The 72089-nt window shown below is 36.2% G+C and overlaps 2 protein-coding genes, 1 long non-coding RNA gene and 3 pseudogenes across 4 annotated transcripts; 4 read left to right on the top strand and 2 right to left on the bottom strand.

Annotated features, from left to right (window-relative positions):
• Positions 1–25160: 25160 nt before the first annotated feature.
• Positions 25161–25559, bottom strand: LOC111406420. Its single transcript, XM_023035849.1, has one exon. It carries the CDS (start codon positions 25557–25559, stop codon positions 25161–25163), a length of 399 nt encoding a protein of 132 aa, XP_022891617.1.
• A 12103-nt stretch (positions 25560–37662) lies between these two features.
• On the top strand, positions 37663–39451 carry LOC111406419 (annotated as a pseudogene).
• Positions 39452–46104: 6653 nt separating this feature from the next.
• On the top strand, positions 46105–46688 carry LOC111406418 (chaperone protein ClpC1, chloroplastic-like). Its single transcript, XM_023035848.1, has 3 exons — positions 46105–46228; positions 46310–46496; positions 46681–46688. Exons 1-3 carry the CDS (start codon positions 46115–46117, stop codon positions 46686–46688), a joined length of 309 nt encoding a protein of 102 aa, XP_022891616.1. The 5' UTR covers positions 46105–46114.
• Positions 46689–50613: 3925 nt separating this feature from the next.
• Positions 50614–52259, top strand: LOC111405154. 2 transcript variants are annotated; one of them, XR_002704746.1, is made up of 3 exons: positions 50614–50746; positions 51118–51170; positions 51956–52259. It is a non-coding gene; the product is annotated as an uncharacterized LOC111405154 (long non-coding RNA). The 2 variants fall into 2 exon arrangements; XR_002704745.1 differs by having other exon boundaries at positions 50614–51170.
• An 8718-nt stretch (positions 52260–60977) lies between these two features.
• Positions 60978–65516, bottom strand: LOC111406417 (annotated as a pseudogene).
• Positions 65517–71454: 5938 nt separating this feature from the next.
• Positions 71455–72089, top strand: part of LOC111405149 — a 1658-nt pseudogene continuing 1023 nt past the window's right edge.

Genomic DNA, 72089 nt, shown 5'->3' with positions numbered 1-72089 from the left:
TTGGTTGTCGTAGTTCTTTGCTTGTTATGGGTTGGGATTTCCGTTGACTTTGGATTCCATTTGGCTTGAAAAGCTCTAAATTTTGCCAATTTCTTAGTTACAATTGGTTTGTATGGTTTCTGTTATGGTAGCCATTCAGTGTTCCCGAATATCTATTCCTCCATGAAGGAACCTTCAAGATTTAATTTTGTATTACTTAGTAGTTGACTTTTGGAAGATGTAGGCTTTGATGTTGTTAGTCTTATGGCTTTAAAACTTTCCTCAATTAATTTGGTTGTATAAATTGCTCCGCAGCTTTTAAAAGTAGATTTCTTGACAGTTCATCTGTCGACAGTTCACTTCAGTAGTCCTTGAACTATCGTTCTCGGTTATTAGCTTCAGTAATTCTCGACAGATGAACTTTTGATAGATGAACTGTCGAAAACGACGGTTCCTTTCCTCAGTACATAACTGTTCCACATGTCCATCTCACCTCATCTAAACACTGTACGTATATTTTGCATTAACATCTATGAAATACTATGATATCACGATTATTTTTTGTTGTTGTTGTTGTAATATGTATAAAATACTGTGATTCGTATTTTATGTTACACATTTGCTTCACTATGCGTTGTAGTTCCCCTATAAATGGAGATTTATGCCATTTATATGGGCTACATTATGCTTGATTGACTCATTTTTCGTTAGCACGAGGCATATTGTTGCTTACATGGGCACTCGTGTCTGGTATGTAGAAGTAAACAATTGCATTGTCAAAGGAAGATGACTATTACGAAGGTACAATGAAGACTGCATTACTTTGTCCAGGGAGATACGTGTTAGGGCTTCGCATGGAAAAACATTCTGTTTTCTCTTAATGTGTAATCGTTACGTTACTTTTTTAACTTACTTTTTGTGATATTGATTATTGCGAATTGTGTAAGAGTATCATAATTTTGAACGATGTAACAACGGTCATGTAAAAACGGTCTACTCACGTGTCAAGCACGAAAAAATATTTTGATGGATGATTTTATGAGTTTGTCGTTTCTCATGGATTCATTGTTATGTTCGATTAAAGGATAACAACATTTGTTAATATTTTTAATGTCATGATTGAAGCTCAATCCATAATTTATTTCAATATCAAAAACTTGATTATGGAACATGCTACAATTAAGAGATAATTCAGTACTGATGAGAATTGATTACCAATAGTAATAAGATGCAGGTGTCTTTAATTACAATGTTACATAAGGTTTGAGAATCACAATTTTAACATATTTTGGACAAAGCGAATTGTACACAACATTTAAGAATCACAATTTTTCACAAATAATTGCTTAGGTCCAAGAAGTTGATTATAAAAAGCATGGCATCACTTCATTGTGAGTTACAGTTGAACATTTATAACTTTTTTCACACTAGTGACTACTCACGTACACAAACTGTTTTGCTAAGTACGACCATATCAAAATAATGGGTTCGTCCACTAGAAGCAACGTACCTTTCAACTTGAATGAGCATTTGCCAGTACTTGGTTCATTAACAAAATTTTCCATCATAATATCGTCTGACAATGACGAAGTCATCTCTCAAAATGGTAGGAGACCCATTTCCCTTGTTCTTCTTCCCAACCTGGACGATGTTTCAAGTGAAACATCGAAGTTCGAAGTCATGGATTCGTAGAAGAAGAATTCGACCATGATGATGAGTGGTTGGCGAACGTTCCGCCTCTTGAGTAGTTTCAATAGTTTCGAGTGTCCAATTCAACAGTTCAGTTGTATATCTTGACAGTTTGTAAATGTCGGGTTCCACATTTCAAACGTCTAATCTGACGGTTTGTAAATATGAAATTCGACGAACTGTCCAAAATGTCGAGAAGCAAACGACAGTGGGTGGAACAGATTCTTCAACATAGCACATTAAGTGTGGTCATTAGTATCACCATGTTGTATTTAACATTTACAAATTAGTAAGCTATAAGAGTAAAATATAAATAATTTTTAATAGTCGACCTCTCAAATTGAATGATGAATGTAAGAGAAATATCTTCTTCATCAATGAAAATGAAGAAGACAGAGAAAATTTAGAGTTTGTATGGTAAAAGAAGATATATTTGTATATGTTTCATTTTTCAAATTTTTTTTTACCATTTTTTATTTATAAAATTCATATTAATCAATATAATACACATTTATCCATGTTTTTAATATACAAATTAAATCATCAAATCAACACAATCACTTTCCTTCATATCAAGCATTAAATGCTACTAAAAAAGTGTCATTAAGGGTAATTTGGATATTTTACCCAAAAAGTGACATTTTTGTTCACATAAAGTGAAAATGACAACTTTTGGGAACTTTCAAAATTTGTGACATTTTTGAAAATTCCCCAAATTTATTTATGCTTAGTTGGACATATGCATTCCCTCATGATGGTGGCTCATTTGAGCAGATCAATTTCGAAATTCGTATGCTCATTTATTGAGTCTCATTCGGATCGTATTGCTCATTAGAACTTAATGGGCTCTGATGGTATGTTAAGATTTGGGGGTTCCATATTAAAAGATCGACCTTGAAATTTTTATCCCTTTAACAGGAGGTTCTTTTCTGTTAGGGTCCTTCTAATTGTAAAGATGAAATTAAATTGCCTAGAAAACGAATTTCAGGGAATTGAATTGCCTAGAAATTGTTTTCCTGGGAATTGTAAATTATTGTGTTTGATTAATATAATTTTCCACAAGGAAAATATTGAAATAAAAGATTTTTTTTTGTGTTCATTTGACTTTATTTTATATGAAATTTGTTAATTAAAGGAATAAAATTTACTGGTATTGGGGCTGAAATTTGTTTCAATTGCCAAAAAGCCAAATAATAATAATAATAATAGAAAATCATCTAATTTTTTTATGTTTGTTGAGCTTTGTTTTACATGAAAATTGTCAATTAAATGGAAATATATATATATATTTTTAAAATTAGGGATATAAATTGTTTCCCTTACCAAAAATAAAAAATTGATGCAGTAGCTGGGAAAACCAATTCGTTTTCCATGAAAACATGGAAAACCACACTTTCCAAGAAAATCAAGAAAGCTATTCCCATGGAAAAAATTGGCCATCAAGCAATGCAAAAGTGGTAATTGGAATTACAATTCCATTTTCCATGGAAAAAAGGTGAATCAAACATACACTTAGGGTCCGTTTGATTGCAGAGATGAAATTGAATTGCCTAGAATTGTTTTCTTGGAAATTGTAAATTATTGTGTTTGATTTGTATAATTTTTCACGTGAAAAATGTTGAAATAAAAATATTTTTTGGTGTTCGTTTGACTTTGTTTTACATGAAAATTGTTAATTAAAGGGATATAATTTACTGGTATTGAGGATGAAATTTGTTTCCATTGTCAAAAAAATAAAAAAATTCAAGAAGATCATCTATCTTTTGGTGTTCGTTTGACTTTATTTTACATGAAAATTGTCAATTAAAGAGAAATATTTTTTTATAATAATTTTTAGAATTTGTTTCCATTGCCAAAATAAAATAGTTAAAAAAATAAAAAAATAAATTGCTACAGTAATCGGGAAAATCTAGAAAACTACAAATATCAAGAAACCGAGAATTGAATTCCATGAAAAATTATGAGCCATCAAACAACAAAAAAATGGAATGATGGAATTTCAATTCTATTTTCCATGAAAAATGAAGCAATCAAACGGTGCCTTAGGGTCTGTTTGATTGCAAAGTTGAAATTTAGGTGAAAAAAAACGAATTCCAGAGAATTGAATTGATGAGAAATTGTTTTCCTGAAAATTGTAAATTATTGTGTTTGATTAGTATAATTTTTTACATGAAAAATGTTTAAATAAAAGTGTATTTTGATGTCCATTTGGTTTTGTTTTATGTGAAAATTGTCAATTAAATGGATAAAATTTACTGGTATTTGGAATGAAATTTGTTTCCATTGTAAAAAAAAAAAAAGATTTTTCTCAAGAAAATCATCTATCTTTTAGTGTTTGTTTGACTTTATTTTACATGAAAATTATCATTTAAAAGAAAATATTTATTTACAATAATTCTTCGAATTTGTTTCCATTGTCAACAAAAAAAAAGTAAAAAAAAAAAAAAATGCTACAGTAACCTGAAATTAGAATTCTCACCATCTAATTCCAGTAAAAGCAAGAAAAAAAGGGTTTCCAAGAAAAGAAAGAAAGGCATTTCCGTGGCAAAAAAAAAATAAAAAAAAAAAAAAATGCTACAGTAACCTGAAATTAGAATTCTCACCATCTAATTCCAGTAAAAGCAAGAAAAAAAGGGTTTACAAGAAAAGAAAGAAAGGCAATTCCATGGCAAAAAATAAATAAATAAAAAATCAAACATCCTCCAAAGTGGAAGTTGGAATTGACTGACCAACTTCCATGGAAAATAATACCTAATCAAACGGTGCCTTTAGTGTTTTCATGAAGCTTGTGAGAATTGTCATTGGGCTTCAAAATTATGAAAAAAGGGGAAGTACCAAGAATTGTCGTGTAGCAACTATGTTTGTTTTGTGAAATAATTTTCTTTCGTTTTTTGGTTGGTTGGTTGGTTCTCATAAAATGGTAGTGTTCCATTATTTTGTATTGGCAACTTCCCGGAGGTTTTAAAACCTTGCATTGTCTGGATTTTAATTAAAACATACCTTACCCAATATTTGAGTATCTAACCATTGATTTCAAGAAAACATAATATACATTTTCTTTTATCCAGTAGGTTATTGAACTTAAACTTTGTCACAGTTTGGTCACTCCATTCATTTCAGTGACATAATTAGTTTTTACTTGATGGAAATAATCAAACTTAGCAAGAAAGATACAAAAATTGGATAATATTTCAATAGTACATGGATTACTAATCTTAACAAGATTATTTGATGTCGGAAGCCTGTCAAATAAAAGCAAGTTCTTCATCACCTATACAAGCATCACATGAAACATCTTCTTCTATCGTCATTGGAGGCCAACCAAGTCTCTTCACGGGATGTGTCTTGGTACAACATATTGGTAGATGATTTATATGAAGAGACTTGTTTACCCAAATTGTCATGCACAACATATCGGTTAGATTCTCGTGATAATCCTTCAAATTTCTTCTTAACTCCCTCGATTTCTTCATTTTGCTTAGTATAGCTATTCCCCTCTGTTTTCATTCACCGTTGCTTAACAGTAAAATGATACCGATAATGATAAGTTTCATATGGAATGAAGCAACTTCATCGATTGAATTCACGGTACATTTTTGTATAAATTACACTCATAATTTGCTATGTAAGAAAATATATTAATCTAGGGAAATATAATTGATAAAGGAAATAATTTAGGCTAATCCCTGTAATCACGGTTAATACTCCCCCTCAAGTTGGAGCATGGAGGTCTGTAATGTCCAACTTGCGAGTGAAGTGGTGAAAAAGATCCTTTCCAAGAGCCTTAGTAAAGATATCAGCCAATTGAAGTGAGGAAGGGACGTGAGTAGGTAGGATGAGCCCAGAGAGGTATTTCTCATGCACAAAATGGTAATCTATTTCAATATGTTTGGTACGCTCGTGAAAAATAGGATTGCGGGTGATGTGTAGAGCAGCTTCATTATCACAATAGAGCGGTACACGTTGCGGTTGGAGAACAATAAGATCGCTCAAGAGAGATTTGAGCTAAACAAGTTCACATGTAGCCATTGTAATAGCACGGTATTCAGCTTCCGCAAAGGAGTGTGAAACAACAGTCCGTTTCTTTGTACGCTAAGAAATGGGACTAGTGCAAAGAGTGACAAAAAAACCAGTCGTGAAACAATGAGTGGTAGGGCAACTGACCCAATCAGAGTCGGAGTATGCAGAGAGCTTGAGATCACACTGGGCAGAATAAAATAGTTCATGACCTGGAGAGCCTTCAGATAACATAGAACATGAAGTTTTGCGTGATGATGGGAATCTTGAGGGCTTTGTATAAATTGGCTTAACATATGAACAGAGAAGGAGATGTCTGGGCGAGTAATAGTGAGATACAAAAGTCAACCCACTGGGATCAGAAAGTAGAGTTCCATCGTTAGGAATAAGTTTCAAATTCTGATCCATGGGGAAAGAAGCAGGCTATGAACCCAAATTACTAGAATCTGCAAGTATATCAAGGGTGTATTTTCGCTGATTGATGAAAATACCAACCGGTAATCTGGCAATTTCAAGGCCAAGAAAATATTTCATGGTGCCCAAATCCTTGATCTTGAACCTGTCATCAAGTGAATTTTTTAGAGTAGTGATAGCAAAGAGATCATTTCCTGCAACCAAGATGTCATCAACAAAAACCAGAACAACAACGAAAGAAGAGCCAATAGTCCGAGTAAAGAATGAGTGATCAGCTGTAGATTGAGTAAAACCATCTGACAATAAAACAGAGGACAGATTTGAGTACCAATTACGTGAAGCCTGCTTAAGACCATAAAGAGATTTAAGGAGTCGACAAACACGAGTCTCCCTTTCTCGACCATATCCCGGAGGAAGTGTCATGTAAACCTCATCTTCCAAATCGCCATGAAGAAAATGCATTATTGACATCAAGTTGATGGAGATGCCAATTACAGGTAGCTGCGATAGCCAAAACACAATGAACAGTAACAAGTTTAGCAACTGGGGCAAAGGTGTCATGATAATCAAGCCCCTCAACCTGAGTATAACCCTTGGCCACCAACCGAGCCTTATACCTCTGAATGGAACCATTTGCATGAAGTTTAGTTTTGAAAACCCATTTACAATCGATAGCTTTCTATTCGGAAGGAAGAGGTGTAAGAACCTAAGTGTCGTTAGATTCAAGAGCTCAAATCTCGGCCTGCATGGCATCACGCCAATGTGAATGTTTAAGAGCTTGAGAATATCGAGTAGGACTGTGATAAAGCAAATAAGAAAGTAAAATGACCTATAGAAAATTTATTATATGAAACAAAATTGGAAATGGGATGCGTTGTACCTGAAGATGCGACTGGAGCGGTACAAGTCGTAACGGATGAGGTTGAGGGTAAGGTAGGGCAAACATAGTCATCAAGGTGAGCATGACAGTTTATAGTGCGATGAGGATGAGTGGTAGGTAGTACATGAAGGGGTTCTGAAGAAGGGGTAGGTATTGGTGGCTGATCAGGGGGTTCGGGAATAGGAAGGGGTAAGACAAGGAGTGAGGTGGAAGGTTGAGGTAAAAGTTTGAAGGGAAAAATATGTTCGAGAAAAGTGACGTCCCTAGGGATGATAATCTGTTTGTGTTCTAAGTTGTAAACTCGATAAGCACTGTGAGTGGTGGGTAACCCAAGAAAACACAAGGATGAGCACGGGGTTGAAACTTGTCATGATGAACAGAAGTAGTGTTAGTATAGCAAAGATACCCAAAGACACGCAAATGGTCATAGCAAGGCGCCTTTTTGTAAAGGCGCTCGAAAGGAGAAACATTATGTAGGGAAGATGAAGGAGTGCGGTTAATAAGGTAAGTAGTAGTGAGCACACATTCTCCCCAAAAGGTAAGAGGAAGGTGAGCCTAAAAATGTAGACATCAAGCCACATTTAAAATATGGTGATGTTTTCGTTCAGCTACACCATTCTGTTGAGATGTCTTCACGCTAGTACGTTTGTGAAGAGTGCCTTGTTCAAAAAAATCTTGAGTGGTACGAGCAAGAAATTCTTGACAATTATTAGTATGTATATGACGTATCTTGAGGTTGAATTGAATGTGGATCATTGCAAAAAATGCAAGTAAAAAAGATAAGGTTTCAGATTTAAAATGCATTAAATATACCCATGTGGCCCGAGTGTATTCTTCAACTATGGTTAACAAATAATGTGCACCTGAGAGAGAGGCAGTGTGATAACCCAAATATCACAAAACATGCGTTCAAAAGGCATCAAACTTTTATTTGAAATTAAATGAAAAGGCAATCGAGTGTGTTTACCACAATTACATGCATCACAATGTTCAATAATTTTAGGACGAGGAATAAAATTCGGAATATTATCTAGTGAGGGGTGACCAAGACATTGATGCCATGTATCAAAGGAAATGTGACCGGATGATTGGAGAGCAATTGCTAGAGTCGGATTGAAGTAATACAATCCGCTACGCTCATGACCCGTGCCAATCAGCATCTTCGTTGTTAGGTCCTGAAATGTGTGATAGGTGGGAAAAAATTAGACAACGCAATTGAGCGATTTTGTTAGTTGATTGACAACAAATTAAACTTAAATTCAGGAAACGATAAAACATTGGAAACTGAGAGACGAGGGGATAAAGTAATATCACTCGTGTTAGAGATGGAAGACTGTTACCCTGTGGGAAGAGAAACATAAAGTGGGCTAGGATTATCATGACAATTATTTTGGGGCAAATTAGTAATGTGGTGTGTGGTTCCACTATCTACTATCCAAAATTCACGATCAAAAGAGGGGCCAAAAGAGGAGATAAAGCAGAACCGACGAAGGAGTGGGCTGGGTTCTTGAGAAGTTCCATCAATTGGGTGTATTGGTCGGTGGAGAGTAAAGGAATCTCACTCACTGTTGATGAGGTAGTGGCAGCGGCAGCGGCAGCAAACACCTGATGAATGGCCGACAGCGAGGGAGCTGTTGTGCTCCGTTTAGTCTTGGACGACCACCACTCCAGGTTGCCTATAATTTCAAAGCACTTGTTACGTTGGTGACTCAATTTCCCACAGGGTTCACAGATAGTTGTTCCAGTAGGCCACACATGGCGAGGTCGAGGTGAGGTCTTTGGCAGAGTCGAAAGGCCAGTTAGGGCTGAGGCGTCCGATCTTGGCGAGGATAATTGAACCGATAGTTGGGTTTCCTTTTGATGGAAAATAGCATAACAATGACCAGTAGAAGGGAGTGGATCTGTAGCCAAAATTTGTGATCGAAGTTGCTGAAAACTGTCATTGAGCCCCATGAGAAATCGGTAAACTTTGTTGGTCTCTTGAATTTCAGCGAGAGATTTAGAAGCCCTGCACATACATGGATTGGTCCCCTATAAGGAGGCTAGTTCATTCCATAACTCCTTCAATTTTCCATAGTATGCTGGGATGGATTGTTGTTCTTGGTGAAAATTAGCTAAATCTTGTTTTAGTTGGAAGATCTTTGTTCGATTGCTTTGTTGGAAACCAGTTTCTAGCTCCACCCATAAATCGTTCGGTGTGGCACTGTAGGAAAAATCGTAGCGCTCTTTGACATGAATTTCGGGTCAATAAACTTACTTGAAATGATGAATTCCAAAATCTTTGTGTGGTTGAATCACATTGCTTTCAAATCTCTAAAATTTGTATTTTCTTGTACTCTAATGATCCAAATCTCGATCACAATGGAAGATGATTATTGTTCATAATCTAAGTGCCATTTTTTATGAGATTTCATGCAAAAAATGTGATTCTATGGACTTTCCAATTTTGAGGTGAATTTCCATACGAATTTTTTTACCATTTTCTTATGTCTTGCATTTTCCCTTTTTTTTTTCATAACTTCTATATGGAAGTTTTAAGTGGTTACTTGGGAGTTATGGGTTTGAATTCTAAATTCAAACCACTCCCTCCAACCCTTTTAAAATTTTGCAAGTCGGGTCATCCCACACGGGCGACCCATTATCCATATTTTTCAACATCTCTCACTCACACATGATAGGGTTGAATTGAGCCACAAGTAACAACGAATATCACACCTTAGATCTTTATCAAGATCTATCTCACAAAGATTCATACGGTAAATAGATCGTACTAATGAGTAATATTAGAGCTCACGGTACTATAAACCTGTTAGGAATATATAGTAGACCTTTCAGAGGAACATCACATCTCGCTATACCCCAAACTCATTTTCCAACATTAATTCTAGTATTTTCGATCCCTCAAGTATTTATGAAACATATTTGAACTCCACATCATATCACTGTATTCACAATTGCATTCTATACTCCAAATGGTTAAACACAATTGTCCTACCAGTGAATACAAAAATAAATGTCAATCAAAATAGTTTTCCTTTCCTACTTGAATCCTTCGATTTTAAATTAGCTGTTGTTCTAGACATGCCCCATCAAACCGAATCAGTCATAGTCATTGGCAACATGCTAAAGCAGCAACACAGAAATGAAACCTCAATAAACAGTCAAAAGTCATAAGGGTATATATGAGGTTACATAAACCTCAAGGTCTCACACAATGAGGAAGCAGGGATCCATTTACTCATTTACCCAATACTGGTCGTAAAAGCACACGCGGTATGAAACACTGCTACGATGTTTTCTCCCTTTCTTAGGGCGTATGTCATATTCTTTGTAAACAAATAACATCGTACAGATTCTTGTTCAAGTATTCTTCGATATCTAACTTGAGTTCTCCTTATGCTCATTCCTCTAGATATTCTCAAATCGAGAACTCGCTCTGGCTCCTAAACGGGTTTAATGGATAGCGAAATCCATTTCGATTACTTGTTGTAATATCATTTTGATACCTTATCAAAGTGACTGGATCATGTAAACAAAATGATCACTATCAAGGTGACTGGATCATGTACACAGCATGATCACTGTGTCTCATCTCAGCACATCTTAAAACGTCTGAGGCGATCGCTTATGTGAGTAAGTCAATCTCAACCTATTCGACATACTTTATATGTCCATACAAATCATTTATCTTGTAATCCCAATATTAGATTACACATGAACTCAAAATCGTTCATCTATGGGCACACAAAACTCAATTAAGATTTTGTCTGATACTCCAAGTATCATCTTTTATGAAATTCTAGAGATTTCATAATATTAACAAATATATCTCTAGACATCTTCAGAGTATGATGATTACATATCATCATTTACGTAGATATATCGCAAAGACATTTTATTTGCTAATGTCTCTCACATAATTACCATTAAGTGTTTGGTTCTATTTTGATACTTGAGATCTTAACATATAAGATAGTGGTGTAACTATCATGGATTTCATATTCTCAACTAGTATCATTAGATACTCAATACATCCATACCAAACAATTTCTTTAGCTGCCAAGATATACATAACAACATATGCTTCTTACTCTCTATATAGCAAAAGCGCACAAGTCAAATAACTAATTGTGCTGACTAACTTTCATTCTTAGTCAAAAATTGTATATCTATTCCAATAATAAGTTATTCCTTTGACAACGAAATAGAATAACTGACAGTAGCACTCTTCAGGTATCACAATACATTTTCTAAAGATAATATTAATACCCACTGATTAGATCCATGGCATGACCATTGTTAGAGCAAGTATATATCATACTATACTTCTATCTCTTAAATCTTAATCGTACTAGATATGGTTCTCTGGATATTTATTTGTGCACTTATGAAATCTTTGGATATTTATGAAGACTTTTATGGTTACAATTGCAATTCCACATGAGCTTTTATAGTATAAAACTGTTATGATAGAGCAAGAACATACGAAAAATATTCTTAGCACAAATCATATAATTTGCTAAATCCATGTATTTTGTTTCAAAAAATGACGACAATCATTTCAAATTGGTCTCTATACACTCCTTATCATGCTTGGCCAATACATTGTCATCAATATCAAGATTAGAATTACAATCTACCATCAGACCTTTTATTCAAATACAGTAATTTTCGTCCATATGACGAAATTCTTGTACGAGATTTAACCCTGTTAAAAACTCAAGTACGACTGTCGAAATGACTGTATTTGGCCATGCGTGTAACTGTAAAGTTACCACTATACAAAAAAACTTTTAACATGAAATCTAAAGTCGATTCATGTTGATATTTTTAATCATTTCTCAATTGAGAATAAAAATACAGTTTCTAGGGCGATTTGGTCTAACTCTAAATTTAAACATATCATCACGGCTAGCATTGATGTACAGAAATGAATCCCATCATTATGAAAAAATTTATCCAACTCAATACACTCATATTGAGTATAACCTTTTTCAAAAATGAGCTTTATCTATTAGAAAATCATTAGTCTTCCACTTAACTTTCAAGAACATAAATGTTCTTAGTAAACATAATGTCCGAATAGAGCTTTCATCATATCCTAGATCAGGTTGAAATTCTATACTCCATATATATACTTTCATCACTTTTCTCGAAATTCCTCTTTTGATTTTCTGAACTAGCACTTAGATCCAACTTGGAACCAAGAATCATTAAAATTAGATAGTTCTTAAATGGCTCCCATTTGGATAGATAAGTCCAACTTGAAAATAGATTACTCCCACTTGAATTAGAAGTTTGAATCATCTCTTATATATTCAAAACTAATTCATCAATACATATAATATCAATTTCAACGATGTTCTCCAGTCTTTTTCTCCCTTACTGGGAAAAATGTCAAATGTCATATCTTATAACTCGATATCCATCTAAAAATTTCACTTAAGTACCTTCTTGGACTACATGTATGTTATCGAGACACATCTTGTTCTCAACAGACTCATGTTCCCATACTCATTATCGAGAACATATATAGTCAAAAAGTCTATGATAACCCACATTCGATTATTTACGTGTCCAAAACTTATATATTTTGAAGTCACCAACATTGAGAGAACTCCATTAACTGATATGTTGTGGTTAGGCAACGCTCTTTCGAAAAGAAAATACGTAAGTTGTATTGCATATCTCAAACCTTATCACATTCAGCAATATTTTATTACTTCAATCCAATACACCTTATAAATATTGGTGATTGAGGAATAGTCTATCAAATAAGAATCTCTTTCATTGCATAGATCATTGATATCTCGTGATAGAGAGTCATGACATCAGATAATTCTCAAAGTCTTCACTTCCACAATCTGATTTTCAACTTGACTTCAGAAAAATCTAAACCAGTACAATATCTTCAATTTAAGAAAATCAGAGGCATATCTGAAATGCGTGAATCCATCTATAAATGTAATGAAAAGTAAATTTCCATCTCTATCTCTTTTAATCACAGTCCGCAAAGAAATTTGGATGAATTTATTCTACGAAAATTTATCTCTTACAGTTTTGAATGGTTTTCTCAACTCAAAACCTCAGACAATTGCACAAATATCCAGAACCATAATAAAACTCACCACTGTGAGTACGAATAGAAATACCATGCATAAGTTCAAGTAAGAGATCACTCTTAGAAGAACAATAACTGAGATCAAATTTAGAGGAGTCTTTGATATTATCTTAATATCAAATAGAAGGCCAGTTTCTCCACTTTGCAATACTAAATTCTAGTATTAGTCATGTAAACATTCACTCCATCTTTATTATTTGTATATATCTACTTTGTATCACGTAAAAAATTCGACAATAGAATAATATACATTTTGATCTCATATAAAGTGGGTTTCTAACCTTTGAATCCACTATCCACATAAGATAAGATCCAATATGTATAGTGTTGACACGTAAACAACACTAAGATGAATATATTCAAGTGCAATATCTTTTGGCTTAACCACTTTCGAGCTAAGAGATTCAAATCGTATAGTTGAAGCACTTGAACCCTTATAACATTGATCCTCTATCAAAACCACATTCATTCACTTACTATCTGATAGTTCGTCTTGATCCCTTTACCAGTCTTCCACATCTATCCCGCATTTGTTCTAGCTTATTCAATACTTAAGATTCAAATTTTTATGCAAGCTAGAATATTGCTACACAAGCATGTCCTTAAGACTTAGCAACATCAAGTCGCACGTCTTTTAATTCACATGGTGGGTAATATCAATAGAAAAAAATTGACGCTTCAATTTGTAAGTCACAATAACTTTCAAAATTCCATATATTAAGAAGAGACTAATTTGAAATTACTACTCATCCAAAATTAATGTGACCAATGGAAATGTTAACACTATGCTAACCACCAACTAAGTCACATTTGAGAAAAAAGATCATTTATAACATAACTTAACAATTTAAATGCTCGAGTACTAAAATTCACATATTCCCGTACTTGACTAAGTTCGATTCTGAACTTTATTCTCTAGAGTAGTACGACCTACACAAGATCTTTTATTACGTGGTTGATGCTCTCTAAAACATCATGTCCTTCTAGTACATTTAAAATCTTATCCTGCAAGATGTTATCGCATTTAGTTTATCACCTTTATTAAGGTTAACTTCTATTGATTTTGATGCTATGATCTATCAGATTTTTAGAGACATGCTATTCTTAGTCAATGCCCATTTATGCATATATTAATTTTGCATTAACGCAAATTAACATCTGCGATAGTTCAGCGTTAGGCACGGAGTCGAAAGTTCACTATGTTCCCAATCATCATCTGCAATCCTATCGTTTCACTATCATAAACTTAATTTAATAATTCAGAAATTTCATAGGTTCTAAGTGAGAATCACATTAATTCTTCCAACTTCAGAACTCTCACTCAATTGATGAATCAAATAGTTCTTGGTGAGATTTTCTCTAAATCTTCCAATCACCGAACTATCACTCAACTAACAATCAACAAGTGTAAGTAAGAATCTCACTAATTCTACTGACCTTAGCATGTATAACAATACATGATGTATTCAATTAGATAATTTCATAATATGTAATAAAAACATAAATATGTACATTTATCCAATCATGAAATGCATCATGATATAACAAATTAATTCTTTCACAAGATAACTTCATTTATAATTCAAAAATAAAACTAACATCGTTTAAGTTTTATTTTACAAATTCTCAATCACATCTAAATCTCGGTCGCAACATAGTCCTAATAACTAGAAAGTGACATTATAATTATTATATTCTGCTTGTCATCAAAAACTTATATTCCAAAATATTTACGTGTTCCACAATAGGTTATGTTCCAGATCCATTCATTTATATCAATAAGCATGGAACATTTCAACAAGTTTCATAGCCTTTGATTTTCTAGCATTCCTTCTAAGGATGATATAAATGTGTACAGATCTAGCCATATTTGATCAAGCACAAAAAATTGAAAACATGTCACAATGGATCACATAACCTAATTAAGACCCACACAACTCATGAACGTGTATATAATGCGGTATTTTAAATACCTTTGGAGTATTTTTCATTTAAAAATGAAACATTTAAAAAAAATAAAAATAACTCCCACTAGACAAATATTGCTTCACAAATATTCTCGATTTTTATAAAAAATTTAGAGTTTAATCGAGTCCCAAAAAAAAAAAATTTGATTATCTGAAAATTAATTTTAATTGCACATAAAAATCAAGAACATTTGAAGGGCCAATTTACAATTTTCTAAAACTCATTTGAAAAAATCAAACGATAATTTTATTTGACATTCCAACTTTTAACCCTTTTTTGTTTTAATAAAAAAAGGGACATTGAACACCCACTACACACCATTCCGCGGCGCTTATTCAGTGAAAAAAATCGTTAATTCGTCCCTCTAATCAATTTTAACGGTCTAAGTTCATCTGTGTGGTTAGATTTCATAATATCAACTTTTAAGATTATGTTCTGGACCCAAACAGATCCTGTCGAGACTAAAAAATGGGGAAAAAGTATTGTTCATCTTTAAAAAAAAACATAATTTTCAGATTTTTTTATCAATATTTCGAGAGGCCATAACTTCTTCATTCCGAGACCAAAACTTATGTTCTTTATATTGTTGGAAAGGTCTCGAGAAGATCCATCCAACCATATCAAATGGGCATCATGAAACACAATGTGGAAGAAGTTATCATTTGATGCAATTTCTGATTTTACAAATTTTCACTAAAAAAAAAAAGATTTTCATCTAAATTTTGGGAGGGCATAACTTTCTCGTCTCGAGTCCAAAATTAATGATCTTTATATCGTTAGAAAGGTCTCGAGAAGATATATTCAACCATACCAAATGGACAGCATGAAAGTTAATGTATAAAAGTTATCACGTGATGAATTTTAGAGTTTTACCAAGTTTTACGCTTAAAATTTAGATTATCATCCAAATTTCAAAAACTCATAACTTCTTCATTTTAAGTCCAAAATTTGAGTTCTTTATATGGATGGAAAGCTTATGAGAAGACCTTTCTAACCATACTAATTTTACTACATGAAGATGAACGAAAAAATGGCAATAAATTATCAAATGATGCCACTAAATACCACATAAGATTTCAAAACTTTGCATACAAGATTTATAACCCAATTCTGTCATGTAATGGCATAATTTAGCATGAACTACAGTAAGGAATTCAACCTTATGGCTCTGATACCAATGTAGAAAAAATCGTAGCATACTTTGACATGAATTTCAGGTCAATAAACTTGAAATGATGAATTTCAATATCTTTGTGTGGTTGAATCACCTTACTTTCAAATCTCTTAAATTTGTATTTTCTTGTCCTCCAATGATCCAAATCCCGATCACAATGGGAGGGGATTAATGTCCACAATCTAAGTGTCATTTCTTGTGAGATTTCATGCCAAAAATATGATTCTAGGGACTTTCTAATTTTGAGGTGAATATTCATACGAATTTTTTCACCATTTTTTATGTCTTGCATTTTCCATTTTTTTCCCATAACTTTTGTATGGAAGTTTTAAGTGGTTACTTGGGAGTTATGCGTTTGAATTCTAAATTCAAACCACTCCCTCCAACTCTTTTAAAATCCTGTGGGTCGGGTCACCCACATGGGCAACCAATTATCCATATTTTCCAACAGGCACAATAAAGTAGGCTACCTGTGAGTGATCGGTCAATTGAATGTAGAAGCCATGACATTATCATGTCACAGCACCGGTCCCAAAGTTGTGCTGCGATAGTGTCATCGGTGGACGTTTGATGGTGTCGAGAACAAAGCCTAACTTGTTTTTGGCTTTTAGTGCACGAGTGATTGGTCGCCGCCAAGCCAAGTAGTTATCGCCGTTAAGGAGTGTGTCGACAAGAAATTGGCTTGGTTGGTCTGATGCGTGTAGGTAATATGGAGAAGAAGCATCTATAAGGGATTTGTTGGCATCCAAGATAGGGGCAGATATTGATTCGACCATGGCAGATGTAGGGGTATGGATGATCGAAACCTACAGCTCGATACCATGATGAGTTTCATATGGAATGAAGCAATTTCATTAATTGAATTCATGGTACATTTTTGTATAAATTACAGTCATAGTCTGCTATGTAAGGAAAATATATTAATCTAGGGCAATATAATTGATAAAGGAAATAATTTTAGGCTAATCCCTGTGTCCTAAATTTATAGCTTTCTTCAAGTACTCCAAAGCTTAGTCTAATTGGTTCCGACCAAAGTAACCGAGCTGTAATAAATATTGTTCAAATAAATGACAAAATATTTGGTAGCAAAACAAAGGAAATATATATATAGACGTACAGTAATTATGGATTTCCATATTCACCTCGATCTCAAAGAAATTTGGTTTTCTATTTATGTGGAAAAATCTAGAGGTGGTGCTTCAAGTTATATACAGGAAACGATTTTGGCATGTCTTAATCCTATAAGGATAAGGCAACAATTGTTTTTGGTAGGAATGGAATGTTACCATATTTGATCGTAGTTTCGCATTAATAATAAGCAGTTTTTTCTTTCCTTTGACGAGATGGAATTACGGGAATGTTGGTAAATACTTCCAATTAACAACTTTGTAACAAGTTTTGGTAAGTTGAGCGATTCATTTACTTTATATTTTCTCAAAAATACAAGGTATGTTTAGGATATATTGGTCGGACGAGAAGTGTTTTTAATGATATGCAAGTGACTAATAAATTAATAAAGGCCAAATTTTTTGGTCATATGTAGGAGTGGATATGATATGGGCTAGTTCAATTTTGACTTGTCCCATAGCTGAATCAAACATTTCGATTTCTTGAATTCCCGATATGAACTAACTCGAAGATGGGTATAAAATAGAAACAATCAGACCATACTGTAGAGCGAAATTTCGTGTATTAAAATACAGAAATCGTTACAAATTGTATTTTGATAAATACAAGTGATGTTGACCTTCTTGTAATTTCAAAATTGTAAAACCCTCTGATTAATGATTCGAATATTTGAAGACGAGGGGCCACGTGGCTTAAATCTTGATCTTCGATAATTTGTTGAAAATTTGATTTGTCGAGATTTAACTTGCTTGGACTTGGACTTGAATTTGATTTAATTTCAAGAAGACTTTGATCTTCTTACACTTGGCGTGAACTTGTTTGATTCGAAGAAGATTTTAATCTTCTTGGGGTTCACCGAGTTAAGGCTTGACAGAATTTCTTTCCTTCTTTCAACCTCGAGATTTCTTCAGCACTTCGTGGCGTTCTCTGCTTTCTTTCTTGCTTGCTTTCTATGTCCCGTCTTATGGACCATTGGTCTTATTTATAGGAGAGGATTCAGACTAATTTTGGTAATTACTCAATTATATTTAATTAAAAGAGATAATTGAGTAATTATGGTTTTATTTATTTTGTTTGTTTATTTTATTTGTTTGTTTATTTATTTAAAATTTGGTATGGGCCTTTGGGTTTTATGGACTTTAGTAGATTTAAATTTAATTGGGCTAATGATTTAAATTAACCCAATCCATTTTATTTTATTATTTTTTTTTGTCTACAAATGTCCCTTCAAGATTTATTTATTTATTATGAAATAAATTAATTAATAAATCTTGACTTTCAATTTTATTTTGATTTTTTCGATTTCGATTTTTTTTATTTGACCTCAAACTTCCCATTAGTAAATTAATACAAATGAAAATTTTGAAAATAAAACGTGAATTTGATAAAAAATTTATCCTCTAAGTCTGAGAATAATTTTTTTTTTCATTGAATTTTGATTATTTGTTTATTTTATAGACCTATAACAAATTTGATTTGAACAGACTTTTTATGTTTCATGGTAAATTGGACTTAAGTGAAGTCCATTACCCGCCTATTTATACCAAGGAATTATGAGATTTGAGAACAAATTTGTTAAATTTTGCAAACAGAGGTAAAGTTTTTTTTTTTTTAAATCTCCCGTTTTCATCTCTCTCAATTTTTTTTTATTATTATTTTTTTATTTCTTTCTTGGTTTCTGCCCGCCGTTTGGTTTCCGCCGCATATTCCAATAAATGGAATTGAAGTTTGCCATGGCAGAAAATTTCTTTTCATTCTTTTTTCCTTTTCATTTTTTTTAATTTTTGGGTTTCCCTTTTTTTTGGCAGCATATTCTTGGTCGACCTTTATGAATATATGTTTTTTTTTTGGACTTTATTTATTAATTTATTTTTATTTAATAATAACATTCTTTGGTGGCGGAACTTGGTTTCTTATGGAAACCAAAACCGATTCCATTTTTTTTTTAATAATTCATTGCCCAAGTTTTGGCCACGACCAATTGGAATATTGGTTTCTATCATTAGAAACCTCCTCATTCCCTCTATTTTTATTTTCTTTTGTTTTGGCTTCATTTCATCTTCTTTCTTTTTTGTTCTAATGATTTCAACGAAAATTAAAGTGAACCTAAAAAAAAGGCAAATTGTTTTCCAATCACCAATTCCAATTCATGGATACAATTCCAATTGTTGGAATTGAAACCAATTCCAACAATTGGAATCGATTTTTGCTATGGCAGAAATTCCCTTTTCCCATTTTTTTTTAACTCCCTCTCTTTCTTTCTTTCTATCTTTCTTGTTCCTGTTCTTTTTTTTTTTTTGGATCGTCTTTTTGTTTTGACTCCTTTTCTGTTAATTATTGTTATTGTTATTATTTTTGTTTTTGTATTTTTTTTTGTTTTAACAAAGTTGAAACTAACATTCTTTATTATTATTATTATTAATAATTTTTTTTTATGTAGGGATTCAATTCTTTGGAGCAAATCAAAGATTTTGAGATTCAAGATTTTCTTCATGGAAAGGTTAGATTTTTTTTTATATGTTGCAATTATTCTATTAGTTCAGGAAATACATGCTTATGAACAAATTCAAAATTGCAAACTTTCATGCACATTGAGGATCAAGGATTGTATCTTTTCACCATTCAATGCACTTTTTGTTGAGGACCAAGGACCTGCTCCTTCCATCGTCCAAGGCACTTTGTGTTAAGGATCAAGGACTGGCTCCTTCCATCGTCCAAGAAACTTTGTGTTGAAGACTAAGGACTGGCTCCTTCAATCGTCCAAGATACTTTGTGTTGAAGATTAAGGACTGGCTCCTTCAACTGTCCAAGACACTTTGTGTTGAGGACTAAGGACTTGATCCTTCCATCGTCCAAGACACTTTTTATAGAGGCTGCTTACATGTTTGGGAAACTCGGATTTTAAACAATAAACCAATTTGAGAGGTTTACTGCCCCCTTTTTTTTGGCTGACTTTTTTTTTTTTTTTTTTTTTTTTTTACAGGCATGGCTAGAACAAGTTCTGATGATAAAGCGTGCTCTGACATGCACGAAATTGTTGAGCTTAAAAATCATGGCAAAAGTTATCTGCTTTTCATTGATACTGATGTGAAGTACCATGCCCATACCGGCGTACGAGGTGAACTTAAATTTAGTGTCCATAAGCCAACGATAGATCCTTCTCCCGACCTTCTGGAGCCATTATCGAAGTTGCATATTCCACCATTAGTGAATGTCATGAGAGTTTGGATACTGGCAAGTCCAATCGCTCTAGCAGTCATCTTTCCTTTTTGTGTCTTCCGCCTCATCATTCCCAGAGCATGAAGTACATTCCATGGGCTGTGATTTGTGAGAAAATTGATAATAGAGAAATACGATGGGGAAGCACACTGGTAAGTCGATGAGAGATTTCTTTTCTTCCAAAATTTTGGGAGTGGTCTTTGTGGGTCCAGAAACTTCTGCTCAAGAGGAACCTCCGCGAGTTAGCTTTTGCAGTTGGTTCTGCTGCAAAGATTGCCATCGCCCAAACTCTATTTACAGAGCTCTTTGTGAGGTTTGGTGTCCAGAAACCAACACCTTTGTGACTGCCAATGGTGAAATTGGCATTTTTCTCTGGGACATCTGCGAGATAAGTGGACTTTCGATCATGGGTCATTATTATGAGGAAGTAGTCCCAAGCTTCTTAGAGTTGACAGATCATCTTCCCTAGTCTTGTTTGTATCTCTTTAATGATTGCCCATGCGAATAAATCTGACAGAGTTACTCATGAACAGTGGATTAATTTTTGGTTTCATGAGAATAGTTGTGTCCCGAACCCTCGACAACACAAAAATTATAAGAATGCTATGAATTTGAATCCATTGAAAAGGCACCATTAAAGAACATCGAAGGAAATACAGAGGCCCGTGGTGGCAGACAAGTTGAGAGACATCACTCGTAGGGATCGACGTCATTGGGGCAATTTTCCAGTATCTCTGTCTATGGAAAAAGAAGAGGAATTAGAGATAGCAGCCTATCTCTCCCTATGGCTTTGTCGCTTCGTTCTTCCATCTAGGTACGAAAGTATAAGAGTCGGGACTTTGAAAGCATCTTCTAGGATGACAGGCGGATACACTTATAGTCTGGTTCCACCCATATTGGGTAGCATTTATAGTGGACTTACATGAACATCTAACTATTAGGCAAATCGAGACCTTGGCTTAATTTCACATTCATTTCCTGGACATTTTCTTTATGCTTGGGCAGCAACTTATTTTGTCTGAGGTGTTTATGCTCATGTAAACAAGAGTTATTCTCGCTCTATAATTCGAAGATATGCCGAAACTCTGCATGCTTTTCAATCTTGGGAGAAAAATGTCATTGATTGTCGGGAATTTATCCGTGGAGCGATGAACACTGATAACTTTTGCTGGAATCCATTACCCTCATCATCTCATCCTGATGTATGTGTGGATGACCAACCGAGGTCTGCAGATACTTCAGAATTCACGATGAGTATTCGATCTGGATTTGTTTCTTATTGTCGAGGAAATTCACCTTTCATTCTTGAGGCGTATAATTCTCACAGGTTTGCGAGACAGTTTGGCTTTAGACAGAAACTTTTCGGTTTACCAAGAAAGTTGAATATTGCCCCCAGTGTAGGCGACATATATCGGGTTTGGTTGTCCTTAACTCGAATAAAAAGTGGGTCTATATTTCATATTTCAGAGTATGTGAGGGATATACATCAAAACATTGATGTTGAATACCAGGCTTGTTGGAATAGCAAAGTGTTACCACTCTTGACCAAGGTCCAGGTGCAAGTCTTATTTTCTAGTGAGAGCCGTGACTTTGTTCTTGGCTCGACTCCGAATAGGGTTTTAGCTAGAGGGTTAAACCCTTCGAATGCTGCTCCTGAAGAGGCTTCTCGAAAGAGAGATCTAAACCAGCAAAATGAAAGAGGTATTAAGAGAATCAAAATTATAGTTCCCTCAGCAAAGGTTGCTATCACCTCTGAGCCTGCTGATAAGGTGCCAGAAGCAATTTTGATTCCAGATCACAGTAGTCCTGGAGATCGAGCATCACAAGCACCAGGAAAGACTTTGACTTCAGAAGATGAAAGTTCTGGAGATCAGGTATAGTCCTCCTTTTTATTTTATTTTATTTTATGTACTGTTTGTATCTGATTTTCTGTCACAATCTTCAATTTCAGGCTTTTCTTTCTCGAATATACAAAATCAAATGACCAATAGAATCGAGGCCGCTTCAAGCTATTTCGAGTCTTTCAAAAGTTGAAGTTGGAGCTTCTCACATTAACCTCAGCCTCCCGAACACATCATCAGACGGTGGATTTTTAGACATGTCGCCCAAGACACGAAATGCAAGTATGTGCCTTGTTGTTGTTTGCTACACTTTTTCCTTTTTTTTTAATTCAGAAAAACCATACACTATTTCTTGTAGGTTTTCCGAGCATCCCTGAAGAACTAAATTTTTTCATGAATCCAAACTTTTTGTAAGATCAGACTGGTGAGAATGACAGACGAATCGATGCACTTCAAGGAATAGATGGTATTCATGCTTCTCATGACCTTCTTTATGAATATCCAGGCACCATCAATGGAGGTACTTTGGTGCATATCATGGACAATTTTAATGCTGAAGATGAAGTAAATTTAGGGACTGTGGGAGCTAACATTTCAGAGATCAATTAAGGAGTTCCTGTCGTTCCATCTTCATTGGCTTTAGTCAGTATTCCGCCTTCACAAACAAATAATCATCGGGATGCACCAATATGTTCTTTCATGTCTGGTCCTCCACCTGAAATTACCTAAGAGTCTCTTTATCTGAAGGCTGCTCTACAAGAAGCTATGAATAATTACGTCCAGAAATGTTTTAAGGATGTCTTGAAGTATGGATTCTCCAATATTCGATCTTGGTGAGATGAAAATAATTTAATTCTTCAGAATGTGATTATTAACTCATTCCACGTAGACCCAGCACCTTTGATGAAATGCATGGATGTGTTTCTGAAAAAAATTGACTCTTACTTGTCTGAAAGAAAGTAGCACTTGGATTGTCCAACCGTTGAAGAAAAGGCGGAGGAGTTGAAACTTTTGAACATTCAGCTGGAAGTAAAGGATTCCACGTGTTCTTCGTTGAGAGGTAAAATTAGTGAGCTAACCTTTGAGCTAGATAGACTTTGTGATGAACTTCAAGCCGCCCAAGAGGAAGACAAAAGTATGATTGGAACCAAGAAGGCAGCATTGGAAGAAGCACAGATAAGAGATGTCGCTAGAATAGCATCCATTGACCAGAAAAGGAAGACCCTTGAAGATAGTTTCCTACGAGTGATCAATGGCGAGTGATCCTAATGAAATCGTGAATTTTCGATCTTCTTTTTTTTAAGACCATATTGTTTGAATTTTGACATACTATTTTTATTTGGATGAACTTTTCTTTTTTATGTTTGTTGTGTTTTTTTTCAGCAATTGATAAACAAATTGAATGAATTTATTAGTTATGACTGAACTTGAATTTATAATTTATTCAAGCTGCCTACGTACCCAAACGGGATCAAGTTGAACGTAGTTCATTACAAGAACACAATTTTTTTTTGTACGATGAAAAATTTTAAAATAAAGAACTTCAAGCGTAAAAACGCTTTAAAAGTTTTCCGTTGATAGGTCCGATTTGCAGTCCATCTTTGTCAACGATCTTGTACGCTCCGTTAGTGAATGCATGAGTAACAAGAAATGAACCATCCCACTTAGGATGGAACTTCCCCCTATTTTTCTTGTGATTATGATTGACATGTGCACAGAAAGTACCAGATCTCCAACTTGAAATGATCTTGGCCACACCTTTTTGTTGAAAGATTTGGCCATTCGAGATTGATAGCACTCTTGGTGCATTTGTGCTTCTAACCTTTTCTCATCCAAAGCTTCTGGCTCTTCCAATTGAAGATGGGCATTTTCTTTAGTTATCAAACCTTCTTGGATAGCAATTCGAAGTGATGAAATTTGACACTCCAGGAGAAGGACAGCTTCCACCCCATATACTAAGGCATAAGGAGTGGCTTGTGTTGGAGTCCGATAAGTAGTTCGATAAGCCCATAAGACTTCACCGATTTTCTCATGCCAATCTCTTTTTGATTTGGAGACAACCTTTTTCAGCAGACAGCATAGTATTTTGTTGAATGCCTCTACCAATCCGTTAGCTGCCGCATTGTACATGGACGAGTTGTACTGTTTGAATCCAAACTTTGCACATAAATTGTTTATGTGGCTATTGCAAAATGGCTTGCCATTATCAGTTATGATATGTCACGGGACACCATATCGATAAATGATTTGGATACGAATGAAATCTGCGACATTTTCTTTCTTTACTTCCTTCAATGGTATGACTTCGGCCAACTTAGAAAAGTAGTCGGTTCTGGCAAGGATGTATGCATGCCCTGCTGAAGACTTTGGAGTTATAGGTCCAATTACATCAAGACCCCATGCATCAAACGACCATGAAGCTATTGTTGGATGTAATGGTTTCGGAGGTTGATGGATGAAATTTACATAGATTTGGTAAGCTTCACATTTTCTTGCATAATCCATGGAGTCTTGTACCATAGTTGGCCAGTAATATCCCATCCTCTTTATTCGAAAATGGAGTTTGGGTCCAGACTGATGGGCACCACAAATTCCAGAGTGGGCTTTTTTCACGACATGCGTTGCTTCATCATTACTTAGGCATCGAAGGAAAACTCCATCAAATGATAGTTGATAAAGTGTTCCCTTATAAAAGATAAAGCAAGAGACACGCCTCTTGATTTCTATTTTTCATCGTGGATTATCTGGTAGCTTTTGATGTTGAAGGAAATCGATTATTAGCTGTCTCCAATCTTCTCCTTCCTCATCTTCGACTACTTCGACACTATTATTTTCTTCCAAATTACTAGGTAGCAATGACGGAAGCACCCATCTTTGAGCAATTGATATGGAGTGGGAAAATTCTTCATCTGATCTAGCTAAAATAGCAGCCAAATTAGCTAAGACATCAGCTTTTCTATTTTCACTTCTCGGGACGAATTTGATTTTTATCGAATCAAATCGTCTCATAAGCATTGCCACATGTTCATGATATGGCTTCAAGTCTAAATTAAGAACTTCATATTCAGCTAAAAGTTGGTTGATTATCAATTTAGAATCTCCAAAGACTTTTAGCTGGTGAATATCCATATCTAAAGTTGTCTATAAGCCGATGATAAGAGCTTGATATTCTGCCACATTATTCGAACATTTCTCTATTAAGGCAAATGAGTAGGGCATGACGAGATCATGAGGAGTGATGAAGACCACTCCTGCTCCGGCACCATAACTTCGGGCTGCCCGGTCGAAGTATAGCCTCCATGATGGTATGATTTCGGTGAATAGAACTTCTTCATCGGGAAGGTCTTCCTGAAGTTTCCATTCTGTTGGAATTGGGAGGTCAACAAGGAAATCCACCAAAGGTTGTCCTTTAATGACCTTTTGTGGAATGAATTTGATGTCGAACTCAAACAACAGTAATGCCCATTTTCCAATCCTTCCAGAAAGAATCGGCCTGGACATTATGTACTTCAATGGATCAATCTTTAAAACAAGATTGATTGTGTGTGATAGCATATAATGCCTCAACTTTTTAGCTGCGAAGATTAACGCGAGGCATATTTTTTCAATAGGCGAATACTTCATTTCAGCACCTACCAGTGTCCGGCTCAAGTAATAGAGTGCATTCTCTTTTCCTTCTTCGTTAACTTGGGCAAGAAGTGCCCCTAGAGAACATTCTTGTGCTACAACATAAAGAGTCAGCGACTTCCCTAGAACTGGAGCGATGAGTACTAGTGGACGAGACAATTATTGTTTAATACTTTGGAAAGCATTTTGACAAGCGTCATCCCATTCAAATGGTACATCTTTCTTCACCAATTTGTTGAATGGACGACAACGTCCAGCTAGATTAGAGATAAATCTTCGAATGTATGCAAGTTTTCCTTGAAGACTTTTCAACTCACGTACATTTCTTGACTCTGGCATATTGATTATACCTTCAATTTTTGATTGATCTATTTCAATGCCCCGGTGTCGAACAACGAAGCCTAGAAATTTTCTAGAGGTGACGCCAAATACACATTTCAACGGATTCATCTTTAATTGATGTCTTCGAAGTTTTTTGAAAATATCTTGTAAATCTTGTAAATGATCGTCGCGTCTTTTTGTTTTAACAACAAGATCATCCACATAACATTCAACGTTCTTATGTAGAATATCATCGAAAATCTTTTGCATTGCCCGCTAGTAGGTTGCCCCCGCATTTTTTAATCCAAAAGGCATAACTTTGTAACAATATATGCCTTCAGGGGTACGAAATGATGTGAGTTCCTCATCTTTTGGGTTCATCCGTATCTGTTTGTATCCGAAAAACCCGTCCATGAAAGATAAGACTTCATATCCGGTAGTTGCATCCACCATCAACTATGTTATTGGAAGTGAAAAATCATTTTTCGGACATGCTTGATTCAAATCCCGAAAGTCAACACAAATTCGTAATTGCCCGTTCTTCTTTTTGACAGGAACAATGTTTGCGATCCATGTTGGATATTTCACTTCACGTATAAATCCAGCTTCAATAAGTTTGTTGACTTCCATTTCAATTTGAGGAATCAGTTCTAGTCAAAATCTTCTTTGAGGTTGTTTGACCGGTCGAACTCCATGTCTTACTGCAAGATGATGCACTGCAACCTTAGGATTTAACCCCGACATTTCTTTTTAAGACCATGCAAACACGTCTTTGTATTCGTGAAGCAAACTAATGTACTCAGATTCTTCCTATTGACTGAGAAGGGCACTTATAAATACTGGTCTGGGGTCTTCTTCGGTCCCCAGGTTCAATTGTTTCAAGTCATCCACAGTAGCTTGTCCCCCTTCTTCAAAAGTAGGTGGGGCTGGTTTAGGTTCATCAGTTGTGACGGAACTTTCGGACTCGAAGTTTGAATCGAGAGCTTCTTCAAAGGCTATTTGATTGACAGAGACTTCTTCCTTTTCTTCACTCTTCTTTAGGGATGGACGAACTTTTTGCTGTCTTTGTCTTCTTCTTGACCGTTGTGGCTTTGGGCTTGGATCAGAAGTTTTAATCCCAAGTCGGGAAAATACAAATTATCTTTGGGATGACATTTGAGGAGCTTGTGTATTCCTATCAATTTAGGTAGAAGAAGAAGAATATTCGCTTAATCTTTGGAAGACAGAAACTTTACCTTTTCCATCAACCATTGGGGAGGGTTTTCCTTTTAACCTTTTAAACACCGAAACTCTGGCATTCTCATTTTCAATTCGATCGAACACTGAAGGTTTCGGCTGTTCAAATTTCTCTTCTACAACTTCATAAATTTGAATCATGATGGGGTTTGAGAAAACCTTCTTGACCTTAATCTTTCTTGGTGGATTGGGATCATATCCCAAACCATACCTGGGTCGGGACACCAAGGCTTTGTCAGAACTAGAAGGGGTTCGCCCTCCTGAAAGGACAGCATCAAGATCACCTAATTTACGAGGCTCTCCTTTTCCAATCCCAGCATTTTTGAACAACTTTTTAACTTGAGGATTGTAACATCCTTTGAAAGTTTGTTTTGATTCAGCAGCTCCTTCTTGTTTGGATGAGCTGGAAATATTAAGTTTTAATATGTCGGGAAGAGATGTTGAAGCCGTTGAAGCCTTTGATGTAGATTTATATTCTTTCGGGCCCGCCATAAGTTGGTGGGGCAGAAGCAATTTTGGAATACTAGGTATTGGAAGAGTTAACTCTTTTCTCAATACCTCAATATCAGTTGATTCTACTTGAGGTTTTTTGCCTTTAGTAAATCTTGACTTATCTTTGATAAGTTGATGAGATTGAGCAGCACTAGACGTATCATGATCGTGTGTATCTTCTTTGATTTTAAATCCAGCTATGGTCAACCCTGAAGAATTACATTCTTCACCTTCCATGTAAAGGTTTTTGAAACTTGAATCAGTTCTAGTCAAAAATGAGATTTTTCTTCAAGAAAAGGTTTCGACATAGCTACCACACATTTGACTTCTCCATCTCGGCTATATTTGAAGCATTAGTGCTAAGTCGAAGGTACCACTTCAGTTTCATGTAGCCAAACACGTTCAAGGAGTAACTCGTATGACGTTTTAGCATCAATGACATGGAAAAGAGCCGAGGAGATTAACTCTCCTATTTACAGCTTTAGGCGAATCATGCCAATGGCTCGCTGACCTTTTTGATTGAATCCTTGAATCATGATTTTGCTTCTAGATAGATTACCAACATTGATTCCAATTTTCTTCATTATTTTGACTGACATAATATTTACAGCAGATCCACAATTGATCATTATACGATTTATCTTGCACTCTCGAATATAACCGCTGACATACAGTAGTCTATTATGGGGACGTGAACCTAGCTGTAAATCTCCATCGTCGAATGTTATGGAGGCCATACAGTCTTGAGGAGTTGTGGCTTCAATATGTTCTAACGATTTGCCTTCGTATTCTTCCGGATCGATTAATGCTACGACCAAGGCCATCCGATCATCGAAGGGAAGGGCAAGAGACTCTGCTAGACTTGTATTGGCAGGAATATTATTGAGTCATGAAATAGTTTTCTTCTATTTTGAAGTCTTCCTTGATACATTCTTCATTTCATCTTTCTCCTCCACATTGATTACATTGGAGGCTAGACATTCTTTATCAAAGAAACCTTTAGGAAAGTAATCACCCAAGGTCGGTAGTCTAGGAACAACGCGTGGAGCTGTTCCCTCTTCTGCTGATTTAGTAGATACTCTTGGCTTGGCTTCAGGCCTCCTTATTTGATTGTTCCTTGGTCTTGATTTCTTGTCACAAACGCTAGAAACTGGGAGTCGTGGAGCCTTCCGACGACGTCTTTTCACTAGGGTCCATGATCCCTGATCTTCTTCTAGTGTTTCTTCTTCATTGGGTTGAATTTTCGTACCCAATTCCTCTAGCTTTGTTCCTGCAAGAGGCGTAGAAAGTAATATTTTACCTATTTTGGCATTCTGTATTCTCTTTCTTCTTTATGAAGGTAGACCAGCCGTCACCGATCTCGCCTTCTAATTCTAAGCTGAAATCTCAAACATCCAAGTCACTTGTCATAATTTCATAAAAGGTTGGATGATTGGGTGCACTTGGTCCATTCATCCCTGGATAGATATAACTGATGGTGATTTCTCCGTCTACCTCAAATTTCACTGGGATGGCTCCTTCCAGGAGTTGAGATCCAAATTCCTCGACGGAGGATTTACAGGCATCATATAAATCAGAGAATATTTGTTTCTTTCCTGGAATGGGAATTGGATCAAATGATCCAAATGAAACCATCGAGCATGCGGCTGTTGGATTCTCTCCGATCTCAAGTTTGATCTTATTTTCTTTGTCCTAGTGAACAATAAAATCTTTCAAAACAAAGCATTTTTCCACTGGATGGCTAATGATCCTGTGAAATTTACAGTATTTAGGGTGATCGATCTTACCAGCCTCCTCAAGTCCTTTTGGTTCTGGAAGTTCGATTATTTTCTGTTCAAGGAGCTGATCCTGAATTTCAGAAACTTCTGAATCTGAGAATGGGTACTCCTTTCCTTCAAGTTCCTTTAGAGTCACATGACTTCTGCTTTGGACTTGTCCTTTGTTAGGTCTGAACTCTAGCTTCGATTTTGAGTTCGAGCTCGACCCTTGGAAGGCTATCTTTGTAGGAACAGTAGAAATTGCCATAGCCTCTTTGGATTTACTTGTCTTGACGTCTTTCTTTATAGCCTTCTTAGGATCTTTCTTGTCACGTGGATCACTTGGTAAATAACTCCCATGCTTTGTAATTTGGAGCTCCAGGTCATGAGCACGTGTTGCCAATTCTTCGAATGAGTGAGGCATGTTTGCTTGGAGATTATAGAGTAATCCCCAATGCATGCCTTGTACACACATGTCGATGGAAGATGCTTCACTTATTCGTTCTTTACAATTAAGCACAAGGTTTCTCCAGCGTTCAATGTACTCTACTACAGGTTCTTCCTTGCTCTGCTTTGTTCGAGCAAGTTCTAGAAGGCTGAGAGTTCGTCGAGTGCTGTAGAAGCGTGTTATGAACTCTCGCTTGAGTTGATCCCAACTATCAATTGACCCTGCCGGTAAGTCTGTGTACCATTCAAATGCAAAACCTTTGAGGGAGTGTACGAACTACTTTACTATTGTGTCATTGTAAGTACCTGCATTGTTACACGTCTCAATAAAATAAGCAACATGTTGCTTTGGGTTGCCATTTCCGTCAAAACATTGAAACTTTGGAGGTTGGTAACCAAGTGGCATCCTTATTTCATCGATTCGACGACTATAGGGTTTGGCATACACCAATGAAGATTGCAACGAATCACCATATTGGACACGAATGGTATCCGCAATCATATGTTGAAGTTGTTGGATGGATAGAAAGCCAACGGAGAGTTGAGTGGCATCACGCAACACATTTTGAACAATTGTTCGATCATGTATATCTTGTTTCTGTTGATGCTCTTGGACTTCTAACTCTTTGGCCTTGGAAAATCCTAAATTTTCCTGATCTTCTTTAACCGGTGGATTTTGCGACTCTAGCTTATGCATGAGTGCGGCAATTTGGGCATCTTTTTCTTTTAACGACTTTGTTAATTTTTCAATAGCTAAAGCCATTTGTTGGATTCGATCATCTAGGCCCGATGCCACTTCTGTGACCATCACTGGCTCAAGTGATTCTTTGGGATCCAGATAAAGATCTACCACTGGAGATGGATCCTGAACGAGAGTTTTTCGTCGAACTCATGATTTTTTTTGTCAAATGAGAGTTTGGCTTTTTGAAGGCAATTTTCATTCTGTTTTTGTTGGAGAATTTCTTTAATAGTGTGACCAGTTGAGTTTTCCCAGTTTTTGTTTTGGCCTTGGTCGCGTGGAAGAGTTCAGCAAATGTCTCTTCGAGATGAGTCATAGTTTGTTTCGCCTTTTTGCCTGCCATTGCTGATGTAGTATTTGAAACTTGAAGATTTTGAGATTAAAAGATGAGAGGATAAGAAGGTCCCACCGAACGTGCCAAGAAATTTGTAGAGCGAAATTTCGTGTATTAAAATACAGAAATCGTTACAAATTGTATTTTGATAAATACAAGTGATGTTGACCTTTTTGTAATTGCAAAATTGTAAAACCCTCTGATTAATGATCCGAATATTTGAAGACGAGGGGCCACGTGGCTTAAATCCTGATCTTCGATAATTTGTTGAAAATTTGATTTGTCGAGATTTAACTTGTTTGGAACTTGAATCTTAAGGCTCGGATTTGGACTTGAATTTGATTTAATTTGAAGAAGACTTTGATCTTCTTGGACTTGGCGTGAACCTGTTTGATTCGAAGAAGATTTTAATCTTCTTGGGATTCACCGAGCTAAGGCTTGATAGAATTTCTTCTCTTCTTTCAGCCTCGAGATTTCTTAAGCCCTTCGTGGCGTTCTCTGCTTTCTTTCTTGCTTGCTTTCTGTGTCTCGTCTTATGGATCATTGGTCTTATTTATAGGGGAGGATTCAGACTAATTTTGGTAATTACTCAATTATATTTAATTAAAAGAGATAATTGAATAATTATGGTTTTATTTATTTTGTTTGTTTATTTTATTTGTTTGTTTATTTATTTAAATTTTGGTATGGCCTTTGGATTTTATGTACTATAGTAGATTTAAATTTAATTGGGCTAATGATTTAAATCAACCCAACCCATTTTATTTTATTATTTTTTTATGTCTACACATACATGCTTCAGTTGGTTCTGCTGAGCTAGTCTGAACCATTTTAATTTATTTAAAAATGAAGATTTTTATAGGCTTCTGATAATGTATTTGTTAAAATATTAGGACCTTAATTGTAGGAGTGGGCACGTACATGTTGGTTCGATATTACTTGTAATTACTTAGGTGATGCACTATAAAGAGTACCCTACTGTAATTACTTGTACCATTTATAGTCATCATTAAAAGCAAAGCTTATCCTTAATACACTTCATAGTCAGCACTTTTTGCATCATAGAAATGGAAAAGAGTTAAACTCCTAAGTGCTTCTTATCGAGTCATTCATAATTAGTTTTCCTATTGAACCTAGTCCATTGGATCTCCAATTGCCAGGTTAGGTTTCCACTAAGATGACTCATTGGGTTTTAGGCTTTAAACCCATTTCCCTCGATGCGCAGTCTATACGCTCTCTAGATAACCCTTTAGTGAACGGATCCGCTAGGTTTTCTTTTGACTTAACAAAATCAATTGATATTGTTCCATTTGAGAGCAACTGCCGAACGGTGTTATGTCTACGACGTATATGTCTCGACTTACCGTTATACACAAAATTTTCAGCCCTGGCTATTGTCGCCTGGTTATCACAATGAATACAAATAGCCGGTACAGGCTTTGGCCATATAGGAATATCTTCTATGAAGTATCTTAACCATTCTGCTTCTTCTCCTGCTTTGTCTAAAGCAATAAACTCAGATTCCATAATAGATCGAGCTATACACGTTTGCTTAGAAGATTTCCATGATATAGCGCCACCACCGAGAGTAAATACATAGCCACTGGTAGACTTTGATTCGTCTGTATCTGATATGCAATTGGCATTACTATATCCTTCAATTACTGGAGGATATTTTCCATAATGTAATGAATACTCTCTGGTCCGTTTCAAGTATCCCAAAACTCTAAGTAATGCATCCCAATGTTGATTACTTGGGTTACTTATGTAATGACTCAGCTTACTTACTGCGTAAGCTATATCAGGTCTTGTACAATTCATCAGGTACATTAAACTACCAATAATTTGGGAATATTCTAACTGTTGTTTCCCATTTCCACTATTCTTGTGAAGAACTATATGTGGAAGAAATGGGTTACTCGTCTCTTTAATATTATGAGTCTTAAACCTCTCAATTATTTTATCAACGTAATGGGTTTGAGATAAGACTATTTCATTTGATGTTCTAGATATCTTTATTCCTAGAATCACGTCTACTTCACCTAGATCTTTCATGTCAAAGTTATTGATAAGTATATTCTTTGTTCTATTGATGACTTCTATATTAGTCCCTAATATAAGCATGTCATCAACATACAAACAGACGAGTACGTATGCCTTTTCGAATTTTTTCGAATATATGCATTTGTCACATCCATTTATGATGAATCCATTCCTAATCATGACGCTGTCAAACTTTTCGTGCCATTTTTTAGGAGCTTGCTTCAAACCGTATAAGGGCTTAACTAGTTTGCAAACTTTGTTCTCTTGTCCTTTTACTATGAAACCTTCTGGCCGTTCCATATATACTTCTTCGTTTAAATCACCATTCAGGAATGCAGTCTTAACATCTATTTGATGTATTTGTAAGTTGTACAAGGCTATAATAGCAATTAAAACCTGAATAGAAGTAATTCTTGTTACTGGAGAATATGTGTCAAAGAAATCAATTCCTTCTTTCTGACGATATCCTTTTGCAACCAGTCGAGCCTTGTATTTGTCTATTGAACCATCAGATCTTAACTTTCTTTTAAAGATCCATTTGCATCCTATTGGTTTAGTTCCCTTAGGAAGATCAACCAATTGCCAAGTATTATTATTCATAATAGATTCAATTTCACTATTTATAGCTTCCTTCCAGAATACAAATTCTGGACTAGTCACAGCTTCTTTAAATGTTTGGGGCTCTTTCTCAATTACGAAAGAAATAAAGTCTGGACCAAAGGATTTAGCGACCTTTGCTCTTTTACTCCTTCTTGATTCAGGTTCTATATTGTTTTCAATAGCATTATCTCGTGTTCTCTTTTGAGTATTCTCAAGAATATCTCTTTATTAGGGAACACATCTTCAAAGAATTCAGCATCTCGAGATTCAAAAATTGTATTGACATGAATGTCACTTATATCAGATTTATGCACAAGAAATCTGTACGCACTACTATTTATGGCATATCCGATAAAAATGCAATCAATAGTTTTAGGACCTAACTTAATACTTTTGGGAGGTGGAATAGCCACTTTAGCTAGGCACCCCCACACTTTTAAGTATTTATAGGAAGGCATTCTACCTTTCCATAACTCATAAGGTATCGAACCAGTTTTCTTATGAGGAACTCTATTCAGAATAAAGTTAGCAGTTAGCACTGCTTCCCCCCACAAGTTTTGTGGTAATCCAGAACTTATAAGCATGGCATTAACCATGTCTTTTAGAGTTCTATTTTTCCTCTCAGCAATTCCATTTTGCTGTGGAGTATACGGGACTGTTGTTTGGTGAATAATACCAAACTTAGCACATAATTCATCAAACATGGACGAATCATATTCACCACCTTTATCGGATCTTAATACCTTAATTGTTTTTCCAAGTTGATTTTCAACTTCGTTTTTGTAAGTAACAAATGCATTCAATGCTTTGTCTTTGCTACTTAATAAATAAACTTGGCAATATCTATTGTGATCATCTATAAACGTGATAAAATATTTTTTACCACCTCGAGTCTGAACAAATTTTAGATCACAAATATCGCTGTGTATTAAACACAACGGTTCACTACTCCTTTCAATTGTGTTAAAAGGATTTTTTAGCAAATTTTGCTTCAACACAAATTTCACATTTATGTTTGTCTTCGGAGTCAAGTTTAGGTATAAGACCTAAACCTACAAGTTTTCTTAGGGAAGCACGATTTACATGTCTTAATCTGCTATGCCATAAATTCGAAGATTCAAGCAAGTAAACAGAAGCATTAGTTTTATTGATAACTTGTGGATACAAATATGTGAATTTTTTGTCCACTACAACAGCATTGGCCTTAAATAGACCATCAAGTAAATAACCCTTCCCAACATACATGCCCCCCTTAGTAAGTATAAATCTATCAGATTCAAACACCATTTTAAATCATTTCTTACTAAGAATAGCTCCTGAAATCAAATTCTTTCTGATATCTGGGACATGTACAACTTTATTAAGCGTCAGTTCCTTCCCCGATGTGAATTTCAGAATAACCTTTCCAATCCCTTCAATATTGGATGTTGTAGAATTTCCCATGTAAAGACACTCATTATGATTCAAGGTCTTATATTCAGCGAATAGACCCTTATCTTCACAGATGTGACGAGTGGCTCTTGTGTCCAACCACCAATCCTTGGCATTAGATACCAAATTAACTTCAGAAACAACAGCAAATAGGTTGATGTCTCCAACATCCGTAGAAATTTTATCCACTTCGGTTATATTGGCTTGGGGCAGTTTCTTTTTCTGTGTATCCTTCTTTTTGCTTCAACAGTCTTTAGCCCGATGTCCCGGATTCTAGCAAGTATAACAGTTGCCTTTGAACCATTTTGCATTGTTGACTTTTTCTTTGTCCATAGATGAGCCAGAACGTTTCCTTTTCTTGTTCTTAGACCCCGAGTCTTCCACCATGTTAGCCTTTGCTTCCATGTTGCAGACATTATTCTTTTCTACAGCCCGGTTGTCTTCTTCAATGCGAAGTCGAACAATTAGATCCTCCATCGTCATCTCTTTGCGTTTATGCTTGAGATAGTTTTTGAAATCTTTCCATAGTGGAGGTAGTTTCTCGATCATAGCAGCAATTTGGAAAGATTCACTCAAAGTCATACCTTCAGCTTCAATATCGTGAAGTAGAACTTGTATCTCTTGAACTTGACTCATAACTGTCTTTGAATCAATCATCTTGAAATCTAAAAATTTGCCGACAATGAATTTCTTCGCTCCGGCATCTTCGGTTTTGTATTTTTTGTCAAGAGACTTCCACAGTTCTTTAGCCATCTTGTAATTACAATACACACTATATAAAGTGTTATCTAATCCATTGAGAATGTAATTACGGCATAAGAAATCCGCATGTTTCCATGCTTCAATAGCTAACTGAGTATTTTTATCAGTAGCATTCTCCGATGTTTGTGCAGGACATTCTTCACGCAGAAATTTTACTAAGTTCAATGTTGTCAAATAGAATAGCATCTTCTGTTGCCAACGTTTGGAATTCGTGCCATTGAACTTTTCCGATTTCTCATATTGTGAAGCCGATGGCACGACAAATTGATTGGAACCAGAATTTGGCGCAATCACAACATTGGTATTGCTCTCAACGGTACCAATCACAGCGCTAGTATTATTATCTGATGTACTAGCCATTTTCTGTAAGACCACAATTACAGAAAATAATCAATAATAGAAATGTAGAAGTAATGAGAAAAATAAAAATCTGTCTTAAGATTGTTGTCGGAAATTCGACTAACGCAATCAAAAGAACAAATAAAATAAGCAGAAAAATAGAAAACAGTAAATGAAGCGAGGTATGCCAATAAAATAAGCAAATCTCCTTAAGACAGATTTCGCCTCCCAATGAAGTGCAAACGGGATTATGGACATCTGTCTCCCAAGATACAACGCTTCTTCCAAAGTTGATACTGCACAATACCAACCTTGTCGATTGAACCAATGAATGATCGTACTCGAACGGAATAACCATGGAAATATAAGAGAATGTTTTTAGAGCAGAATATGGAGAGAGAAGAATTTAGAAATCAATTGAATTCGTAATTGATTTGGTGTGTTAAAAACGAATCTGGGGGTCCTTATTTATAGAGATTGAAGTGTCTCATGGAATAGGTGTATGACATTTCAGGAACTGGTGCACCACTTGGTCTGATTCGTCTTAGCCATTGGATCGCACTATTTTCATGATCTGACGGCCCAGATTGAACCATGAAGTGAAATGTCCATTCATCATGCCTATTCACCAATTTCTGAACAGTCACAGCCATGCAGATGCCATACGTACATCTAACCATCATGCAGGACGAAGGGCCTCCCCAGCTCCTCGCGATGATGCGTACGTGCGAAATGCCAAGTGCGCCTCTAAAACGCCCAATGCGTACGCGTGCCGGGACAGGGTCCGGGTCCGAGGAGCGGCGCGAGTGGTGTGAAGCACCACTCTAGTGGTGACTAGCCTTTGGCTAGCTAAAGTTAGCCAAGTAGTAGGTAACTTATTAAATTATTTATTATTCACACAACCCACAATATATATACAAGACTATTTTCTTGTAAACTTTCGATGTGGGACTCCTTTCCATATAAAAAACACTTAAAATGGGCTTATCAACATATGGGCCTATATTGGAGATTTTTCCAATTCACCCAAATTAATTGCAATGACCCACATCCTTAAATATTACATTTAATTATTTTAAACCCAACTCAAATTCAATTAATTCCAACAGAACTCCCAGAAGAGATGGCAAGAATGGTGGGGTGAGTCCTCAGTGATTCAGAAGTAATCGCATTGTGCCATGGTTGCTTTTGATCACTCTCTGAAATTATGGTGGATTCTATGTCCAGTCAAGGTGGGCTCATGGGAATAATAAAGAAGGGCTTTTCAGTGGTGGTTATGGAGGTGAATCAAGTTATGGGAATTTAGAGGCACAACTGGAAAATAGAAGGGACTTGATTGGTAATGAGGGTTCTTGGGCAGCTAAATTATGAAATGATACAAATCAGTCAAGTTCGAAGAATCTGGACGTGATTTTGACAAAGAAGGATAATGTTGATTCAACAAATAGTATTAAATCATCAAAGAAGAAAGGCAAGAAATCAGGACGTAGTTCGCGTAGGAAGACCCATAGTGAGCCAAAGGTGGTGGTGGAAGTTGTAGACAGTGGTGTTGATGTGCAGGAAGAGGAAATTCAAAGGCGAAATAGGACTTATGGCTTTTGGTTGGTCCATTTGGTTCCATAGAGGAAAGGATTATGGAGTGGAGTCCGGAGAAAAGGTCAGGAACCTGTGACAGGAAGGGTGCGTTTGTGCGTCTTGTTGGGTCTAGAAAGTTTGTTTTGATATTCCACGAGCTCTCCATGACTGGCACCCCACTGGCGATGATGGAGTTGGCAACTGAGTTTTTGAGTTGTGGCGCCACCATTTCTGTTATAGTCCTTAACAAAAAGGGCGGTCTAATGCCAGAACTTGCTCGAAGAAAAATCAAAGTGCTAGAGGACAAAACAGACCTCAGCTTCAAAACTGCCATGAAAGCGGATCTCATTATTGTAGGTTCAGCCGTCTGTTCATCGTGGATTGGTAAGACATTCTTGATGTTCTGTGAAACCTGGATAAAATTATTTATTTCGTCATCAATTGTTTACATTTTGTAAATGCTTGTTACGATTCCTTTGATAAGTCATATTTGATTATTGCGAAATAATAAATAAACATTACAATTCATGTTTGGTTCAGGCGTTTGTCATAATTGTGGTGTGCAGGTTCTGGGAACGGCTTCTGGAGGCACCAAAGAGACTGTCAAACACAATGTAAGTGGTCTACTCCATCCTCTGGGGCGTCTGGGTGCTCGAGTTCTTGCAAAACATCTTCAATTTCTGCTCAAGAACGTATCCGTTTGGCAGGCAATGGGGACAAAAGGTGGAGAGGAAGTAGAGAAAAAGTACTTGAAGAAGCATATGAACCAGAAGTTTGGCGAGGTCCTGTAGAAGAGCATGAGAATTAAGTAACATCTACCAAAGCACATAGTTGATTATTTAGCTGGTGTACTTGTTCCCTAAATGATACCGTAGAATACCAAATTAATGAGTGTTTCTCTTGTACTTGAATTGCATGTATTTGTGAAATGGCACTACAGAGAAATGAATGTTAGAGAAGGGAAAAAAGCAAAATGGAAAAATGATTTAATCTGAAATATTTGTGTTCATTTTCATAGTCAAGCAACCCCAACAATTTCTCATACATAAACCAGAGCATTGATGGTATGTTCGACATACTTGGACAATACTTCGTAGAACAACTAACAAAACTGCACCTTCCATTAGGCTATCCAGCTAAGAATCAGAGCCCTCTGTGGGATCAGCAGTATGAACATATTTGTTCTGATTTAGACCTCAAAATGCTCCCCATTATTAATATGCATCGTGCATCTGAATTTGAATATGAGAATATTATTATTAAGTGGATCGTCTTGTTGCAGTTTATTCTCACTTCCCTCCTCATGGATCGATATTAAATGGATCATCATTCTTGCCCAATCATTTAAGGGTTATTCTTGGTGTACATAAGGGTGTCCATAATACGCCCCCCTATTGGAAGGGTGCCTTTTGGTCACAGACAACCTTATGTGTTTGGTGATATACACCAAGAATAATCCATCATTTAAATGTATTACGCATTCATTCAATCTCTCTAAGACTGGTCATTTGTCTACACAAAAACTCATTAATTTAGAGTTTTATGGTAAAAAGAAGATAGAATTTTTTATTATTGAGATCTTAATCGAAATAATTTAACTCTTAATACAAGATCATTCAAATCAGGTTTTTTTTTTTTTTTTTTTTTTTTGGGATAGGTAGATTGTAAATACTGGTACTGTACTTCAAGTACGCGATGGTATTGATTGTTGTATTATCATATATCCTACCATTCTCTAAAGGAAATGTCATACATTCTCAAAGTCGAGTACCATACATTACTGGACCCAATAAGGGCCAAAAAGCGAAGCCACTAAAATCTTATGTTCTGTCTAGTTATTGCATGTGGTGTGCCTAATTGGTAAGAATTCAAATGAATCAAAGAAGACGAAGTTAAAATCTTGTATGTTACACTTTAAAATATTGTTCACTAATTTGTACATACAACCTCATCTAGCTTCCATTATTGAAATCGACAATATATTGGAGCAATAATTTTTTGTCGTAATTTCACTCTTCCCTTCGTGTGAACTGCTTTCAATAAAGAATGATGGTTGCTTTGGTGCCGACAATTGCACCGTATTATTTGTAAGCATTGAAACCACATCTGTCATGGAGGGCCTGTCTCCAAGCTAATCTTGAACACATAACAGACCCACGTTAATACATCTCACGATTTCATCCTCAGGGCTCGAATCATCCAGTCTTGAATTCATTAACACCCTCGATTTCTTCATTTCGCTTAGTATAGATACTTTCTCTGTTTGCGTTCACCGTCGCTCAACAGTAAGATGATACCGATAACATGATTTTACAGCTTTCTTCAAGTACTCCGAAGCTAAGTATAATTGGTTCCGACCAAAGTAACCAAGCTGTAACAAATATTGTTAAAATAAATGATAGAATATTCGACAGAAAAACAAAGGAAAAAATATATATTTACCACTTCTCTCCTGTATGGTAACTCTGGATTTCCATATTCCCAGTACTTATTCAAGAAAGTCTTTTCCTCTTTACTTGGAGGCCACAAATGCCCGACTGGAAATTTCTTGAGAGATGCATTTTGATATACATAAGGATCTTCAGCTATTTCATTTAATACTTTGCAGCTATAAAGAAATATAAAAAATTTATATTCAATTACATATTTATTTTATTTTACTGTCAAATCGTTTTGCCAAGTTTGTATGTAATTTTAAATCAAGATTGCCTATTAATTCTACGTACCTTAAACTTAATGTTAGTGATATCAGTTAATGAATTCGCTGCTACTCAAGCCATAATGTCGATGGCAAGATCTATCGGGATAGTTCCAATTGTTGAGATAATGCACTTTGCGTTGTTGTGCACATTTTGTCCCGCAGAATATAGTAGTAAGCCATATCCGCCACTTTCTAGCTGTCAGTTTGTGCTTCTCATGAGCATAGGTGGATTCTACAGAGAAGTAATAAAATAGTTGATTAGCTCAAGGGTTCGAATCTTGAAATATGAATTTGGCTCTTGGGTAAGTACAAGTGTACAAGCAACCTTCCACCCTGTACCCTTGGAGGCATAACCTGCGATTTACCTCCCTCACGATACTCCAGGGCAGGGGCGGTGGGGGACCCTTAAGGTTGGGGTTCAACCTTTATAATTAGTTCATTTTGTACTAAAGAAGATAAAAAGAATAAAATTTACTATCTAACCTGTCTGCATCTCTTTTAAGTATAAAAATCTCCCTATCTGCATACCCAGATGCGTAGAAATTCGTTTCTTTCCAAATCTCACAACCAGTTCCATATTGGGTGGTGTGAGAAGCGTAAGCATTACATGAACAATTCTGCTCACACTTGTCCTGACACTCAAAAAATGCGCTTTCACCAAATCTGTAACCATCACCAAGCATGTAACCCACCCTACTCTCAAACCAATAACCAGGCTCTACAATCGGGCAATGTCTTTTTCACACATCCTTCATCCAGATTCAAGAAAGAATAAACACCAAAGGATTCTAACACTATTCCCATCACAATACCAGATGGATCTATTTTGTAATATAAGAAAGATATATTCTCATTTACTGAATACGTAAGGTATTTTTCATTCTCATTTGAAATGAAAGTGAAGTCGCCATCAAGTAATTTGGCAAGGTTAGCGAAACGTTCGTTGCCCCAAATGCCAGTAGTTCCATACACATTTCCCTCATACCATATTATCAATTGGTTTCTGCCATTTGGGTATCCACAAATGGTAAATGATCCTGATGATGGTACTTCTTTGCTTATTCAACCAGTAAGCGACCACTGATACCCTATTTTGAAATTGATACCCATCCTTATTCCAGGTAGAATCGTGTCCGTCGGATAATCAAAGCTTTGCCACACGGTTTGGTTTACAGAACCATCCGGGTTCAGTTCTCTCAGAACAAAATTGCCATTATCTAGCAGTGTAGCACTTGCATTAATAATGGTTACTGGGACTGAATTAAAAACACTGGCTCCTCTGGAATTAACCTTCAACTTTCCATCAGTGTCAATTAAAAGACTCCCCGATGCATCAGCAATCGGATTGTTTCGGTTGGCCACCCACACGGTCTGATCATAAAGTGGAAGATTGGCTTCCCCATAATTTAGAACGTTTCACCATTTAAAATCAATTGAAATTTATTTATTCCTCAAACTGAATTTTAAAATTATATCTTTATTAATGTTTGCTAAAAAAATAACTTTTAAACACATTCAAACATTCTACTCGACTAAATTACACAGCAGTGCAAGAAGTTTGGCAAGCTCTGATTAATGAAACAATTTCAAGAACAGCACAAATTTATGTGGTTTGGGGATAATACTCCAACATCAACCCTTTTCATCCATCTTGGTAGTTTCCACCACCCGAGATTTTGGCCCTTTTTTGAGCTCCATTCTTCTAAAAAAATTATTTTTTCAAAACTCATTTTCAACAACACATTCTTCAATAAAATAATATTACGCGCAAACCCAAAACTTTTCTTTAATTTTTAACCACACATTCTCCATCAATGACTATTTAAAAATGCATTCTTTCTCTTGAAATGGTGCTCAAACAAGGGTCATGATGGACTTAAAATTTGTGCCCCATTATTTCGAACGACGTGACCGTTGACACAGAATTAACGGTACGGAATCCATTATGACGAATACTAACTAGAACAAAAAAGCTACCTTGAAGTTCCAAGCATCATTCAAGAATAGTCCTTGCTTCTTCTTCAGAAAAATGGCACGGACACTGGTTCTATTCAAATGATGAAAACAAGAATATTACACACTCAAGAGTCTGTTAATCTTCCTTGTGAACACCAGATTTTTCACAACCCCCCCCCCCATCCTTTATACATTCTTTAATAGACTATTACTTGAAGGTATTGAGATATCAATTAACTAATAACAGACATTGACACAGTAGATATTTAACTGCCAAAATCTGTTATTAACAAAATAAACTGAGCAATGCAATCAAAGCCTGCTAAGCTTCTTGAGAATAAAGAATTAGTAGCCACAGTACTATAACATCCATATACAGACCTGAGTTGACTTGTTCGTAAGGTCTATTGTACCGTATGATACCAGATAGTAATTAAGAATAAAACATAAGCTAAAATCTTCTTATTTTAGACAATATGCTCTTTACCCCTATCAGGTATTGGTACGAAAAGTGATATTGTTTAATATTTGGTAAGCAAGACTGGAGAATGATGGAAGGGATTAAAGAAGACAATTCAAAATCTCATCTCTTGTAGTGAACCATAATCTTCTATAAAATGTGGTATTATCTAGCTTCCATCACTGTAATTAACTGTACATTGGTACAATTAGGTGCTAAGCTGGTTTCACATTCCCCTTCTCGTGCACCGCTCTCAATGAAGAATGCTTGTTGTTTTGGTACCGGCTCATGCACACTATCGTTTGTCAGCATAGAAACCACATCTATCATGGAGGGCCTGTCATTGGCTTGGTCTTGAATGCATAACAGACCTACATTAATACATCTGACAATATTATCCTTCGAGCTCGAAACATCCAATCTTGAATCCATTACCTCTAGAACTCTTTTTTCCATCCAAAGCTCCCATCCCTGAGATAGGACAAGTTGTCATGCAAAGAGTTGATTTAAAGAAGAAAAGAAAAGATAGTTTAAGCATCTATATAGTTTAAGTATCTATATATAATAAAGAGGGACTCACAATCCTGCGAGGTTGAACGGGTGCTTCGTTGGGTAGCAGCTATGATTTCTCTTGCCACTCACAATTTCAAGAAGTAAAACTCCAAAACTAAATACATCGGACTTCATTGACACGATGCCTTTCATGGCGTACCCAAGAGACATGTATCCGCTGAAACAACGAATACATATACTTAGGGGGATACTTGCATATTGTTAATATGTACATGTTTATCAATTAATATTGTTTACTTACTAAGTTCCGACGTTTTTTTTGGTGTTTGCTTCAGTTTGTTGCACTGCAAAAATTCTAGCCAATCCAAAATCTGATATTTTTGGATTCATGTTGTGATCAAGCAAGACGTTGCTGGCTGTCAAATCTCAATGAATCACCATCAACCTTGAATACTTGTGGACGTAGAGTAGTATTTGAGCAACTCCTTCTATAATGTTCATTCGGTCTGTCCAATTTAGTAATTCTCTTCTGCTCGAATCTATGCAGTCAGGAATCTTAAGATCAGTAAGTTGATCAGAACAAGGTTATATACTCAAGAAACCTTAATTTTTGAACACAATGTAAACCCATCAATTAATCGCAAAACACACAAAGAATAATAAATTTTACGAACAGGCATCTTCTCTCAATATATCTATTACAAGCACACAGAAACAAATATGCCAGAATATATTAAACATAACGAATGAAACATAAACCTCGTATGCATGCAAGAATACAAAATTCGAATCATATAGAGAAGATTAGGAAATATTATATACGTACCTAAAATTTTGAATAATACGGTCGATAACTGCAAAAATTCAAAATTCACCTCGATCTCAAAGAAATTTGGTTTTCTATTTGCTTGGAAAAATCTAGAGGTGGTGCTTCAAGTTATATATAGGAAAAGATTTTTGCATGTCTAATCCTTTAAGGATAAGGGAACGGGTTTTCTGCGAATTGTTTTTGGTAGGAATGGAATGTTACCATATTTGATCATAATTTTGCATTAATAGTAAGCACTTTTTTCTTTCCTTTTTTTTTTCTGACTAGATGGAATTTTGGGAACGTTGATTAATATTGCCAATTAACAACTTTGTATCAAGTTTTGGCAAGTCGAGTGAATTTACTCTATATTTTCTCAAAATTACAAGGTATGTTTAGGACATATTGGTCGAACAAGAAGTGGTATTTTTAATGACTAGTTAGAGTTGAACATGCATTGCACGTTACTTTGAAATACTATATATAAGTGCTGTAAAAATAATATTTAATACTCTTATATATTGCATCAACGAAATCATGGCGGGGGCTTTAGTTCTGTCAATTAATATCCTTAATATAGTTTCTGGGGAAAGGCATGTACAATTGAAGGGATCTGGGAATCCACAAAGATTAGTTACAATGTTGTATAGTGTAAAAACAATGCCTCTAAGGATCAGGAATTTCTCAAGATTGCGAGAACCTAATGCCTTAGATATGATGCTAAGTCAAACTGGCCAGTGACTCCAATCGAAGGTATCTGGTGCCACCCCTGTAACACTACAAAGAAAATGCAGATTTGCACCACCAGCCATGTTGTCGCGCCGTACACAGAAGGCAATAAAAGCTGTTCTACTTGCACAAGAGGAGTCAAGACGACTTGGTCATAATTTTGTGGGAACTGAGCAGATTCTGTTGGGACTTATTGGTTGCTGCTAAGGTTCTCAAGCGAATAGGAATTAATTTGAAAGATACCCATCTAAAGGTGGAGAAAATAATTGGAAAGGGTAGTGGATTCGTTGATGTGGAGATACCTTTTACTCCTCGTGCAAAGCATGTTTTAGAACTCTAGCTGGAGGAAGCTCTCCAGCTAAGCAACTTTTTTTATGATTTCTTTAAATGTGTGCTAGTTTCTGGAGAGTGTCTTTGCTTCCTGGTGCACATGATAGGCTCTCTTACTTCATCTAATTCTAATATACAGTTTTACTGTTCCAATCTTATTTCTCTCTTATAAATAAGGGTCCTATTTTTATGTTAGCTTCATATTTTCACGTGATTATTTGTGTGGATCGATTATTATCAATTTCTTTTGCTTTGAAATTTATTGCCTTTTGATATAGGTCAAAATTACATTGGATCAGAACACTTGCTTCTGGCATTGCTTCGTGAGGATGAAGGCGTGGCAGCTCGTGTTCTAGAGAACTTAGGTGCTGACCCAAGTAATATTCGTAGACAGGCAAGAATCACTACTTCTCTTTGCTTTCTGGTGATTCCCTTAAAACTGACTGTCTATATGTTGATCCATTTGGGCAATTAGGTTATTAGAATGGCAGGCGAGAGTTCGGAAGCTGTTGGTGCTGGTGTTGGAGGTGGAAGTTCAGGCAACAAGATGCCTACACTGGAGGAGTATGGTACTAATTTAACCAAGCTAGCTGAGGAGGTAATCGTCTCACTGTATTTCTTGATGCCTGGAAGCATTAACTTTTGCATGTTCATGGAGAGCTTGATGTCTTGGTTTTAGGGTAAATTGGACCCTGCTTTTGGAAGGCAGCAAGAAATTGAACTTGTCACTCAGATTCTGGTGCAGCGTACAGAAAATTACCCCTGCCTCATTGGAGAACCTGGCATTGGGATGACAGTAATTGTAGAGGGCCTTGCTCAGAGAACTGCCAATGGGGATGTTCCTGAGACCATTGAGGAGAAAAAAGGTAAATTACTATATGAAACCTAAAGGCAGATTGGTTATCTGATACCCCAACGTTGCGTTTGGTATAAGTTTAGAATAGATAGTGCTATCCACTTATCCACCACTCGTTTCTATCTATTTATAGATTATTCTTTCCAAACAGAGGCTACTTTAATGCTTTCTATTAAATACTGAAAACCTATTAGTATTTTAAGATGACTATCTGTTGCGGAAGCTCTCTCAAAAGGATCTTCAAATGGTGGTTTTTCAGGCTCAGTCCAACGTACCTTTCTCTACCAACAACCAATCCAAACGGCTCCAAACCACAACCAATTGATTCACTTTGGTTGCTATTCAATCTTACCCACGCAGGACAAGAAAGGATGATGATTTATCGCCACAAAGGCTAAGAGAAGACACCACAAAGCTATACTATGAAAGAACCACCAATTGAACACGTTATACAAGCTAGATACTTCTGGACACCTTTTTCTCACACAAAAGGAGGGCAGCCGGGATTCACTAGTTCTTCTCTCAAAATCACACAATCATCATATGAAAGTGGCTAGGGTTATAGCCAAATATATACTCTAGGGTTAGGCTTTAAGTTGGACCAATAAAGGGGTAAACGGGCCAAGTTCAAGCCATCCATAAGGAATACAATTGGGCCGGGTGTAGCTCATGGATTTGTTTGTTGGACTTATTTCATTTATTGACCTATGCCTATGAAATAATATTAACCTACGTTAACATCATAACCCGGGATTTATTGGGTATCAAAAACCCAACAAATCTTCACCTTGATGCCCAATAAATCTGTAAGCAATCAAAACACACAGTTAACACTTGCATAATCAAGGTAGCCAATAAACTTGGATCACAGACCTTACCTCGTGTTTCCAACTTGAAACATATACCATACCTACTCTATGTATTCACTGGGGCTAAGGTAAAAAAAAACCCAAGTAGAAGCAAATATTTAACAGTAAACAATCAAGAGCAAATACATATGCGATGACGATATACTATAGGATAACACACACAGATCTTTTCAGAAACACGTTCACATAGAACCATAGATTAACACCCAGTCAATCAAACCACGGTCAACCACATATGCAACACATGCATAAATGACCCTAAGAAAAGATCTCACCACACTTATCATATCCCATTCCGTGTTGCTCACACCTGGAGAACACATATCTCCTCTCATCGTCCACCAAGCTCACTAGACAGATCACTCAACTCATGTCTAACTGGCAAGTCACAATAGATCCTAAGTCCACGGGATAATAATTTATCTCCACATCACTTCTCCCAACCTATGTGGATAATGGGTCTCCACTTAACAGAAGTGATAGAAGTGTCTCTCTCACACTCCACCTGATCAAGGTCTCTTTCCAGATAAATGATTCTAGACATTTGATCACATCTCCACTCGTGATCCATATGTCACACTCCACATCCCCGGTACAAAACCACCATGTACCACTAGGCATCTATACTCCACCTCACCAAAAGACACACAACACACTGCTAATACATCCTAACCCACTATGCATGTAAGCAATTACACCAAGTAATCCTAATGTCTCAAATTCATGCAAATGCACATATCAAATACATTGAGATGTAGCAAATAATCACGCAACAAAATTTAGACAATTACACACATGCAGAAAATGATCACACACAGATGCATATGCAGTGACTAGGTTTACACTCAATAAACCTCACTGGAGTCATAACTCGACCCCTCAACCAAATTCGTCTCACCTCTCATCTTTCCCTTCAGCTTATCTTTCTTCTTGGGACAGTCCTCATAACACCTTCTACCACTAGACTTGTCTCGTCCCTTACCCTTCTTCTTACTACCCTCATCACTCGAGTCACTACTCGAATCACAACCGTCTTGAGTTCTACCCAAATTCATTTGCTTAAACTTCATCCTACTCCTCATCATATGTAACTCGCCACTCCTCTTATCCTCTTTTTCAGCCTTAATCTCCATCTCCTTACTCCTAAGTGAGTCTATGACAATCTCGGGTGTTAAGGTGTCCCTACCATACTTAATTACATTCTTAACTTCCCTATATGAATCAGGCATGGAATTAAGCAGGATAATAGCCTTATACGTTTCAGATACCTCTTCATCACAGTTAACGATGTCTTGAACTAATTTATTAAAGACATCCAGATTATCATCAAGATCCTTTGAAGGATTCATTTTAAAGCTGAAAAATCGTTCAAGTAAGTACAATTTATTAGGAGTTGACTTAAGCAAATATAAGTCCTCCAACTTTTCCCAAAGTTGTTTTGTAGAATCCAGTTTTCCTACTTTTTTCAAAACAGTATCAGACAGGTGTAAAATAATTGAAGTGTATGCAAGTTCATCATACTCTTCTTTTTGTACTTTTGTTAAATTTGCAAGAAATTTGCCATCTATGGCTGTTGAAACTTTTTGTTGGATCAAAATACCCTTCATCTTTTGTTGCCAAATTAAAAAATTCTCTTTCCCATTAAAAATTTCAACTTCAAAGCGTGAAGACATTTTTAAAAAACTAGAACAACCAAAAGCACAGATAGGTCACACAAAGTTATCCTACGGCTGCAATATATACCGTTCTAGATTCCCAGGGTTTCGTAAGATTCACGATCTTAGATCAAGGGAATGTTCGAACGGGTCAAGTCCATGTGTTCTAACAGGAAAATCAATGCAACACGAAAAGTATGTAAACAAAAGTTCGAATTTCCACGCAACAAGTCTCACACAGTGACTATATGACAGGTAAAGCACAAAATCAACTACCAACTTGCAATCAAAACTCAAAACTTCAAAAACAGAGCAAATAATTCCTAAATTTTCTAGCACAAGCAATGGTTGTCAAGCAATGACAACCCCCAATCCTAACGATCACCCTACACGATGATCTGCTAATGCTGAAATTTAAAACTAAGTTAAGCCAATATACCAGAGCGGACCTATCTGAGTCCGTAATTTATGAGAGTTGTGAATCTATCACTTTAGGACCACCACTATTCATCCTAAAGTCTCTGGAAACTGCAGCAACCAAAAAATCACGATTGAGTCCCGAACGCCCGAAGAACAACGCTGTCCAGATTCTTCTGCGTACCCTGAAACAGAAAACTTTCAACACGAAAAATGTCAGAAATAGTATAAGGAACAAACTACCTGAAGGATCGTAGCCAAACAATGCTCCACACGCCCTCACGCGCGTCTCCTTCCCTCTGCGCGTGGGATTCACGCGCCACCACACGCTCTGCCTTCGACTGACACGCGCGGGCCTGCAGGGTTCGCCTCCTCCTGCATGTCATGCCAGTGGTCTCCGTTTTCCCAAACCCCTTCTGGATTGATCAGAAAACGCGAAAAATAGAGACTGATTATAACAGTTTTTGGACAGCTTCTTCGATCTGATTTTGGCTGCGTTTCTGTCGATTTTCTTGACGATTTCTGGTAGATTTCACGAGCCAAAACCTTCACCTTGAAGCTCTGATACCAATTGTTGCGGAAGCTCTCTCAAAAGGATCTTCAAACGGTGGTTTTTTAGGCTCAGTCTAACGTACCTTTATCTACCAACAACCAATCCAAACGGCTCCAAACCACAACCAATATATTCACTTTGCTTGCTATTCAATCTTACCCATGCAGGACAAGAAAGGATGATGATTTATTGCCACAAAGGCTAAGAGAAGACACCACAAAGGTATACTATGAAAGAACCACCAATCGCACACGTTATACAAGCGTTCTGGACACTTCTGAACACCTTTTTCTCACACAAAAGGAGGGCAGCCGGGATTCACTAGTTCTTCTCTCAAAATCACACAATCATCATATGAAAGTGGCTAGGGTTATAGCCAAATATATATTCTAGGGTTAGGCTTTAAGTTCGGCCAATAAAGGGGTAAACGGGCCAAGATTCAAGCCATCCATAAGGAATACAATTAGGCCGGGTGTAGCTCATGGACTTGATTGTTGGACTTATTTCATTCATCGACCTATGCTTATGAAATAATATTAACCTATGTTAATATCATAACCCGAGATTTATTGGGTATCAAAAACCCAACACAATCCTTTCGGGTTATAACCTACTGGGACCAAGTTGAGAAAGCGGTGTTAGCATAAGTGAAGAAGAAGTTTAAACAAACGGAATTGGCCCTACAAGAAGAGCAGCAATCACGCAACAAAATGAACTCTCTTTCCACCGATCCTTGTATTGCCAAACATATCCTTGCTTTATCCGGGTAAGAATTTTAAAACCTTTTTTTCCCCAAAAAAACTTCAATAGACATGGGAAATTTCAAGTATTCATATTAGGTTTTTGGGTTGTTTAAAAGATTGGGATTTTTTGAAAACTTGAATGCGAATTAACCTGTGGGAAAGTTGGAAATTTTCCTAATCGATTGGTATAGATGACTTTTCTTGGTTAGGTGGTTTGGTGCAAGTCTTTTTATTTTAATCAATTATCCGGATTGAATTCTTTGTCAGCTTAGTTTGAATTAGCTCTAAGTTCATGTAAGAAGCACGACGAACATGGAATTGTATGGAGTCCTTACTCTTGGGACGCTATTGGAAAACTACCTCCATTAAAAGCCTGCTGTTTTTACTTCTGTAGGAGTTTATGATTCTATGTTAAGTAGAGACATTGGAAGAAGGAACTAGCTCCAGGTTAGCTCATGCTCTATAGGCTACGTAATATGAACAATTTGCTACTTTATTGTGATATTGCTCAATTGCTGTCCTTGTGTGGATTTAGTGGAAGATGTTTGTTAAGTTGGGAAGTTTGTAAGAAGAGGAAAAAATGCACTGCAAGCTAGCTGTATGCCGTTAAGCAAGCTGAAAGTCCTTTTTACAGAACTTCTAGACCTGATCTCAGTGCCCAACTCTTTTAACTGTTTATGGATTTTGTAATGTTGTATAAATTCATGCCCTTATTTTATTAGCCTTAATATGAATACTATTCAAATCTTTATTGTAGATTCATGCCCTAGGTGCTGCACTAATAATAGTATCTTTTTATCTCGTGCTCCACCCTTAATTGACAGTCCCCTTCTTTCTTTGCCTCGTGTCTTATTGTCTATTGTTAAAATTTGCGCATGTAAAAGTTTAGGTTGCCTCCTCCTTTCATTTTTTTTTTTATTTGATGCAATTGGGATCAAATAAACTTCCCTGTGGAATAATTTATGCGCGCGGTTTCATACAGCACAAAAAAGAAGGTCTTTGTTCCCTCTGTCAAAAAGATCAGAGTAAAAATCTCATAAGTAATTGTGAGCTGACCTCTTTCAACAATTATACTCTGTCACCGACCTTAATTCACATTAATTCCTGGCTAATACTTGTAATTACAACATCATTTTTCAATTGAATTGATATACTGATGAAATACTAATGTGCCTATCTTGTTTTTATGGCTGACATGTTAATGGTTTTATAATTTGTTTCATGATTTCCAGTGCAGAAAATGTTCCTGCTCAGTACCACGAAGGATATATCAAAGCTCGGTCATGGGCCTATAGTTCATTGGATCTGTACAAGGTAATGAGTATGTGGTTGACTAACTTCTTGTTTCTTTGAGCTCATAATCGCATCTCAAGTAATGTTTACTTATTCTATGTAAACAATACCATATTTAATGATATGTTCAAATGGTTAGTGAATTTGTAATTACTACAGAAACTCTTGAATGCTGCAGTGTTGCCATGCACATATATTTGAACTCTCAAGATGGCTAATTTCAAAATATTTATGTTTCTTGAACTTGAGCTGGAGGGCTATGCTCTTTTCCTATCAACACCACAGAAACAATTTTTGGTAAAATTTAGAGAAAAACAGAAAGTATCAGCAAGAGAGTGTAAGAGTTGCAAACATTTTGGTACTAAGATCTCATGTAATGATAATGAGGTTCCTGTGCTGGATGAGATGGATTTTTGACTCAGTGTCAGTGAATCTACAAAAAGAAGTCATGGATATCAAAGTCAAGGATCACCATGAACAGGATTCAGTCTGACATCCCAGCAAGAGAGATCTAAACAAAATGGAATCTTATATCACGAAACCAGTAAACTAGTACTAATTTAAATCAGAAGGGGTGTGATCATTTCAAACATCAGATACATCCGTTGGTCCTTCTTCCTCCTCTTCTCTTCTTGTCTGATCTTTCCTGAGAAGCTCTTTTGCCGACTTTAACTATCCAGCTAAAACCTCTGCATCGTGTCGGGCTTCAACCAACTCAGCCTGCATAGTAGAGACTTGTGCTTCAAGCTTTAAGCGCAAGTCTTTCAAGTGCTGCATTTGTTTTACGAGATCCTCAGCTTCATCCCTCAATTTCGCCAACTCCGTTTTTTTTCCAGCAAGCTTGGAGTTAAGTTTTCGAAGCTTTACCGCGTTCTCTTGGATCTCTGAACCCATCAAGCTGATTCTCGTCCTAGAGATTGCAACATATTCTAGTATTTTCTTCAATTTCTCCCAGTGTTCCTTCTTCTTGCGCACTGCTTTGGCTCGAAGACTGTTGAGTTGTGCATCAAGCTCTTTAATGTCAATCCATGATTGCTCCAGCTGGTAAGCTAAACGCTTGTTCTTCTCACTTGCTTTTTGCAGTTGCTGATTCGCAACTTCTTTTTCCAAATCAAACTTTTCCACCAATGAAGTTATAGCTGCTTCCTTTTTCTTCAAATTATTTTTCATCTATAACCACAAAAATGAAACAATAGTTCTTAAGAAAATAAAAGTAATTTTAGCCATACAACTTTATGCATTTCTTTTCGTACACATGCATTAGTTTTATTTGTATGCAAACATCTACACACACAGGCATACATGTATGCTATAATGCACGATTCCTATTAAGACAATTCCGAAACTAATTACGTAGAGAAAAATAGAAAGATACGTGGCTTACCGATTCTATGGCAGCATTGGAAGCCTTTTCCTTGATAGCCCGTGCATATAATGCGCCAAGAAGAGTTATGAAAAAAATTCCAGATGCAAGAAATGGATTCTGAGATTGCTGGGGCACAAAAAAACGATCAATTTTAGCACATCAAACTAGACAAAAATAAAATACTTAAAATAATATTATCAAGATTATATTTAGCAACGTTCAAACCTTTGCTCCTTGTCCGTCGCCTTGTGCCTTTATTTCCAAATCTAAAGTACAATTGGTAAGTTTTTAGTGAAGGATTTGTGACAAACATATGATAATGACAATTATTCATGAGTCCAGATTGATAACTAAAGAAAAAGTAATATATTTAAGTTTTCAAAAAATAAGTAAAAAAGATTAGACAAACACAGTCTTGGACCAACATGTTAATCGTGGTCTCACTTTCTTTAGGATGTAACATTGCCAACACTATCTTTTCACTTTTGGTTCGACCTATTATTGAACATGAAAATGTAAACAGGGACGACAAAGAAGGTTCCCTGCCCCATTGAAACTGTTTAAAAAAGTGAATGAAACGAAGCTATTGAGATGGCAGAAATAGATGATGGCTTCATAATGCAGAAGTGCAATTGGTTGAACAAGAAGAATGTGATTATGCTGATGCAGAAATCCAAGATCGCGAACAAAAAAAATGAAAATTTATCGCTCGGCAAGAAACAAGTCACAACTCCAACTCATTCGGCGTTGGGCTTCGCAGATGAGAGAGAATATGCTTTGGTTTGTCTAAATGGTCATCTGGGTGCATATGGGCTATAACTCTATCACTATGGATAATATTAATTGACATATTTAAAAGAAGCCCAAACAAAAAGCCCAAAATTAAAATAAAAAATGGCCCAAGTCACAACTCCAACTCACTCGATGTTGGGCCGTGCAGACGAGAGAGAATAGGCTTTGGTTTGTCTAAATTGTCATCTAGTTGCATATGGGCGATGGGCTATGGCTCTATCACTATGGATAGTAGTAATTGACTTATTTAAAAAAGCCCAAAAAAAGCCCAAGATTAAAATAAAAAAAGGCCCAAGTCTAACACCCATCGTCTTCCCTTTCACTTCAAGCTTCCCGTCTTCTGTTGCCTGCAACAATGGCGACTGCCTCGGCTCCCAACTTGTGAATTTCGGTGAAGCCAGCATGGGCGGCCGCACTATCTCGCCGGTGCTGGCTCCGCCACTAGCTACGGGCAAGAACAATATAACACTTTTCAAATGGATAACAAGATTTTCTAATGAAGCATTCCTCAGTTTGAGCTCTCTTTTTGAGCATCTCAATATTGTGCTACATTTAATTAATGAAGGAAACAAAATCAAATACAAAACAAACTCGGACTCAAAAGCAAACTAACCTGCAGCCAAGGATTCAACATGGTTTGCACTCAAACCCAGCAATGAAAACCCAGTCGTAGAAATCACTCTCCTGCTGGCTTCTTTTGGCTTTTCTCGGTGCATACAAGCCATGGATGTTCTTATCTTCTGGGCGTGTGCATTTTTGGTTGAACAGAACATCAAACAGGAATGACCTGAACAGGAGGAGATAGAATGGTGGAAGGGGGATACAAAACCCATGGCTATTGCGCCGTTTTCCATGCTACATTTAATTAATGTAGGAAACAAAAGCAAATACAAAACAAACTCGGACTCAAAAGCAAACTAACCTGCAGCCAAGGATTCAACATGGTTTGCATTCAAACTCAGCAATGAAAACCCAAACGTAGAAATCACTCTCCTGCTAACTTCTTTTGGGTTTTCTCGGTGCATACAAGTCATGGATGTTCTTATCTTTTGGGCGTGTGCATTTTTGTTTGAACAGAACATCAAACGGGATTGAACTAAACAGGAGGAGAAAGAATGGTGGAGGGGGGATACAAAACCCATGGCTATTGTGCCGTTTGCCATTAGAAGAGGAAGTAATGGATTAGACTGAAGTTATGCTATAGTCTATAGAAGAGAGAATTGTATATATACAGAATGGTTAGTTAAAATGACAACAGAGAATATTTCAGAAGCAAGGTGCACTACGATTTGTAGAGTAGCATGCAGCAACACTTGTGTTGATTTTTAATCATGATTAACAAGCACGGGCATTAATGGCTTGGAGTGAAAGGACTAGAGTGCCCTTTTAGCTTGATAATTACCAATAAAAATGGATAACAAGGTTTTCTAATGAAGCATTCCTTAGTTTGAGCTCTCTTTTTTAGTATCTCAATATTGTGCTACATTAAATTAATGTATGAAACAAAATCAAATACAAAACAAACTCGGACTCAAAAGCAAACTAACCTGCAGCCAAGGATTCAACATGGTTTGCACTCAAACCCAGCAATGAAAACCCAGTCGTAGAAATCACTCTCCTACTGGCTTCTTTTGGCTTTTCTCGATGCATACAAGCCATGGATGTTCTTATCTTCTGGGCGTGTGCATTTTTGGTTGAACAGAACATCAAACAAGATTGACCTGAATAGGAGGAGATAGAATGGTGGAGGGGGGATACAAAACCCATGGCTATTGTGCCGTTTTCCATGCTACATTTAATTATTGTAGGAAACAAAAGCAAATACAAAACAAACTCGGACTCAAAAGCAAACTAACCTCCAGCCAAGGATTCAACATGGTTTGCATTCAAACTCAGCGATGAAAACCCAAACGTAGAAATCACTCTCCTGCTGGCTTCTTTTGGGTTTTCTCGGTGCATGCAAGCCATGGATGTTCTTATCTTCTGGGTGTGTGCATTTTTGGTTGAACAGAACATCAAACGAGATTGACTTGAACAGGAGGCGATAGAATTGTGGAGGGGGATACAAAACTCATGGCTATTGCGCCGTTTGCCATTTGAAGAGGAAGTAATGGATTAGACTGAAGTTATGCTATAGTCTATAGAAGAGAGAATTGTATATATACAGAATGGTTAGTTAAAATGACAACAGAGAATATTTTAGAAGCAAGGTGCACTACGATTTGTAGAGTAGCATGCAGCAATACTTGTGTTGATTTTTAGTCATGATTAGCAAGCACAGGCATTAATGGCTTGGAGTGAAAGGACTAGAGTGCCCTTTTAGCTTGATAATTACCAATAAAAATGGATAACAAGATTTTCTAATGAAACATTCCTCAGTTTGAGCTCTTTTTTTGAGCATCTCAATATTGTGCTACATTTAATTAATGTAGGAAACAAAATCAAATACAAAACAAACTCGAACTCAAAAGCAAACTAACCTACAGCCAAGGATTCAACATGGTTTGCACTCAAACCCAGTAATGAAAACCTAGTCGTAGAAATCACTCTCCTGCTGGCTTCTTTTGGCTTTTCTCAGTGCATACAAGCCATGAATGTTCTTATCTTCTGGGCGTGTGCATTTTTGGTTGAACAGGACATCAAACAGGATTGACCTGAACAGGAGGAGATAGAATGGTGGAAGGGGATACAAAACCCATGGCTATTGCGCCGTTTTCCATGCTACATTTAATTAATGTAGGAAACAAAAGCAAATACAAAACAAACTCGGACTCAAAAGCAAACTAACCTGCAGCCAAGGATTCAACATGGTTTGCACTCAAACTCAGCAATGAAAACCCAAACGTAGAAATCACTCTCCTGCTGGCTTCTTTATGGTTTTCTCGGTGCATACAAGCGATGGATGTTCTTATCTTCTGGGCGTGTGCATTTTTGGTTGAACAGAACATCAAACGGGATTGACCTGAACAGGAGGAGATAGAATGGTGGAGGGGGGATACAAAACCCATGGCTATTACGCCGTTTGCCATTAGAAGAGGAAGTAATGGATTAGACTGAAGTTATGCTATAGTCTATAGAAGAGAGAATTGTATATATACAGAATGGTTAGTTAAAATGACAACAGAGAATATTTCAGAAGCAAGGTGCACTACGATTTGTAGAGTAGCATGCAGCAATACTTGTGTTGATTTTTAGTCATGATTAGCAAGCACATGCATTAATGGCTTGGAGTGAAAGGACTAGAGTGCCATTTTAGCTTGATAATTACCAATAAATAAACTATTTGCTCAACCTCTTACTGTCCCATGGTTGGAATTGACTTTTTCCCTTCTCAACAATCAAACACAATTCTCCAATTAAAAAAAAATTAATAAAAACTGTCTGAGATTATTTGCGAAGTTCAACATCATTACACTCAAATCTTATAGATCTTATTATCCATTAATTAACAACTTTAATTAGGTTTTGGGAAAATGAAATGCTTATAATTAACATATGTGATTGGAAAAAATACATCAACGGAGGGCAAAAATAACTGTGGCACTTTTGTGGTTTTGTTACAAAATGAAAGGTAGTCATATCTGCACAATCGTGCTATAGTGCTAGCTATAATACTTATTATAATGCAACACGCCACTTTATCATTGGACTAATTAAAACACAATCAGCTTTTCAATCAAATCATGTCCAGCCACCTAACATCTTGACGCTTTTTTTTTTTTTTTTGATAAAGTGGTTTAACCCCATATCCACATCCTACGTTTGTTGGGTTGCCATGTCATAAATTTGTCTCATGACAAATGTCAAGGAACATAGCGTATTTTCAATCACAAATTTTATGGGATCCTCAATTTTATCAGCACTTCAATTTTTACACGAAAATTCAATTTTTTTTCTGATTTGGTTTGTGAAATGAAATTAATGATGGTTTGGTACTTAAATTCTATATATGGAATGTTATATATTAGACTTTCTACAATCAACTAACTTTTAACGATAATGGTCACGAAGTCGTGGTAGGCATAATATAGTTGAAAGTTAACTAGTTCTCATGTGCTTTCTAAAATTTGTTTCGAACATTTGTAACTACAACACGTGTACTAGTGTATGATATACTTATACTAAATGGAACTTGAAAAACACATAGCACTTCTTTCATTATTAACTGATAGAGTAAAGATTTTAACTACTTTACTCCTTTATCAAATGTTAAATGTTTGACTGTTTAGAGTTTGTGACATTGGGTATAATCTAGGACAACGTCTTTCTTTTACAATTATGGTGACCTAAAATAAAGGCTGGGGAATGGATCCATAAAGCCACTCCGATGACAAATTCACTAAATTAGCAATAATAGTAAAAATGATAAAAGGTATGTAATGCAAAAATGTCGCAATAAAGAAAAACAACTTAATTTATTCTTTTTGATTTCTCATAAAATAGAACAATATCAAACAATTTTAATAATAAAATAGCAAACCAAAAAATCACATCAAAAAATCATTTAAACGGAAAAGTAAGGAAAAAGAACAATATCTAACAATCTAAATGTGAACATATCATAGGTCTTATTAAATAATAATGATATCTAGCATCATTTATACTAGAGAACCATTTTAAATGATTAAAATTTATAAATTCAATTAAATAAATCATGTAACTTCACGTCTAAATGAATATATTATTTAATTTCATGTAATTGTCACTAGAGTGGCGCTTGACATCAATAATGAATAGCATTAATCTTTATATTTAAGAGGAAATTACACCGTCCCAAGGCTTTCAAGTTCATTGTGCATAAATCATGGGCCCAACTTTTCTAATCAAATACCCAGTATAACCCTAACCCTAAAATTCAAATTCATTTCACTCCATCCTTCATTGTCTCTCTCCCTCCCATCTTTCGCTCAGTCTCTCTCTCTCTCCCCCTCCCGTCTCTTTATCCTCTCCATCACACGAGCAGCCACCGTCGCCGAAAACCACAGCGTCATAGCGACGACCTCCTCCGAACATGTGAGCGTCGTTGCACAGTGGCTCACAACTCCGGTGTCGCTACAGGTATCGCGAAGAACGGTGATGATTGCCGTCACTCGAAGCAGATGCAACGTACAATCGGACCTCAACATGGTCGTCAATTGGTTGTCAAAGTAAATTCATGACCTCGACCTTCTTCTACGTTCAGTAGGTAGTGATTTTGGGTGTTATCTCTTTTGTTTTTCTATCTGTAGGTAGTGATTTTTGGGTTTTGTTGGTTGTATTTTTAGATCTTGGCCGTGGTTGTAGTGGTGATGTTGGTAGTAGGATCTGATTGTAGGTGGTTTTGGGGGATGTGGTTGTAATGTTGGTTGTGGTGGTGGCGACGATTATGGTGGGACGTTGTGGGATAGGACTATTTGTTAGTGGTTGTGGTAGTGGTGGTGTTTCTGGTTGGTGGTACTGTGGGTGCAGTGGTGTTGGTGAGGTTGGGAAGTGGTGTATTGTTGGGTGTGTTTGGAGGTGATTTTTGGCTGTCGTGGTGGTCCTGGCGACTGCGATGGTTTCTGGTGGTGGTTGTGTTGTTGGTGGTGGTGGTGGTGTTGTGGTGGTGGATGCAATGCTGGTGTCAGGATCAGATGTTGGATGTCTGTGACCAACTATATGGTCCCATCTGTGATTGTGACTGTAAACTGTGACATTAAAATTCGATCATTTGTCATTAAAAAGTAATTAGTGACCATCAAATTTGAAAATATGTGACCTATGACCTATAGTTTTTTGAATTTGTGACCGACGATGTGAGCTGTAAACTACAAAAATTTCTATCTGTTACCAATAAAATAATCTGCAACCTACAAAATTTTTGATTTGTGATCGCGAAATAATTTGTGATCAATTAATTCGATGATATGTGACCAATAAGTAAATCTGTGACCAATATTTATGAATCTGTAGTCATTAATCATGTAACTGTGATTTTATTATATTTAATTAATAAATATTTTCAATTAATTATGTCGAAACATGAATTTTGAATTTTTAAACTTTGTACCAGATTTGTGAATTGATGTAAACAATACACCTGACATATGAATTCTTCCCTATATTTAATAGAACATATGATTTAATGACATAAATGATGTCACTTAAACTAATGTCGAACATTAAAAATGCTAAATAGTATTCCTCAATAACTTAATAAACTAGTCTATAGCATCACGTAATTATTAACTAAGAGAACGAGAACATAAGGTTCAGTAATAAAATACATTAAGAATAATCAATGTCTCAGACCATCCTCAATTTCAATAGAATTCAATGAAATAAGGAAAATTCGAAGCATTTGCCGACCAACCCTCCACCCCAACGTGGAGGTAACAATTCCATGAACAATAACAAAGAGGAAAAAAAAAGTCCATTGAAAGAGAGGGGAAAAAAGAAGAAGAAGCAATCTAATAATCTGCTGCCACGTCAACACCGATAAGAATTCTATGTATTCATGGCTTTTTCCCAAATTTAATAGCACAATACCTTAAAAAGGATATACAAAATCCAAATAAATTTTGCCAATAAACATTACAATCGCTAAGGACCATTAAAAGGAGTTGCAAGTCTGGGATTGCTTTCTCGTAAAAAAGAACTCGAATAAGTAGACATAAAACATTGAAGCCGCAATTTACTAACTTATGCAGCACCTGGTGCCTCTCAGACTTATCGCTTTCCATGGGCTCTGTTGCAGTTGATGGTACTTCATTTCCGAATCCAGTAGTCTCAGTTGCAACTGAGTTTTGGTTGGGACTTGAATTCGGGTTCTCTGCACCTTGACATCATGATTTGCCTCCTTGAGAGAGCGTTGCCGAGGGCGTTTCTGGAGTAGTAGGCTTCACTGGTGAGGGTGTCTCTGGAGTAGTAGGCTTCACTGGCAAGGGTGTTTCTGTAGTAGTAGGCTTCACTGGCATCGATTTCGTCATTATCGGACAAGATTTATGCTTGAAAAGAAACAGAAATCGTCAATACATGTCCATTTAGAGGGAAAACTTCCCTATTGGGGCTCTAGCCTATCGCCTGAGTAGCGTGTTGGTTTGCTACATTTCATTATAGTTGCACAATCAGTTCTTATTGACCGTCTAAACCTCCGCTTAATCATTACTATTACGTGACTAGCATGTGATGATTTAACAGAGATGTAACATTTTTTATAGTCGATGGCCCGTTGTACAACTGTAATTAAAGTCCGAAACCAACTTCCTACATGGACAATAGGCTGGGACCTGAAATTTTCCCTCATTCAAAAGGGAAGCCTTTTTCTTTAGCATCTCAATTATTGTGATCCTAAATAATAGTAAAATATATCAAGCAACCTTAACTCTTGCAAACGAAAATATGCAAACAATTGTCGTTCGTGTAAATTTGCAGAACTAAAGACCGAAGCAAAGCATTAGGATCAGAACCATAAATCAAATTGGAAACCAATTCATAATTCCTACCCATTTAAGAGATAGTACCCGTCGAACTTCGATTTTTTTCCTTGGTGTTGCATATTTTGGAAGTGAATTCCGATGCTGCATTCTCTCTCAACCAAGCTTCAGCATCCACACTATCGCTCAAACCTGACGATAAATTCACAACTCATTTAGAATTCAATATGTCTATGTACTCGTGCAGACAAAATTGGTTTCTGTATGTAAATGAGGGGGCAGGGACAGAGAGTGGTATGGGTAACAAATTATATAGAGGAACTAACTTAAGATATGTTCACCTTTTGCTTCTCTGCCAGTTAAATATGATCAAATTTGGGGTCATATGATATTGCTCCTTCTCTATAACTGTTAACACAATAAACAAAGTGATTGATCACAGATCCTCTCTCCATGTGCTCCTTGTATCGCTCCTCAATTGGATAACCTTGCCGCAGATAAAGAATCCAAGTCAATACATCCATCTCCCAAGCTTAAACAAATATAACATGGCACTGACACCTACCTTCTGGAGCTCCTCTAGCTTCGCTATAACTCGATCTTGCAAAGCTATCTCAACTTCCATCTCCATGGATTTTGGCAAATCGATGGTAGCCATTCCTCCATACACCAATTCTGACACAGGGACACTTGTTTTCTTAACCTTTTTCTTCGGAGTCTCTACCTATGGGCATAAGCAATGCAAATTCCTAGGCGAGAACAAAACTTGCAGGAAAATAAAGATTTCGATTACAAATATGTTCTTTTTTGACAGAGAGACAACAAAATAATTAAATCTCACACGGCAGCAGAGCCCATTGAAGCCCTCCCGTCTTCCCCTCTCACATGAGGAGTATAAAAATAGGAGACACAAGTTCCCAAAAAATGGGAAATACACCGGAGCATCCTTTCTAAGAAAGGAAAAACAAACACACATATGACACATGAAATATCTGTATTATATTCCGCATCAACCTCAAAAATATTAATCCAAAAGCAGAGGGACCCACTTTGACAGACTAGCTGCTTTATTTTATCTTCTCATATGTTCCCAAAAATAGGCAAAAAAAAGGAGGAGAAAGAATTGCGATAGAAGACTAAAAGAAATGGCAATTGAACCAATAACTCCACAGAGCCTTTAGCATCTTGCATGCTCATGTTAGTTTCAGTAGTACTTGATGGAGCAGGATCTAGAGAAGCCTCGTCTGTTTCCATCTTGGCTGGTTCCTTTGCTGACTCTTTTACAACCAGAACTTCCACCTCCTCCTCTTCCAAAAGCTGATTTAAATTTCCAACAGGACCGTTATAGTTCATAATTTTTTTTTTTAACTGAGTGACCACTAAAAAGATTTCTACACAGAGGACTTATAATTGCTGACTCGAGCAAAATAATACCTTGCAGATTTAGACGTACTTTGACCTTTAATTTTTTCTGTTCACCCTTTGTGGATTGGAAGGATCCAATCTGTGCCTCCGATTAGAAAATATCAGAAATAAAAAGATTTTCCAACTAGCGACAATATATATTCAGTGACACAAATAGATTACCTTGCAAGTGCTGATCTTTGCTAGTGCCTTCAACTCAGTAACATTAGAATATTGAACATCAACCACAAAAGTTCGTACAATGTCAGAGCTTTAACACTAGGTATTGGATTATCCTTAGGGTACATGACGGTGCTCTGCTGATTATCTACGCTTTATTTTGAGTATCTGCAGCGGATCATTTCCATGACAAAGCAATGGGGAATGGGAAGCTCTCGTTAACCTTCAAATCAGAAGGTCGAGCAAATCTTATTACGGATCTCATGGAGTATTTTATTTCCAATAAGTGGTACATTCGTAATAGGATAGGAGGCAAATGTTCATAAACATAATTACTCATCCTATATCCAGCTAAGCATGCAAGAAAACAAATACTCAAAAGAAGAAGGAAAACTAAGAAAAGCCCATTGCAATAAATCAGGAAAAAAGAACGAAGAAATCCATGGCTAGCCTTTCTTCCTCTAATGCAACAAAATGCCAGAACTGCCAGTATAGTCTTGCTCAAAACAGATAGTTTAACCTCCTCCTTTCCAAGTGATATTTCAATATACCAATAATTAATCGCAATGCAGTAAAATTGCTAACTCTAAGTCATTAACCTAGCATCACCAGGGGCGGACCCAGACCATTTGAACTGTGGGGTCAAATTTTTTTTTTCGAACAACGTATCATGAAAAAAAAGGAAAAATCGGTTGTTTGCTGTTCATGTTCGATATGTGCACTTTGGAAAGAAATCGTTGGATTATATGATATATTTATGGACTAAATAATGGATATGGACCATGTGATATGGATATAGATTTAGAATTTGGACTTTTTAGGGCAGAAAATTAAGTTTTCAGCACACAAAAAAACAGAAAATTAAGTTTTCAGCACAAAAAAAAAAAAATTCCAGAAAACTGTGGGGTCATTTGACCCCACATGACACCATGTGGGTCCGCCCCTGAGCATCACCCTTCTTCAATTGTACCAAGCACTGTCACGGATTATTGTTCACGTATTACAGAACTAAAATTTATTTATTTCCAGAGGAAATCATGGTATGCTAAATCTAACCCTTTTTTTATTTTTTTGGATAGGGGTATGCTAAATTAAACTATGACTAAGAACAACAGAGATGTGAGATTTCCTATGCTTTTTACCTAAAGAATCAGCTTGTAAGATTTGTTCAGCATACAAATAAAACAGAACAGAAAAATAAATATATAAATAAAAGGTATATAGCATTTGGCTCAACAGAATAAGAAGCTAGAGAATAAAACTGACTTATACTGCAGTCAGATCCCATATAAAATTTGTGTTTTTTTCATCCAAATTCAAACCCCATGGCATCAAGTGAAACTATAGGAAGAACTATCAACTAAAAAGAAGAACCGGCACCTGGAATTCTCGTACTTTAATCGTGGGACCAAGAATGAAACATACTAAAGCAGAGCCTTTGGCAACACACTCACTTGTGTTCATTGTACGACTGGGCTCCTTTCCAAAGAATTCAGTCAAGATCTTGATGATAGCAGGAACTCGAGAGCCTGAACCAACAACCTCAACTGCGCGAATATTCTCTAAAGTCACTCCAGCTTCTGCTAGAGCCTTTTCCAATGGTTTCTTCACACGTTCCAAATTGGAACACTGATCTGCTCAAATTCATCTCTCTTAATGAAAATTCTGACATACTTCTCGTCCATTAAGCACTCAATATTCAAAGGTGCCTTGGGATTTACACTGAGAACTTTCTTCAGCTGTTCACACCCAGCAATAAGTCTAGTCATGCTCTGGCATTCTGAAAGACATCAATCATATACTCATCCTTGAAATTTACAGCAAAGTGATTGAAAAGAACTTCATCAAAGTCTCTACCACAGAGAGACCTGTCAAATGAATGGACTAATAACTTCAGCTGGTCTTTCTTGAATGCAGCAATACAAACTTGCATACCGGCATGCCAAACATTGATAAAATCAACATTCAGTGGATCATTCTCAGGTAGATCGGTCTTAAAAATACCATAAGCTAATGCAGTAATAGTCTCACGGATAAGACGAAGATAGTGCAAACCAGCAATCTTAGCAGCATCCATAATGGCTCTTCTCTGAAGATCTGTAAAATAAATGGGGATTCCAATGCAGCAGTTCATTATGTAAATTTGAAAGCACCATCCTCAAAACCTGGGTGGGCGTAAATATCTTCATTAGGTAATGACTAATTTCTTGCTTGGGGTTATGAAAATCTATCTATATAAAATGAAATCTCTGTGCACATTCCCCCTCTGTCCGATGGTATAGGATCCTTGGTGTAGTTTTACGTACTTTTATTCACTGGTCTTAATAGCATCAGACTATTTTTGAGTCCCAGCTGCAAAACCATCCCTTCTGAATTATGTATTTAAAAAGTTAATGTTGCAGAAAAACTAATGGCCAAGCTAATCTCGTTGTACAAACTGATATTTTACAAATCATTTTGTTTGTACACTTTATTGTCTGGTACTTTGTTCTTGTGTTGGTGTTTGTTTATTTTGCCTTGGGTTAATTACACTGATCACTATATTACATTTTCTTTTATCCAGTTGGTTATTGGACTCGAACTTTATCACAGTTGGGTCACTCTGTTCATTTCTGTGAGAGTATTAGTTTTTGCTTGATGGAAAAGTGACGAAGAGAAATTGTTATAATCAAACTTAGCAAGAAAGATACAAAAATTGGATAATATTTCAACAGTACAGGTATTACTAATCTTAACAAGATTATTTGATGCCGGGAAGCCCGTCAAATATAAAAGCAAGTTCTGCATCGCCTATACAAGCATCACACGAAACATCTTCTTCTTCTATTGTCATTGGAGGCCAAGCATGTTTCTTCGCGGGATGTGTCTGGGTACAGCATATCGGTAGATGATTTATATGAAGAGACCTGTTTACCCAAATTGTCGTGCACAGCATATGGGTTAGATTATTGCGATAATCCTTCAACTTTCTTCTTAACTCCCTTGATTTCTTCATTTTGCTCAGTATAGCTATTCCACTCCGTTTGCATTCACCGTCGCTCAACAGCAAAATGATACAGATAACGTGAAATGCTCCAATATGTCCTAACTTTACAGCTTTCTTCAAGTACTTCAAAGCTGAGACTAATTGATTCCGACCAAAGTAACCGAGCTGTAACAAATATTGTTAAAATAAATGACAAAATATTCAGTAGCAAAAAAAAAAAATTAAAAAAAAAAAAAAAATATATATATATATATATACCACTCCTCTCCTGTATAGTAATTCTGGATTTCCATATTCCCAGCACTTATTCAAGAATGTCTTTTCCTCTTTACTTGGAAGCCACCAATGCCCGATTGGAAATTTCTTGAGAGATGCATTTTGATATACGTAAGGATCTTCAGCTATTTCTTTTAATACTTTGCAGCTATAAAGAAATATAAAAAATATATAATCAATTACTGCAAATCGTTTTGCCAAGTTTGTATGTAAATTTAAATCAAGATTGCCTATTAATTCTACGTACCTCAACTTAATGTTAGCGATATCAGTTAATGAATTCGCCGCTACTCGAGCCATAATGTCGCTGGCAAGATCTGTCGGGATAGTTCCAATTGTTGAGACAATGCGCTTCGCGTTTTTGCGCATATTTTTATGTGTGCAGCGCCTTGTCATCCGATCTTGATTGGCTTTCGATAGTTTTTCAGAGTTAAATGCAAAATCTGAACAATGAAAATAAAAAATACAGCCATTAGTAAATTCATCAATAATACAGAAATCTTAAGATCACCAAGTTGACCAAAACGAGGTTATATATATATACACACTCAAGAAACCTTGATTCTTGAACACAATAATTGCAAAACAAACGAAGAATAATTTTACGAACAGATTTCTTCTTTCAATAAATCAATTACGAGAACATAGAAACAACGTATACCAGAATATATGTAAACAGGACGAATGAAACATAAACCTCGTACGCATGCAAGAATACAAAATTCCAATATGTAGAGAAAATTAAGAAATATAATAAACGTACCTCTATTTGAATAATACGGTCGATAACTTCAAGAATTCTAAATTCACCTCGATCTCAAAGAAATTTGGTTTTCTATTTATGTGGAAAAATCTAGAGGTGGTGCTTCAAGTCATATACAGGAAACTATTTTTGCATGTCTTAATCCTTTAAGGATAAGGCAACAATTGTTTTTGGTAGGAATGGAATGTTACCATATTTGATCGTAGCTTCGCATTAATAATAAGCAATTTTTTCTTTCCTTTGACTAGATGGAATTATGGGAATGTTGGTTAATATTTCCAGTTAACAACTTCGTAACAAGTTTTGGTAAGTCGAGTGATTCATTTACTTTATATTTTCTCAAAAATACAAGGTATGATTAGGATATATTGGTCAGACGAGAAGTGTTTTTAATGATATACAAGTGACTAATAAATTAATGAAGGCCGAATTTTCCGATCATATGTAGGAGTGGATATGATATGGGCTAGTTCAGTTTTGACTTGTCCCATAACTGAACCAAACATTTCGATTCCTTGAATTCCGATACTAACTAACTTGAATATAGGTATACAGCAGAACCAATCAAACCATACATGCTTCAGTTGGTTCTGCTGAGCTAGTCTGAACCATTTTAATTTATTTAAAAATGAAGATTTTTTATAGGCTTCTGAAAACGTATTTGTTAAAATATTAGAACCTTAATTGTGGGAGTGGGCTCGTACATGTTGGTTCGTTATTCAGCTCGACCCTGAATCAAATCGAAGATTTTGATTTCTTGAATTTCAACCTGAACTGATCCAAATATGGGCATAAAACTGAGCCAATCCAACAGAAGGTATTTGTCACCGATTTGGCCAACCCCCAAAATTTTGTGTTTCAAAAGAAAAGTGAAACCGATACTATAGTACTATATTTTCTGGTAATAAAAAAAAAGGGAAAATTGCAGTCGAGGAATCTAACCTTTCGTTTATTAGCAGACTTTGTCCAAATCTTTAATTTGTGCCACCCACAGTCCCAAACATTTCAAAAATATGCACGGGGGGTTCAAATGGATGAAAACCGTCCGTTTGACTGTTAGTTGACCAATAAAATTGAATTTTGACCAATTTTTGACCAACTTAAAAGGATAGAAAGGTAAATTTACTATTTAATTCTATAATAAAACAAATAAACTAATATACCAAATAAAAATAAAAGAAACTACTATTCATCTTCTTCTTCCCTCCGCCCCACCCCACCGCTACTGCAAGAACTGAGCTTCCCACCCCAACCCACCCCACCCCAGCCCACCGCTACTGCAATTTTCCCAATAAAAAATGGTTTCTTCTTCTAGGATCTGTAATTCCGAGTTGTGTTGAGACATACGAAACAGAAATGCAGTAGCAGGAGCAAGGATCAAAGAGCCAGAAGCAATTTTTCGACCGACATCATAAGGTTCGACAATTCAGACAGGGAGATGTTCTCGCCTTGGCGTCGGGTATAACTCTTTGGCTTTATAACAATGGGCAAGAGCTACTTGTTATGTGTCACTTCTTGATACTGCAAATGAAATGAACCAGCTTGATCTCCAATTCAGGGCAAGAATGTCTGAAATTTCTTGGTTGGTAAGCAATATTATTCGGGATTTTATCGAAATTTTCACTTTTTTCTTTCAGAATTTCTTCCTTGCTGGATTCAGTCGGGATAAATTCACACTTTTCAGTTCTAGTCCTCCAATTTTTCGAAGCAAGAAACCCAGTTCTTCCAGTTTTTCGAAGCAAGAAGCCTAATTAAAAATGTTGGAAGAATTGGGCTTCTTGCTTCGAAAAACTAGAAGAATTGGAACTGGGAAGTGTGGATTCATCCCGACTGAATCCAGCAAGAAAGAAACTCTAAAAGAAAAAAAGTGAAAATTTCGAGTAATATTGCTTACCAACCAAGAAATTTCAAATATTCTTACCCTGAATTGGAGATCAAGCTGGTTCATTTCATTTGCAGTATCAAGAAGTGACACAGTAACAAGTAGCTCTTGCCCATTGTTATAAAGCCAAAGAGTTATACCCGACGGCAAGGCAAGAACATCTCCCTGTCTGAATTGTTGAACCTTCTGATGTTGGTCGAAAAATTGCTTCTGGCTCTCCTATCCTTGCTCCTGCTGCTGCATTTCTGTTTCATATGCCTGAGCACAACCCAGAATTATAGCTCCTAGAAGAAGAAACCATTTTTTATTGGGGAAATTGCAGCAGCAGCAGCAGCGATGGGGTGGGTGCGGGGGAAGAAGAAGATGAATAGTAGTTTCTTTTTTCTTTTATTTTTATTTGGTATATTAGTTTATTTGTTTCATTATAGAATTAAATAGCAAATTTACCTTTCTACCCCTTTAAGTTGGTCAAAGATTGGTCAAAATTCAATTTTATTGGTCAACTAACGGTCAAACGGACGGTTTTCATCCATTTGAACCCCCCGTGCATATTTTTGAAAGGTTTGAGGATGTGGATGGCACAAACTAAAAGTTTGGGCAAAGTCTGCTAATAAACGAAAGATTTGGTACCTCGACTGCAATTTTTCCTAAAAAAAGATAGAGATGGCTACATTTTATAACGGGCCAGATTGGGTCGAGTTGTCAAAGCCCAAAACTCGGCAAATTGTAGTTTGGACTTAGAATTTGGGTCAATCTTAACTAGTCAAAGCTTGACGATAATAGCTGGAAATTGACATAAAGAGCTCTAAATATGTCGTATGGCCCTCTTTGATAAAAATTTTCTCTAGTTCAAAGTTGTCGGAGAAATTAAATGTAAAATCCGGTAAAAACAAAAAATAATAATAATAAATTATGAAACCAAAATTCGAGTTGATCAAGTTAGTCAATTTTGATCGAATCACAAAAGAAGTTTTATTGTGAATAAAACTTGATTTTCAAGATCCTAGTTGTACAAGAATAAGAAAGAATGTTAATCTAGATCTATTTTACATAGTGATAGTTCCATTCTATTATCCTAACAACTATTGTGTTTTTTAGATTTGGGATTTTGGTGACACGAGATCTCAATTCTTGGCGTCCATACTGGAGAATTTGAACATATTGAAGGATTTATCTATCGGAATCAAGTTTTTGAAATTGATTGTGAAGAGGTATTTCGAATTGAACCTTTATGTAGCAATTTCGACATGTAATAGTTAACAACTATAAATCATTTTCTCCGACTTAACATTAGCTCATTTAAAATTCCCTCTCCCCTTCCATGCTTGTTATTTCAAAAGTATGGTCGACATATTTTATAACTTTTTTTATAATTTGTTTTGTTAATCAATAAATAAGGTAGATTCCAAAGCTAAATCTTTCCTCTAGTTTTAAGTGAGGACTTAAAGCCCAACTAGTTATGTAAATACCGTTTTCTTTAAATTGAAAATATTTGTCTATTTAGATTAGTGGAAAGGGGTGATTTTTAAGGAGCATCACCAATCGAGAAATATTTGAAGTACTTCATATTTCAGTAGTACTATAAATTTTGGAAAGTGTTAAAGCTACAACCCATTTATATGGCGATTGACAACCCCTTCACAACAGGGGCACACCTTTTTTTATTGGCACGAGCCCCTGGGGAATGTAATTTGTACGGTTTTAATAGTACAATCTTAGTAGGACTGTTAGACTATCAAAATCCATAAAATTTTCCATTTTCAATTCGTTCAGGTTGCCCTTCTTCCCTCGCCTTAGACCTATTCGACATGAGTGTATTCGCACGTGCGATCCATTTATTCTCTTCAGTAACTGACTTCTGTCATAAACCATACTCTCTCTCTCTCTATCTCTACGTGCGTGTGTGTGTGTGTATCACTCTGTTGCGCTTACAATGCAACTTCAGTTTACACTATGGCAACTCTCTGCCATTATTTCTCTCTCTAGAAGTTCTTTAGCTGAAGAACAAGAAGTTGCAGAATAATAATATTGAAAATCAACTTTGATTTTGTCGTCACAGTTGGATTTGCATTCAAGATCCTCAACTGTAAGTTCATCAGTACTGTTTTTCTTGATTAAAATCACTTAATCTTTAATTGATAAATTATTAATCGAAATAACCAAATTTCTCTCTCTATATCTTACTGTTTTCGCATTTCTTCGATTGTTGTTGTCATTATTAGCAAAAGTATTTTACAGCTATGACGTACTTTTTGTTACTGTAAAAGTTTAATTGTTCAAGATTTGAAGCTCATTAATACTTCAATTGACATTTTATTGATCAATTATTACCAAAGGTCGATGTTTAACGGTTTTTCCATTTTCTTGGCCGGTAATAGCAGAGGAGTACTGCCTCGTACTGCTATTTTGTGGTAAAGAAAGTGAACTATTTCAGTTTTCTTTGCTTTTCACAGAATTTAAATTCTAAGAAAGCTGGCAGAATATAATATATTATAACAAAGAACTTTGGGGTGCGTGTGCTCGCGGATCATTAAATCCTAGGGATATCTTGTATTTTTGGAGGGTAATTCATTTTTTTTTATTTTTTTTTTTGGGTACAGCATTTATAATTTGTAATATAGGAGAAATTTGAGTGATGGAGGAAGGCAATGTTGTGCGACAGTCATCGCTGAGGCCAGTTGGTGGAGCCTTGAAGTCCACATTGTCAGGGAGATCAACACCGAGGGGTTCCCCTTCATTTAGAAGATTGAACTCCAGCAGAACTATCAGAAGAGATGGCAAGAATGGTGGGGTGAGTCCTCAGTGATTCAGAAGTAATCGCATTGTGCCATGGTTGCTTTTGATCACTCTCTGGAATTATAGTGGATTCTATGTCCAGTCAAGGTGGGCTCATGGGAATAATAAAGAAGGGCTTTTCAGTGGTGGTTATGGAGGTGAATCAAGTTATGGGAATTTAGAGGCACAACTGGAAAATCGAAGGGACTTGATTGGTAATGAGGGTTCTTGGGCAGCTAAATTACGAAATGATAC

The sequence above is a fragment of the Olea europaea genome, chromosome 12 (genome assembly GCF_002742605.1).
Source record: "Olea europaea var. sylvestris chromosome 12, O_europaea_v1, whole genome shotgun sequence".
In the NCBI taxonomy this organism is placed as follows: domain Eukaryota; kingdom Viridiplantae; phylum Streptophyta; class Magnoliopsida; order Lamiales; family Oleaceae; genus Olea; species Olea europaea.
Note: the sequence above shows the minus strand (reverse complement) of the source record. Positions and strands in the feature narration are given on the sequence as shown.

What these genes read in the sequence shown, in the direction of transcription:
- LOC111406420 (XM_023035849.1), bottom strand. Translation starts at nt 25,559, where the DNA reads ATGGATATTCACCAGCTAAAAGTCTTTGGAGATTCTAAATTGATAATC.
- LOC111406418 (XM_023035848.1), top strand. Translation starts at nt 46,115, where the DNA reads ATGGCAGGCGAGAGTTCGGAAGCTGTTGGTGCTGGTGTTGGAGGTGGA. An exon ending in TAACCAAGCTAGCTGAGGAG is followed by an intron (nt 46,229 to 46,309) that starts GTAATCGTCTCA and finishes TCTTGGTTTTAG; the next exon opens with GGTAAATTGGACCCTGCTTT.